We start from the raw sequence: 72089 nt of genomic DNA, 5'->3' as shown, positions 1-72089 counted from the left end.
TGTCCAGATGTCTATATACCCAATGTTGTCTTTGGAATTTTCATGTTTATGTTTGTTCCCCTTGCACATGTATTAAAATTTTAATTTTCTCCTGTTAACCTAGCTCTGTTTATTTGATGATTAGCCCAGACAGAAGAATTTAAATGGTGGGAAGAAAATTATTAAAACATTTTTAGCCTCCACACTAGAAAGCTTTGGCATTAACTAGAAATAATTGTAAAATCACAGCACTGAGGTTCAAATTCGACCTTAACAAGAGACCAGAAGTTGATAATGTGGTCGGAGTTGAAGAAGGTGATGCTGATATGAATAAAATGCCAGATTTGATCCCCTTCTTATGTGACGATTCCTCAAATGTAATATTTGCCAGTAGGAACTTAGAGCAGCATTTGGACAAACAAAAGAAATACGGGGTGGGGCAAGAGTAGTTTTACAGTTGTGAGTATTCAAAACAAAATGTATTCTTATATTATTATTTATTAATTATTGTATTATTTTCCACACAAACAACTATAAACTTATGTTTGCCCCACCCTGTGTAACAGATTCACTTGTGTGACCTGAAATGAATATATTTACCAGTTGCCAAGAGCATAATAATATCGAATGTTGTGAGGATTCACTGGAAATGAAGAATATTTTTGGTATAGAAAAAATCTATGTAGAAGTCTATGAAATTGGCTTCCAGGTGTTAAGTGATTCATTCATAATGTTTGTAATAAGTATTATAAAAAAAAAAATCCTTCAAAGATTTGATTAGCCACTTTTATATGAGAAAACTGAATGCGAATTGTTTGGAAAGTGATACAAGCCTTCCAAATTAAATGTATATCCTCCACAGATAGCTCTATCAGTTTCACTTATGGAAATATTTCTTAAGGTGCTGGGTAGTAGTGTCTAAATATACATGAAGCAGTGCAGTTGGTAAAAATTAGGACATTTTATATGCACAGAAAGGAGATGAATAATCTCAGTAGAAGAAGAAACATTTGACAAAAATCCAACACTTTTTCATAATAAAAATTCTCAACAATGTAGGTGTAGAAGGAATTTACTGCAATATAAGAAAAGCCATATGTTGAAAGCTACAGCAAACTTTATATTGAATGGTAAAAAAAATTAAAATGTTTCCTTCAAGATCAGGAACAATGCAAGAATGCCCAGTCTCACAACTTCTATCCCATACATTACTGGAATATCTATTCAGAACATTTAGGCAAGAAAATAAAATAAAAGGTATCAAAATCAGAAAAGAGGAAGTAAAATGTTCCCCTTTTGCAGATGACATAATCTTACATGTAGAAAACTGAAACTAAAAAAAAAAAAAAAAATAGTGTTAGAACCCATAAACAAATTCAGTGCATTTCTGGGATCCAAAATAAACATACAAAAATAGCTGTGTTATGGAAATTTACTGACTTTGTAAATTTAGATAACAGCACCAAGATGAATTAAATAGTTAGAAATTAACCAAGAAGGTAAAAGATATATAGTGAAATCTAAAAATATACTAATAAAAGAAATTAAAGAAGATACAAATAAATGAAAATATATCCAATGCTCATGGATCATAAGACTTAATATTGTTAAAATATCCCTAGTTCTCAAAGTAATCTACAGATTCAATGCATCTCATAAATTTCCCATTGACACTTTTTAGACAATTTTTTTTAAAGCAATCATAAAATTAACATTGAACCACAAAAGACCCCTCATAGCCAAAGTAATCTTGAAAAAGAACAGTGCTAGGGGCATCACACTTCCTGATTTCAAAATATATTACAAAGCTACAGTAATCAAAACAGTATATTCCTGGCATAAAAACAAACATATAGAAAAATAGAACAGAATAAAGACCCTGGAAATAAGCCTATACATATATGGTCAAATGATCTTTAACAACAATGTCAAGAATACACAATGGGAAAAATATAGTTTCTTCAATAAATAGAGTTGCAACAACTGGATATCCACATACAAAGAGTGATATTGGACCTTTATCTTACATGATACACAGACAAAAAAGTAAGGCTAGATTAAATATCTAAACTTAAGACCTGAAACTATAAAATTTGAGAAGCAAGCATATGAGAAAAATCCCATGACATTATTCTTAGCAATAATTTTTAGGATGTGACACTAAAATTACAAACAACAAAAGCAAAAATAGACAAGTGGGACTATATGAAACTAAAAAAGCTTGTACCAAACACAGGAATGATTCAACAGAGTTAAAAGTCTACCTATAGAATGGACAAAAATATTTATAAACAGTCTCTCTGATAAGGGGTAAGCATCCAAAATACATAAGAAACTCCACAATGGTCATGAGATTTAAAGTGCTACTTAGGAAATATAGTCAGTAATATTGTAATAACTCCATATGGTGTCAGGTGGGCACTGAAAATATCAGGGGAAACACAATGTAAATTATATTATTGTCTAACCACTATAACAAATGTTGGCAAGGATTGAAGAAATTAAAACCTTTGTACAGTGTTGATGTAGATGTAAATCGGTGCAGCCAATGGAAATCAGAATGGAGTTTCCTCAATAAACTAAAAATAAACCTACAATGTAATTCAACAATCCCACTTCTGGGTATGTATCCAAAAGAACTGAAATCAGGATCTTGAAGAGATAACTTCTGTCCCATGTTTACTGCAGCATTATTCAGAATAGCCAAGACATGGAAACAACTGAAATGTGCTTAGACGGGTGAATGGATAAGAAATGTGGTATGTACACGCAGTGGGCTATCACACAGCCTTAAAAGGGAAATACTACATATGCAACAACATGGATGAACCTAGAGGAATCTCACATTATGCTAAATGAGATTAATCAAGGTTTAGAAGGACAAATACTGCTGTACCATTCCACTTTTATGAGTTTTCTAGAAGAGTCAAAGTCATAGAAACAGAAAGTAGAACAGTTGTTGCCATTTGTTGGGGAGAGGAAAAATGAGGAATTGATGTTCAACAGGTATACATTTCAGTTATGGAAAATAAATTCTAGAATTCTGCTGTACAACATTGAGTTTATAATTAACAATACTATTTTGTGCATTTAAAATTTGTTAACAGGGTAGATCTCAAATAAGTGTTGCCTCAATAGAAGAAAAAAAAGTTATATGAAAGAAAAGAGATAAAATCAGAGGAAAAATTTCAGAAATGAAGATATAAATATGAGAGAATAAATGTTTATTACATTACAGAGGTAATATCTGATTAAGTGAAGTTCCCTCTGAGGGGAGAAAATCTGTTCTTAAATTCAGGGCATGGCTATTTAGAGCTATGTATCTAGAAAATAGTCCCTAGGCTGCTCCTGACTTGGCTTATGTCCTTGTGCAATGTGAGCTTTTAAGACTGAAAAGGAATCTGACTTCTAACTAATAATGACAATTTGGCCATATGGAGTCTTTCCCTCTTTAAATCCCACTAAAGGGAAAATAAAGTTGAAGACATCAGTACCCAAGGAAAAATAGGAATATAAAACAGAGTAAACAAGTAATTACAAAAAGTTTCGATGAGAGAAGATAGATGCAGTAATATAAATGACATGACAGCCATCAAAGTGATTAAAGTGAATCAAATAGTTTCCTATAGCCACAAATAAAGGCCAAAACTGGTCACAAAAGGTCTGCTGGTGGTTCTGATGACATGAATAAGATTAATTGGAACTATCCTTTATTTATACTGAATGACAGAAGTAAAGAGATTAGCCCCTAGAAAGACAGATGGAATCACAAAGGAAGGAATTCAGGTGTACCTGGTGTATTTGATTGATAGTCCTTGACAAAGGACCTCCCTCATGCTCATCATCATATCCTGAAAGTACCTGGGCTTTTCCTCCAACAATAAACTTCAGTCTAATTTTCTTTAAAAAAAAGCTTTTTTAAAATATATATATACATATATATGTTTTATTTATTTATTTATTTTTTTAAGAGCGAGAGAAACATCAATGTGAGAGAGAAACCTTGACCGCTAGCCTCCTGTAATGCACCTGGACCTGGGACACAACCCACAACCTGGGCATGTGCCCTGACCTGGAATCGAACCTGCTACCTTTCAGTGCATGGGATGACACTTAACTAATTGAGCCACAATGGCCAGGGCTTCAGTCAAACTTTTAATTTCACTTTTAAATATGATGTAAATTAAATGAAAACAAGTATGACCAGTATTTCAGAAATTTCTCTAATAAGAAAACCACCACAACAATCAAACATACATGAAGGAAACAGAGACACTGTTGGAGTAAGAAATATAGCATTTGCTCAGTGTTGTGTAGGATTTATATAGTAATAATAATGCAAACACATGCTAATGATTTAATTAAAGTTGAAATGCGATTACCCACTGAATCCAGGGACAAGTAAATGAGGAAATAAAAGTGATGATCTTTATTTTCCATAACATGATGGCAATAAATGGGGTCTAGAATTTTTAAATTAAAAAAAAAGGAATAGAAGCATATTATTTGGAAACATGGAGGCATGACCCATGAAAAATCATTAAAAAAAATAAAGTTTTTATTTACTAGGACACTTGTCAGCATTGTATTGTTAATTAATAACTTTTTAGTAATATATATTTATTAAGGTATGTTCATTCATCCTATAAAAATAATATAAAAATAATATTTTTTCTTATACAAAATTTAATAAATTGAATTACTTTTTATATATATGACTAGCACTATAGTTAAAAAATGTAAAATAGAAATTGTCATTGATATTTACCAATAAAAATGGCACTACCAAATTCTCAAAGGTTATTAACTTTTCTCATATAGTTCTTTTATTGTATCTTCATTGTTGAGAGTATTACAGATGCCCCCCTTTTCCCCTCATTGACCCCCACCTCCCCACTCCCACCCCCCTCATGCCTTCCCCACACTATTGTCTGTGTTCATTGGTTGTGCATATATGCATATAAATTCTTTGGTTTATTTCTTCCAATCCCCTAAGGTTTATCAATCTTTTCCTTACTTCCATGTCTCTGGATCTATTTTGGTTGTCAGCTTATTTTGTTTATTATATTCCACAAATAAGTGAGATCATGCGGCACTTGTCTTTCTCTGAATGGCTTATTTCACTCAGCATAACACTCTCCAGGTCCCTCTATGTCTTAAAGGATAAGAGACCTCTCTTTCTTACATCTGCATAGTGTTCCATATTTGCACAGTCCAGTCCACATCTGGCTAGGTTAGCTTGTGTACCCAGTTGCAGTCCATTGCGTCTAAGGTCTGCATGGCCATTGGCCATGTGACTTCTAGGGCCAGATAGTGGGCTAGTGCAGGTCACGAGTTAAGCAAGAAACAGGAGTGCAAGAGGCAGAGGGGAGAATTTTTTTGTCTGGGGTATTTTACCTTTCCAAAATGTTGCGTGGCTCCATCCATAGCCACTTGTCTTTGTTCCCAGTTTAGACTGACAGGCAAGCACCTTGCCTCTGTCACCTGACTTCACCACACACGTGTCCATCTCCCTTCAGCCAGTGATTTGCAGGGAATGGACCACAGGTTTCCTGTACAGCGTGAAGTTGCAGCTTCCTGGTGAAGCAGCCCAAATGATGATGCTTATAATGTCTGCCCTTCCTTTTGTTTTCTTCCTACTATTAATATTAATAACTAGCTATTTATGGACGGTGACAATACCACTCCCTTGTTTGTTTTGTTGAAATGAGTGTCTGTATAGAATAGGTATTGTAAATTTAGGCAAAGCAATATTTATCTGTAAGAATTAATCTTAGATAAAATAATAGACTTTCCAGCCATGAGGAGAATCTCAGTTTTCTTGAAGTTAATTTTAAGAGCAAATCACCATTTTTCTGTATAACGTCTTTGCCCTAAAACAACAACAACAACAAAAAACTGCACCCAGCCCCTTTATGGACCCTCTCAGGATGGAGCTGATTATTTTGGCAGCCTCCCATTCATTTATTATGTAGCTTTAATCGTTACATTAAAAAAAAAAAAAGGAAATAAGTCTTTTTATTGATTATGCCCTCTCTTCTTACTTCTGTCTCTGATGAAATACAGATTAAGTAGATTCCATTATTGAAATGATGGCTCCCAAAAAAGTTAGAGAGTTATTTGAACCCTCTTAAATATTCAATGTTATTTTTTTCAATCATTTATCTGTGAAATAATTTTTTAACATAGCTTAATATACTGTCTACATTCCAAATTAAGACTCCTCCTTTAGCCCTGACTAGTTTTACTCAGTGGTTAGAGCATTCACTCGTGAAGCCAAGGGTTTCAGGTTCAATCCCTGGCCTGGTTAGAGTCATGCAGGAGGCAACCAGTTTATATGTCTCTCTCACATCAGTGTTTCTCTCAATGTTTCTCTCTCTCTCTCCCTCCCTTCCACTCTAGCTCTGTCTAAAAATTAGTGGAAAAATATCCTTGGGTAAGGATTAACCAAAAAAAAAAAAAAAAAAAAGAATTCTAGTTTAATAATACTCGTATCAAGAGTAATGTCCAAAACTGAATAATCCTATTTCAACTAAGTTAAGAGTTACCACAGAGTGTGCTAGGGATGTTACAATTTTTAGGTCTTAGTGGCACACCTATATTTCAACTATTAGATGCTATGATTGTGTTGGGTATGTAGGGAAATTAATCTCTAGATTTTAATTTAATTTCAAATTTTTAACTTTCTTTTTCATATTGTAATATTGTGTTAGATTATTTTAGCTTCTGTTTTATGTGATTTTCCCAAGAGTCTTAAAACTTTTTGAAAACAATTGATATACTATTATCTATTGATAACTATTTTCAGTCTCTGATCCTGAATGAATGTGAGAATATAAACACTACACAATGATGGTAGGATTGGCTTTCTGTTGTGGTGTTGGTGCAGGTGGTGATAATAGATATTGTTTTTTTGATGTTCTCTCTTAGGATATATGTTGAGCTCTGAGTTAGTGGTGCTAAATTCCACTATGTGTCCCCAGATATTCATTCCCTAATTAAAAAACATTAATTGTTTACCAAATAAATGGAGAGATACATAAATGAATAAATGAAATTGTTATCTGGCAAACTTTGCACCAACTGTATTAATTATGTATACATTAGCTTTTATTTAATTCATTTTCTATTTGAGTTAAAAATTACTTTTCTTATTGTACACAAGGACTGAATATGATGTTTATTAAGTGACTTGCCTAACACTTTAGTTGTCTAATAGCACATTTATTTAATAAATACATGGTTATTAATATTGACTCAGGCAACATGTTAAAAACGACAGTTTGGTTAGGACTATCAGTAAATCCAACTTGGAGAAGAAGGGAAAATAAAGTCATGGTCTAATGATGTCGTATGCTTCATAATGTACATATTTTCTTTTACTTCTCATTGGGAAAAAAATCAATACTTAAACGTTTGAATTTAACCTTCAGAATCTCTTGTCCCTCATGAATCATCCTAAACTCCGAGACAATGGTAAATTCAGACAGCAAATGTTAACTTTTTTAGGAGATAATTTTATATCTTTTCCATGATAAATAGAAATGAATTTTTTTGTTAACACAGGTGTTATCTTGCAAGAGGTTTTTGTAAGTTGGAGAAATACATTTTTATATGATTTATGGTGTTAATATATTTTGGTCTTAATGTACTTTGAATGAAATAGATCATAAACCTTAATTGAAAATATATTTAATCTGCCTTATATATTTTAAATGATCTTCCAAATGCAATATACTTATGTTTTCTTATAGTTTAAATTGCTCTCAGTAATGTTGTTTTAACCAAATTAAGTCTTTTCTAGACCTCTCTAGCGATACAAGTAGAATTCTTTGATGAAAGTGACATTCCAGCCCAAGAAACATAGTACAAACAGACAAACTCCAGTTAAATATTTGTTCAAGAATTTATGTAGATTGTCTCAATAATTCTTTATTAAACATAGTAAGTCAGTGGCAATCATGAAATTAACATTATAGTTTTAATCATTAATACATAAACCCCAAATAATATTTCACATTGAATTTGTAATTTTACTGAGATAAATTTCATTTGTGTATGTGTGGAAAAATCATTTCACTGGAAATTGAGTCTTACATATTATATTATTTTCTACTGTTTCCATGACACAGTTTTGTATAACAAGATACATGTATTACCATTATAGTTCTGTAGGTCAGAATCCCGCAGCAAGTGTCACCGGGTGAAAATCAAGGTATTGGGGAAGCTGCATTCCTTTCATGAGGCTCTGTGGGACATTTTCTTGCCTTTTCCAGCTTCTAAAGACTCTCCTCATTCCTTGGCTTGTGACCCCTTTCCTTCAGCAAGGCAGTGTCTCCCTATACTTATTTTGGTCCTCACAGCCCTTTCTGACCACAGCCAGCCAGCTAGGATCACCCCTTCCAATGATTTAGTGAATAATTAGATTGCTTCCACCTGGATAATCCAGGCTATCTCCTCCACCCCCTCAAAGTCCTTAATCTCGAATCCATCTGCAAAGTCTTTTTTTGCCATCTAAGGAAACAAACATAGTCACAGGTTTCCAGGGCAAGGGTAAGGCTATCTTTGAAGAGTTCATCGTTCTTTCTAATATGCATAATATCCAGCACAGCTTTTCTCTTTTTTTTGCATTTATTTTTCCATTCTTTTTAGGGCAACACTAGTGACAAGAAATGCATATTTTCTATAACCGGAATTAAGTGAATGATACAATCTTAACATTTAGTTGGTGGTATGTAAGACAATGCTTAGGAAGCAGCTATAGAGAAAAGTGGGTTATTTTTCAAGAGAAACAGTTTTGCATATTTGGAGAATTTTAATGACTTTGTATTAAATCTCTTCAAACTCTAACAGAAGAGTAATAATTGGGGAAAAGGCAGTAAAAGAAATAAAAATGAACATTTTTGATTGCCTTCCTAAAGTAAATATTACATTGGAAACTGTATAATCCAGAGACATAAGTATTGATTTATTCCTTATTCCTTCATATAGGGAATACTTGATTCTTTGATTCTTTGATGTTGGTACTATGTCTCTACCAATGCAGTTTTCCAGGAATGCATGTATAAATCAAGCAGATGTGTTAATACACTTTAATATATATATATATCAAGTGCTATAACTTAAGCATGCATAGTTTGCTATCTGAAAATCTAGCACAATTGGTCATTATACTCGGATAGCAGAGAGGATAAAAATTAAAAATATTTCTTAGGTCAGTGTGCCTTTCTTATGGTTCAAGATGAGGTCTTGTTAAGATTTGTTTCCCCAAAGCCTATTACAGTACTGAACACACAACAGATGTTCAACATGTACTTGTTGTTAAAGGAGATTAGAGTTCAGGTTGTAGAGGAGAAACTAACATTAATAAATTATTTTCCAAGTGCCAAAATTTGCTCACACATTTCTGCATACAGTAATGGGAAAAAAATTTCTCATTGTTTTAATGAAAGTTTAGAGACTCAGAGATGAAGTGACTTGACCCACAAAAGGTGCGGAGCAACTGAGGGCAGATTCAGGATTTTTGTGATTCTTTGGCAAATCCAGATTTATCTAATTCCAAAAATAATTTTATTTCTATCATATTCAAATGTAATAATTATTTAAATAAAAATTTCTTTATGGTAAAATGTTTAACCTCCTTGGAAGAATCTCACATAATTCTTCTCTTTATGGGGAGAACACTATGGAAAATCAATTCCAGGATTAAAATTGGTACTTTATATTCAGCATATTAATATCAACTAAGAGAAATTTGTCAAGTATTACCTCCTTCAGTTTGCATGAAGCAAACATTTTTATTTTAAAAATATAACATTAATCTCTTTTCCAAGGGCACAGGTTACCTGCAGGTTTTGATTTACCTTTTCTCCATTATAATTGATAAACACTGTAGAATACCTATAATAAATATTTACCTCAATGAATCTACAAAATTAAATATCGTGGCTTTAGCCATAAAATAGATTATGAAAAAATATCTAGAATAAAAGATGATAAGGAAAAAAAGTGTGAAAATCTTAGAATTGTAGAAATAACATATTTTGAGAACTGGATATTAATAAACTTCAGGTTAAAAAAAGAGATTAGAGAATGATGCCAATTGATAACATATTTTTTGGCCTCTACTATATTCCAGGCAAATATCTGTGTACTACAGATCTGATCAGATAATAAAGAGACTACATTCAGCAAGTATATATATATGTATAAATGTGTATGTGTACATAGACAGTATCAACTGGGACTCAAGCAAATTGAATCCACTTGGGAGTGATTTAGAAATTTAGTATGCAAGAATAACCTTGGACTAAAACACTAAGGAGTTGATCAAAATAAATGAGGTGATTCAGAGAAGGATCCATAGAACATATGAGTTTAAATTTTGGCTTGATTTTTGTCACTGATGATAAAGTGGACAAGGAATTGGAAGATGATTGTCATCAAGACATACATTGTAAAAGTAAAGGGAAATATATATAATGGGAACAATGAGGTAACTGGCGTAGTTAGCTATGCTTCAAGGTATGAAATGAATTTGAAATATATGTATGTGAAACCAGGGTTATCCCTTTCCTTCACTCATTTGTGTATGCAATTTTTAAAAGCAAAAATAGTCTAGTATTTTTACTAAAAACAGCTAACAAGTTAATACTGGCAATGAAGCTTTTTCATGGTAAATATGAGAAAATATCCAGTAATTATGTTTTTGTTCATACAGATCTTAATGTTACATAGTATTACACAGTGTTTATAAAGCCAGAGTAACAACTTGGTGATATAAATTTTCTAAAATATAAGTTCAGAGCTTACAATATCCAAACATATATGTATGTATATATAAAGCATTTCAACATATTTTAAGAATAGAGTGTATTGTTATATTAAAAAGATCACAACAGAAATATACAGTATTATAAATAAGAACATTTTATTTTCTCTTATTATAATTCTGTATATCTGTTTCTCTGCTTCAATTATCACTCTAATTTTAATGAATAAAGAATACTTTAGGTGCTTTTTAGTTTTTATTTCTTTAGTCATACCTCAATCTATTTGATGTTTTCAATATTAACATTCAGAAATGTTTACTTTTTTAAAGCATCTTTTAATGTAATTTGTGATTCAAAATTATTGTCTTTGTTTTAAAAGTTCATAATCTAATTTTTTATACTTCTTTGATTAATGCTTTTTTGGTAGAAAATAATTGATTTCGATATAAAAGTTACTTTAACAGCTAAGTATATCTATCATTTGCATTATAATAGATTTAGGTCTATTAAATTTTTTAAAATGCCTTCTTAATTTTAGGTTATTTCAGAGAGTTTAAAGTATCTCTTTAGTTTTTTTTTATCCTCACCCGAGGAGATTTTTCTATTTTTTGTACAGATAGAGAGGGAGAGAGAGAGAAAAACATCACATCGAGTGGCTGCCACCCGCACGACCAACCAGGGCTGGGGACAAACTGCAACCGAAGTACGTGCCCTTAGCGGGAACCGAACCCGGGTCTCTCCGGACCGCAGGCCGACGCTCTAACCGCTGAGCCAAACCGGCCAGGGCTCTTTAGTTTTTTTTAAAAGGTTATCTTTATTGTTGAAAGTATTAGAGATGTCCCTCCTTTTTCTCTCCCATGGATCCCCTACTCCCCACCACCAACCTTCATTACACTATTGTCTGTGTCCATTAGTTATGCTTATATGCATATAAGTTCTTTGGTTTATGTCTTCCCACCACCCTCCCCTCTTCCCCCTGATGTTCCCTATTTACATGTCTGTGGATCTATTTTGTTTGTCACTTTATTTTGTTCATTAGATTATACATATAAGTGCAATCATTAGAGAAAAATAATGTTCAGTGCATTTCTCTTTTCAGATGCAGAATTAATTCTATGTTTCTTGCTGTTAAAATTATTTCTAGGTTTAGTTAATAATCTTAAAGTTAAAATGTTATTCCTCAGTAAATGCTAACATTAACAATTTTTGTTGTAAAATATGTACTTGTTCTCTTTGAGGGTTATAATAAAAATGTGATTTTTGAATCTTGGTGGGCGAATACAGGGTGTACTACTATAACTTTGAAAGAATTCTCCATATTTTTTTTATTCACCTCAGTTCTTTTGTTGAATGAATTATCATGCACCCAGCCAATTCCATAACAAACTTGAACCGATTCTCTCACCTTATGTAAGAAAGCTATGAAAAATTACTCAACAATTCTTTGTGTTCAAGTTAGGAGAGAAATAGCATTATAATACATTCTCTTATGGATGCTTAATGATGCTTCGGGCTCTGTAACATCGTGAAAAAAATTATACTTAGGTGGGTGTCAAGATCACAGTGCCACAGACAAGTGATGTGACTTTGTGTGCTTGGGTTTCATACATAAAATGATAAATGCAATACACATGGTACTTAATAATTAACACACAAATAGTATTTTCATTAAAAACATTAAGTTAGAATGCTTGTTTCCTTGCAAGTTAACATTGTAAGAGGAAATAAAATTCTATTAATTTTATGGAATACTCATTTTGTACCAGGCATTGTGCTGGTATTTTCACATTTGTTTAAAATTAAAATAATTCTAAGTCTTTCCAAATTCACTAAAAAATGCTGAATGTGATGTTTTTGTTTGAGAAACCTCTGTTCCCAAATAATATTGCACAGACTCATGGTGTTCTTAATAAAGTTTGTTATTTGTTTGCTTGTTTTTCTCTGCAATTGGAAAAGTAAAAAAACAAACAAATATTTTACACATAGAGATACTGAAATGTGTGCAATTTTAAGAAATGTGATCTATTCTAAGATCAGTTTTTCTTCCTATAATACTATAATATATATTGGTATAATATAAAAGTTATGGTGATATTAGATGATATGTTTTAGTGTTATGTTTAATATTCTCATATTAGGGAAAAAAGTTGATAAATAAGTATATTTAGTTCTTTCTTCCTTCATTTATTATGACATCTATCCTTCTAGAACCAACCACTGTTCTACACGCAATGGATAAAGCATTCAACAACAAAACCGTCTTCATGAAGCTAACATTCTCCCTGACAATCATGGGTTTATTTGCATTCTGCTGTCAGATGGGAAGAGAGAACAGCAGCCTCTTACCCAATTCAGCTACAAAGGGAAGAACCACTCTTGTTCCCATTCCATCGACAAGGACAGGGTTCAGGGCACCACCTAGGGCACCGGTGATAAATCAAATCAAAAGTTGATTTATTTTTCAGCAACACCAAGAAATGTGACTCTTGACTTCACAACTGATTCCAAGCGAAATCAGATCCTGTGGAGGGAGATCAAGAAGTGTCCAATCAGCTAAATGGTGCTACAACTGTCCCCCGGGTGATCAACAAATCTCTCTTCCACTTTTGTTCTCCAACACAGAACATCTTGTCCTGTCCTCAAAGACTACAACACGATTGCCTCTAATAACTGCATCCAATTTGAGGTTCAGGTCATGAGAGTCCTCTCCATAAGATCTGGAAGTGATTCCTCCCAGGGCAGCAAACTGTGAGCTAGAAGTAAGTCTCTGCCACTCCAAAACTCCAACTCTGCAGGAGTGGGCTGAGACAAGGTAAAACCACCATTAAAATAAAAACAAACAGCAACAACAAACGAGAAGAACAAGGAATTGAGGCCACACCGCACTTAATAATTTCACAGGGACGGCGAAGCCTGCGTTGCACGCATGGCGAGGATGACGGTGTTTCTTTCAGCTTACGGGTAGTTTCTACTTTCTGGTAGGAATTCGATTACCCATGATCTCTGTGAGTCCTTGCTCCGCTATGCAAGGTGAATAGTTCTACCTCCGTAGTTTCCCCTTTGACAACCTGTGAAGGTGAAGTAGAAAAGTATGCCTTCATGAGGTACTGTCAGTGGGTCCAGTCACTTCTAACTTAGCAATATGAATGTCTGAGGATCGTTTTAATGCTAAAAAGTCAAAAGTTGATTTATTTTTCAGCAGGATAAAAAAGACATAGCTAGCCCGGCAGGTGTGGCTCAGTGATTGAGCGTCACCCCATGCACCAAAAGGTCACCGTTCGATTCCCAGTCAGGGCACATGGCCAGGCTGTGGGCCCAATCCCCAGTGGGGGGCATGCAGGAGGCGGCCAATCGATGTTCTCTCTCATTAATGTTTCTATCTCTCTCCCTCTCCCTGCCTCTCTCTCTGAAATCAATAAAGAAAAAAAAAATTTAAAAAAAGGATACAGCTAGCATTCTAGTCTCTAACTTCTTTGTTTCGATTTATAGTTTCAATCAGTCCAGGTTCAGTCTTGATGGTTACATCAGGAGCTCTGCTTCATTTCATCTCCCATGCCAACTACTAAGCCAAGAATGTAGTGCATCTTTATTTTTTTTTAAAATCACATTTCATTATTTTTCACTAAAGTTAAGGTAATTCTAGGTATCATAAAATGTAAATTCTGAATTCTCAGCTATTTAACATAATTTACCTTTTTTTTTTGTTTTTCTGTCATGGTCTGCAAAGAACTCTCCTGGTGAAGCGAACTTCCACTTGGCTATCTTCTTTTTTAAATCATTTTTTAACATTGTATTTTAGTCCTCTTTCTCCTCAGAGTCCTCCCCATTAAGTGACAAATAGGGGGAAAAAGCCTCTTGGAGAACACACATGTTTGTTAACTCAGAAAAAAAACAAGACACACTAAATTTTCATTCACTACAGATAATTATGTGGCACCACCTAGACACAGTGGGCACTGGCAATGTCATCACAGGCTGGCATCCTTTTCTAAACAATAGTTTTATTTAACGAAAGTGGATCCTTCACCCTGGGTTAATTTAATTGCTTTTGACACATGGGTGAAGACACTAAAATGTGAAATAATTATAATAACAATGACAAAATGTTGAGACATTGATTATTTATACAAGAGATTGTCAACAGGTGTGCCACAAGAATTTTTAAAACATGCAGTACCTGACTATTTAGTCAGGGTCACTGACCTCTTTTGTATTAGATTGTGAAGTAAAAAAGACAGTAGCCAACACAACAGCCTTCCGGTGTGAATGAATCAAAATTATACCTTTTTTTTTTTTTTTTCCGGGTTGGCAAAACTATAACATATTTTTGGAGCACCTTAGACTTTTAATAATTAGTTTATGTGTGCCATGAAATATAAAAGGTTGAAAATCACTGATTTGCATCAATATATAGCTGTGGACATTCTACTCTGTGCATTATAATCCAGTAGCAACATAGTTTAGTTGTGGTTTAAAATAACTGTTATTTGGCCTTTGAAAGATACATCCTAGTGACACCTGTAATCTTTTGATATACCCTATCTTTTTAAAAGCACTTTCTTACTTTCTGGTACCATAAGATGTTCTAGGCTTATCTTGTACATTTGGCAACAGTCCTCAAATGAGGAAATGTATCCCAAGAAGGTTATTTGTTTTATTGGGAAGTGGCATTTAGAAACCAATGTCTAGGTGCTAGGTGTCCTCATTAATGGTAGGATACCACTTTTTGTAAGGACCCTTAATGAACAGAGGTGGAAAATGTATACACACACAGACATGCACAAAACTCCTATTTTTATACTTATTTCAGGAAAGAGGAGCTCATGTAATTCATGTGCTGTTTATGCACACAAAATTGAAATAAAATGGGGTTAAATACATCCAGGGTTTAGGTTATCCATGGTCTTGTCCATCACGGCAAGTCCAGGTTTTATTGTAAAAGTAACAAGAAGCCATTGAATCAGGTTAAGCAAGTGTGGCATATGATATAATTCATAGTAACAAAACATTATTCTACCCATGAAAAGAGGATTAGAGTAAGGATATGCAGGGATGTGATATTTAAAATAAGGGCAAAAAAAGAAAACAAATGAAGACAAATGTAAGGAAAGAGGTAGGGGGTTGCTGAGACACACAGGCGCTCTCTCTCCACAAATTACATTGATACAATGGCAAAAATTCATAAGTCTTTCTTCCCATGGTAACAGGAAAAATAAAAACAACTGTAGGAGAAAGATGAGTTAACCTTCAGAAATAAATGCCTTAGGGAGGTTTTTATGTCATTTTGAGTAAAAGGTTCGTGATTGACCTTGTATTGCAAAGATAGTTCAAATGTCTCCTTGTATAAATCAGAAATTACCATGTGGAGTAAAGCCTACCTTGGCCATGTAGAGGTCTTTTAATCAAATTATACACAAATAAACAGCTGAGACAAATCCTATGAATCATGAGTTTCATTGTCTCAGCTGAGCCTTCTACTTGAACTGTCGGAGATGAAAAAGATAGGTCAGACAGCAATGTACACATCTCAAAATACTGCTGGAGGACTGTTGAATAGTCCCATATAAATACATATGGAAAAAGTAAAGTATATCTATATTAACCTTGGACAAATGAAATGAGTTTGCTAAATATATGCAATATAAAATAACACACTTGGTTGCTTTGCAAAAATGTAAAAACAAGAAAAAGAAAAGACTTCAAAAGAAAAGTTCAGATAGAAATAATTTTTTAACATACAAATAAATTCCTCAAGGAATATAGTTTTTCATAACAAATGCATAGTTTCTTAGATGAAAGGGGGTGGGAGGGGGATGGGATTGTTAAAAGAAAAACAAAAAACTCAGATGCACAATTGTAAATGACATCATGAAATAGCACATGACATTGATAAGCTTGGTAAATACAAGAAAAATATATATTTAAAGAAATAATATAACAACAACTATATATATATATATATATATATATATATATATATACACACACACACACACTTTATACCTAACTTTGTATGTATGGTCTTATAATTTGTATCTCTAAATCCAATTATGGAAATAAAATCATGTAAAGTATTGGTAAAGTTGTGGATTCATAGGTTCAATCATGTGCTATTTTCCTAGAAAAATATCCAAGAGAACTTCTTACATAGGCCATGTACAGGTGTTTCTATCTTTGTATTGGTTATAGCAGCAAGAATTTAGAGACAGACTGAAGTCTATTAGCATAGAATTCAATGAGTATAATTTGGTAATGTTAACAAATTGTGGAATACCATGCCACCAAAAAAATCACTGAAATTGTTCTACATACAGCAACTTGAATAGGACTTTAAAAATTGTTTGATGAAAGCTAAAAATACATATATCGTATAAAAGCATTAAAATAATAAGTATTCATAAAACAATAAATTTATACATCTATTGTTTTCAGAGTACATACTGATCTATGTCCACATTTTAAATATTTCAGGGTGAGTGCAGTTGTGCAGAAGCAGATAATGGGAAGTAGTAGACAGAGATACAATAGAACAGTATGGAAATCATGAAGTTATGCCTCAGATGGATCTACAAGGCGATGGTGCGATGACCTGAAGAGCTGATTAACTTAATATTGTGTGCCTGCCACTCAAAGGAAAGAAAAAAAAGAAAGAAAGAAAAAGAGGCAAATATCTGTAAGATGGATGTTATCCTCTTATATTCAGTGATATAACTTCTGCAGCTATTGCAGTTTAAATGAACATTTACCCTTTGGAAATTCAACCAACACTGAAGACCAGACTAGCCTTGTCTCTGTTTCCCATCACACAAACTCAAACAGCTGCACACTGATAAGTACATATAAAGTGTTTAGGGCATTGTTTCCCTCAATACACAAATATACATGCATAATCAGTGGTTGGTTACTGACGCTACCATAAAATCTGCATCTTAATTTGGTTTTGAAATGCCCTAAGTGCTACAAACCAGGCACGTTTCCATCACAGGAACTTTGCACTTCCTGTTTTGTCTGCTTAGTCCTATTTTCTTAGCTTCCCACGTGGCTCACACTTACTAGTCCTTTAAATGTCTGCTTCAATGGCACTGTTTCAGCAAGGCATTCCATTTCCCTTTTTAAAAGTGGATTTCCCTCAGAACTCTATTCTGCTTACCAATTATTTATTTGTTGCTTGATTGTTTGTATCTGTTAATGAGTTTTTCTGCTTTGTTACAGGGAAAGTAAACTCCATGAAGACTATTTTTTTTTTATCAATCTCCAAAACCTACTAGTGTACCTAATATATATGAGCTATTAAAATACCTTTGCTGAATGAATGTTAAAGCTGCACTTCAAAGTAAAAGAAACAAAATAATGTATCGTGTTTAGAAACACATATATATGTGATAAAAGTTCATTTTTTGCTTATTTAGTTGACTATAAGAATGTACTCATTTACTATACTGACCTTAAGGTCTTTGTTTTTATGGTATAAAACAACAAGAATATAATTTTACAACCACTTTTGATGAAATACATCAATAACAGATAAACTGACTATACTCTATGGAACTCTCTTTTGAGAAATCATCTTGAAAGATTTGATAGACTTGACCTTTGACAATCAGCAGCACACTTTCAAATAAATGATTATGTTTGACAATATGTTTTAGAATCTATTATACTATTTCCCTATAAATATTCTTTTTTTTTAAAAGAAAAACAAAGAGGTACAAGCTCCAGAAATTACAATTAACATGATACCCTTCAAATTTTGAGTCATTCATGCAGGCTTCTTCAAAGTTTGGCTCCACTAATTACCTCCAACTTATTTTACATACCGATCAACACCCTTTCGCATGGAGGAAATGAAAAAAAATGAATCTGTTAAAGGCCAAGAAATGACATTATAGAAATGTTTTGGGAGTAATAAAAATAACTTGCAACATAATTCTGAGGAAGTTATAGCCTTTAAAAGTGTGTCATCTAAAGTACTTACTCACATGGTTTAATAAGCTTAAAATATTGAAAATTTATATGCGACACATCAGCCTTCATGTACCTAAAGAGACTCTCAATTACTGGAGTAACTGTGGAGTGTAAGTACTCGGAGTGACTGCTTAAAATATTTATTACTGATTCTGGATTCTTACAGCCTAATGTATAGGACATTTTAAAACTAATTTGTATAAACTTCAGAATATATGCCACCTAGATTTTTTGTGTGTGACTAATTGATGAAATAGTCTATTAAAATTGCACAGGCAACAAACATAAAAAAAATTATTCTAATTTACTACAATTACATACTCATAAAATCATGAAATTGACATTTTAAATGGGAACAGTGACATTTCTGCAAATATTTAGACCTAAAAACAATTTTGATAAAAAAGGTTAAGAGCAGAGAATGTTATCGTCAGTTCTATTCGAAAAACTAGTAGTTGCATACTTTCAAGTAAATAGTAGACTGGAATCCATGATATAATGTGATTTCTTTTCTAATTTGTGTGGCATATGTATTTTATTTTATTAATCAAAAATTATTATGGTTGTATTTCAATAGTTGAAAATAAAGTAAAGGATCTTTCTCATATATATGCCTGGTCTCTCAAAATATTTCTAATGTAGTAACTTCTCACAGTTTAAAAAATAATCATAAATTTTCTGAAAATTTTCTTTATTGTTAAATAAATATTAAGGTAATATTTTTTTTAAATTGTCTACTGAAAAAAAATAAGCATCTTTCAAAGTACTTATTTTCTACTTATGATTGAACAGTTTCTACTAAAAATGTTCTTGCCTTGGCTGGTTTGGTTCAGTGGTTAGGGCGGCAGCCCTTGAACCAAAAGGTCTCGGGTACAATCCTGATCAAGGGAACATATCTGGGCTGCAGGTTTGATCCTTGGCTCCAGTGTAGAAGGCAATCAATTGATGTGTCTCTCTCACATCAATGTTTCTCTCTCTCTCTCTCTCTCTCTCTCTTCTTTCCACTCTTATCTAAATATAAATGGAAAAAATATCCTCCAGTGAGGATTAATAACAACAACAAAATGTTCTTGCTTTTGCAAGTATTACACTAAAATATTTATTGCCTTTATTATTTTATGTTGAAATGTATTCATATATAAGTGGATTTATAGAGTATCTATTCTCAAATTGACACAAAAAATAATAACCAAAGTTGACAGAAGTCATTTTTGTATTTTCCTTTTCTTAGTAAGTCCATTTCAACCTCTTCACCCCAAGGAGAGGCTTTGAGAATGGTGAAATTCAGATTTGTATTTATGACTTTAAATAGCCATTTAGTCTGGTGGTAACTATGATTTTTGCGTGTCAACGCTGTCAAGTAGACTCCCTGAGATTACAGAAGTCATGCTCAGACAGCAGCTGGGAGACAAGCAGTAATTGAGCATATTTAAAACTCCACCCCATGTACCGAACAGATTTCTATGTCTGCTGTGTTTAAGGTCCACTGGATTGTGAAATGGCTGTTTCATTCACACAGATGTTAATATCTCCAGGCTCTTCTGTAGCTTTGTAGCTTCTCATTTACATATCTGTAGTAATTTTGGTGTTCATGAAATGAGACACAGCTTCTTGTCACTACCCTTTGTTATAATAAAGCATGTTTGAGACAAAATACGAACAACTGTAATTACAGCTCATTAAGGCTTAAGAAGAAAAATAATAAGGAACATAGCAATAGGTGTTCAGTTGCCAGTGTTTCATTAGTTCTTTCACTGTTTAAAGCTGATGAATATGAATTACTCATGCAAATGAAGTTTAAACAGTTTTATACTTTATCTTTTCTTACTCTGTGTGAACAGTATCAGATGATGATACTTTTAGAGTGCACTTTCATTTTTTATATGCTTAACATATTTTTCACATAGATAGGTATGTTAAGCTACTCCCAAGTTATTTAAAAATTGTTTGATCAAGTAAAATTTAAAAATATATGTATTATAAATCAGGGGTTAAAAAGCCATAAAAGACAGCCTTGTATTCCATTTGATATTCATTTTCCTTGAGAGTATTTTGCCAACTTGTTTTTATATTCCTTTTTATAGAACAATTCTTGTGAATTTGATTTAGATGTTATTGATTTTGATATTAAGTATCATTTTAAATTATCATTTCACATTGATATATAGTTCTCAATGGGAGTGATCTTTTATGAAGGTTTGAAGAGAACATGCAGAAAACACTTCTTACATTGAGAAGTTCATAGAAGAATAGACATGATAAATATTGTAAACATTACATTGAATTTGTCATCTGTGACACTAACTCTATATGTGTGTATGTACTGAAACCACATATATAAATATATATTGAAAAATAGAGGAATTATATATTTTTTCATTAAATAACCAACTTGGAAAATATATATGTTAATCTTTTACTTATATCAATACCTAATATTTTTATTTAAGTGCAGATTTTAAATACATATAATTAAAATATACATATATGCTTAAAATGCATATACTTAATGATTTTAAATGCATATAATTAAAATATACTTAATGAATATAAATTAATAGTATGTTATTAATACAAATATATACTTAAATGTATATACTTAAATATATGCATACAATTTATATTTTAACATATGCATATACTTTAAAATGCATATAATTAAGAGATAAAGCTTTTTATGCATATACTTAAAAAGATCTAATTTAATACAAAATTTTCTATGTATCATGGTAAGACTAACTTCATTTATTTATTTATTTATTTATTATTTATCAATATATTTAGTATTGATAAAGTGTCTTTGATACTAATTTTTCAGCGTTGTCTTACATAAAGGACAGCATAGAAATACATTTTTTGTTTTCTCACTTTTCAGTAGACAGTTCTATAAACTAACTTTCTAGTTTTCAAGAAAATTAAATTTTCATTGAATCTTCATTACTTGAAACCCAGTTTTGGTTACCAGGTCCCTAATTTCTCACAGCTTAAGTCCTGTTTCATGCAATGCTCAGGATTTCTCTGAGAATTACAAAGCAATTCAACAAAATTGCAGTCAGAGAAAACGATTCCCCAAAATTCCTCTCATTTCAGATGCCACTTGTAATTCTGGGGCGTCCCTAGAGCTACTCTCATTTTAGACTAGCTAGGTACAAATTCAGGAGTTTCATGACTACTTTTCTGTACAATAATTTACTAAAAAGACTCATAAAACTCAGGAAGACTATACCAAATGATTACAGTTTATTATAGTCGAAAAAAGATACAAATTAGAACCAAAGAAAGAGACCCATAAGGTGAAGCCTGAGACCTTCCATTGTCCCCAGAGAGGCTGTACTCGTCCACCATATGTGTGGGAATATATACTTAACCTAAAAATAAAATGTCAGAGTTCAGAGGCAACAAATGTTTATTCAAGATCCCAAAGAGTAGCTGTTCTGAAAGAACTGATTCAGGCAGAAAGCAAATTAGTGATCAATTAGGAGGTGAAGGCAAGGGTATTTATGAAAAAGGGAAGGGGAATAATTATATGAATAGAAGGAAGACATTTCTACGGGTGTTAACAAGCTAAGTAAAGAATTTCTGAAGGTGCAGACACGCTAACATAGTGATGGCAGTTCTAAAGAATGCCTTCATTTTCAGTGTAATTATAATGTCTGTTTTCCTAGTAACTTTGCCTTGGGCCCAGCCCAACAGTTAGTTTGCCCAGTTTTAATATTTTAAAAGTTTGAGGAGTAAGATGTACAAGGAAGTTCCTCTGGGATGGTAGCTGCAACTCCATTTTGAAGTGGCTCTATTTATATTATTTATTACAGTAATTGTCATTGTAAGAAGTTCACTGGACTCTCAGCTTGAGAGTTTTTATTGAAGCCTAATAAAGTAGGTATCATTGATTGTTTGCCCATGAGCTTGAACTTAATCTCTAGTCCTCCTCCCATCTCCAGAGTTCTCATGTGGCACAGGACCCAACCCTCAGCTCACAAGGTTGGTCTGTCTGGTATGGCCAGCCCCATTCTGCATCACCTCACTAGCCATAACTAGCCATGTCATATTGACATGATGAGTTACTTTATTAGCATGAACTATTAAGTGTGCTCACAGGAGCCCACCATGAATAACAGATAACTCCCATTACTCCAGAAATTTGAAGGGTTTGGAGCTTATTGCCCAGGAGCTGTGTCAATACATAGATGTTTTCTGGAAGGTCAAATTCCTCAGTACAAAATGATGCAGCAGAAATCCAAATAGAAACCTGATCTCCATCTTAACCTGACACTGCTATCCACTGCTTTTGTCAGCCCCTATTCAAGCCTCATGATAGTCTGTCTACCTAAATCTCAAGCTGTTGCCCATGCCCTGTCTTGGTGGAAGTGTGCTCATTTACATTCATCACTCTATGGAAAGTGAAGCTCTTTTGTTGTCAGTTTAAATGATAAAGATAGATAACAAATAGTGATAGATTAGATAAATGATAGGTAGATAGATTAGATAGATAGATAGATAGATAGATAGATAGATCATCACTCTTATATCAGCTAAAAAATAACAGCAAACACAAAAATTTACTTAAAAGTCTATGTAAATGTTCTTTGTAATTTTTAATATTTTATATTTAGTTGAAGTGCTATAGCTTCCATCTTTGTTATTATCCCATCGTTAGAATAATCTACAAAAAATTTAGAATTTTAAAATTTGTTTGTAATTGAATGATGACAGTTTGCTAAACTAATTTATAACTTATTTAATAGTCCTCTTTTTGTTATGGCAAGAACTTGATACATCCCTTTCCCTTTCGATCATCTGAGTGCTCATTGTTTTTACATCTAAAGTCTTTTCTGATGAATAATGTCTGGATTCATTCATTGTGACCATATCCATTGCTTACATTGATAATACAGTAGAGTTTAAAATAGAATAAATGGCTCATTAAATGAACCATGCCAAAAATAGAACTCTGCTCTAAACCAGAGTAGACATTTACTCTGAGATTTTTGCAGTTAATGCTAATGTTTGTTGTCATTGTGCACATACATTGTAGTTACATGGAGTCTTAGACTGTGATTATATTCACAATGGTATCTTACTTGTAATTAAAATAAGAGTTTGAAAATTGCTTAGGTGCTGAGTCATGATGGGTAATTTATTGGGGGGATGCTCTTTATGTCATTAGTGATAATGGATAACATCTGAATAAATTTACGAATTATGACACCCTGACTCAAGGACCTAGAACAATGCCTCTTACTGAAATATTCTATCTTTAGGGACTCTTTACTATAAAATATATGTATTCATATAAATATATGCAAATAAACATTTTTAAGTAGTAAAGAAAAAATAATCTTTAGAACTTTTTAAATTTAAGTCTGAGAAAGTTGAAATGTGAAACATCTACTTCCTACCTAGAGCTTGAAAGTGATAACTAAGAGATATAGCCTTCTGAACTAAGTTGGTGGAAGGGAAACAGGGATATTAATAAAATTTGGCTGTAAGCAATAGCATAGGCCTGGTGGAGGCAGAAAGACCACGTCTGTGAACATAGCTACCAGTGTTAATAGTTTATTTAAAGAAATTAGATATTGCTTGGAGATTATATATATATATCTATCTTTTTTGTTGTAGTTTGCGGAGTAATAGATACTCAATTCTGTGTACTCCCTACTTACTATCTGACATTATATATATATATATATATATATATGCGTTACTTTAAATGCATTTCTGTTTGAGATTGTTCACTGCCTCCTGATAGGCTACCAGGCAAAGTCTAAGTACCTTACTGTGTGGTAGACTGTATCACTATTAGCCTTTTCCAACTCACTTCCCTGCAGTGCCTTGATAGTATTTCCCCATTTCATTAATGTCAGAGTTAAATTTGTGACCTGCTTAATAAAACATGAGAGAAAATGGCATGTGTCACTTTGGAACAGAAGCTTTAAGAGCCAACATGCCCTCTGCCAATTTCCTCCTTCTGGGACTATCAGCAGAGCTCCAGATAAAGGCTGATCTATCAGCTGGGAGCCAAAGTTAAGAGGAAAGGACAGCTGCAGTTGACTTGCAACAGATATGGAACATGAATGGAAATTTAACCTCTGTTGTGATAAGCTACAAAAGTTCTGGCTTTCTTTGTTCCTGCAGCATGATCTAGCTGATTCTGAGGCACATTTTGACTTCTGATTTGGGTCACGATCCAGTTCTTTGCCTCTCCGACAACTACGGGAGGTCATCACTGTCTTTCTACATTATCAATCAATATTCTGTTACTCCATTTCGAAAACACTGGAATCAGTGAAATCATTTTGAAAGAAAGTTTGGTCAATTTGTAACTCTAAAAAAAGCAATTCAGAAACTCCCCGTTGTTCTTAGGTTAGAGTATCTCTCACTGTCTGTCTCTCACTTCGCTGCATCTGCCACCCGATCCCTCACGAACATCCCCTGGGTTCCTCTGCTTCAACGATGCCCTCTGGCTTCCTTGGATACGCCCAACATGTTCCTTTCTGCCACAGGAACATTGTCCAGCATCTGCCTCGCATCCAGTGCCCACTTGTATTTGGCATTCTACACTCAGCTTTCAGATCTTAGCTGAGTAATCACTATCAGGGAAGCACTTCAGCTTTCTGATCAGAATGAGAAATCTTAATCACTTCTGAAGTCCCCAAACTGGATAATAGAATTGATAGAATGATATGAGCTGTGCCAAGGTACTCAAATAAAAAATTATCATTTTTATTTCTTATTAGTGTTACTCTTGTGTGTGTATGTTTATTTATTCCATCACGGCTGTTAATGGCATATCATGTACAATGGCCTGCACATCCTGACCCCGATCTTTAATAAAAGTATGTTAGGTATTTTCTCATCATAGATGAAGATGGTGAGTTTCAGGGATATTGTTATTTGCCAGATGTCAATTAGCGTTCACAACTAGAATTCACATTTCTCTTTTGCTAAAATTTTCTTTCCAGTATAATTTACATTTGAAACAGAGCTTATTTTATAGATAAAGTTGTTGCTTTATTTTTCTCAATGAAAGCCAGAGGAAATTTTTGAAAGTTTATAATTGTTCGGTAACTTGCTGAATTACTTAGATGTTAAATTGAATACTGCTTTTTCTTTTTCTTTTTTGTCCTGAATTTTTGTTTATTTATTATTATTATTAATAATTATTTAATCCTCACCTGTGGGTATTTTATCCATTGATTTTCAGACAGAGTGGGAGGGAAAGAGAGATAGAGAGAAGTATGGATGTGAGAGAGACACATCAATTTGTTGCCTTCCACATGACCCCAACCAGGGTCAGGGATCCAACTTGCAACTGAGGGACATGGGGTCAGAGATCCAACTTGCAACTGAGGGACATGTCCTTTACCAGGAATCAAACCTGAGACTCTTTGGTCCGCAGGCTGATGCTCTAACAGCTAAGACAAACTGGTCTGGGCTGTCCTGAATGTTTAATTTCTGCTTTGAATCTGTGTGCAATTTTATGTCAGTTCTGGCAGTAATTCAAACGGGCTGCATTACTTAGTTTAGAAGATGTCATTAGACTGGCTGGCCTCAATTTCTGAAGTGAGCTTGTTTCTTCCGAGATCCCTACACTGCCTTGATATGTGTTCTACTGAGAATTCATCTCATCCCAAACTTCCACAGTCTGTAGATATGTCATGTTTCAAATTGGATAGCCGTGCTATTAAAATGAACTAGGAGCCTAAGAGACAGATCTGTGATATTTTTGCTTAGAATTCAATTCTGACATTTCAACACTGATTTTACATTAATTAAAAATAAAAATAGGTCATTTAGTAAAATAATTCAACTGATAATTCAGTTAGCCTTTAATTACCAGATCAACTCATATAAAACAGTGCTTCACACTGACTTGACTAGCTAGCTATATCTTTATAGATCTTATTGATAATTCAAATAATTTTTCTGTGTTAGTACTGAGGATGCGCATTTCCTTTTGCAGTTACACACGAATACAAGTTTAGCATAGATATGTGGAAGAACAAATACAGGCTCCAAATAATTACTGTGCATTAAAGAGAAAAAAGCTGAGAAAATATTTATTCTCATATTCAAGGCTGTAGGTCCCATGAAAGCAGGAATTTTTCCTGTTTTAAAGACTCACTATTTTTAAACAAGGTAACTATATGAGGTAAAGACTGTGTTTATTAGCTAGATTGTTGTAATTATTTTACAGTATAGACATATATTATCACATTGTACATAATATATAAATACAATTTCTATTTATCAATTATATTTCAATAAAGCTGGAAAAAATGTTATTATTGCATATGCAGGGCCTAGTATCATGCCTAGCATGTAGTAGTGAATCAATAAGTGTTAGTTTAATAAATAAGATAAGAAATAGTTTTTAAAACTTAATATATGACTTGCCCAAGAAACTAAAATATTACCTAGAGAAGCCATTATATTTTATATTTTATCCAGTTGATATATAAATAAAAATACATAAAATATGAAAATGCAATATATATGAAATATATTTTATATACAGAAGCTTTGATAGTTTCAATAACTTATTTGAAAACAATTTTGCTGCCCTGGCCGGTTTTGCTCAGCTTTTGGAACGTCAGCCTGTGGTCCCGAGGGACCGGGGTTCGGTTCCGGCTAGGGGCACATACCTCGGTTGCAGTTTGACCCTGGCCCTGGTTGGGTCGTGTAGGTAGCAACTACTCGATGTGTCCCTTTCACGTTGATGTTTCTCTCTCTCTCCTTCTCTCTCCCTCCTGCTCTATCTGAACAAAAAATGCAAAAATGTCCTTGGGTGAGGGTAAAAAAATAAAAAATAAGAGAATAAAAGTTCCCTCTTTCTCAGAATGATTTGGTCCCATATAGTATATTATAGGTGCTTTTGTTTTTATCCTCACCCAAGGACCTTTTTGCATTTATTTTCAGATAGAACAGGAAGGAAAGAGGGAGGAAGAGAAAGAGAGAAACATTGACGTGAGAGAGACATATTGACTAGTTGCCACCCACTCGACCCTAACTGGAGCCGGGGATGAACTGCAACTGAGGTAAGTGCCCTTAGCAGGAACCGAACCTGGGTTTCTCTGGTCCACAGGCCGACACTCTCACTGCTGGGCCAAACTGGCCAGGGCTATTACAAGTGCTTTTAATCACTTAGTAAAATATTTAAATTAAATATGCTTTTTGGTTACTATTTTCACCTGTAATCTCAGTATGCCTTTCTATTCTTAATGCACTGGCATGATTAATTATCAAAATTAAGACAAAGAAATTACTAAAATAGTTTTATTATGATATTTAAGGTATAGGACATTTTATGCATTTTGAAAAATAATGACATTTCAAAATTTCTTAACCTCAAATATGTGGAGTAATCCCTACACAGAAATCTTAGGAGCAAAACACCCTATGCGAGCTCCATAATTATTGCTTGCAGTTTATTTATTTCATATATCTTCAATAAGCACATATATGAATGTTATTCATATATTCTTTTTTCTCTTTTTTTGTCTCCAAGCACATGCTCAATTAAAATATGAAACAATTATCAAACACAGATTCAAAATGATGAGAAGCATGTTAAATTATTTCATTTTACATAATAAGAGCAAATCTTTTTTCTTTTTTTTTCCTTAATTGATTTTAGAAAGAAAGAAAGGGAAAGGGAGAGAGAGACAGAAACATAGATGAGAGAGAACATTGATTGGCCACCTCCTGCATGGCCCACACTGGGGACTGGGCCCCCAACCTGGGCATGTGCCCTGACTGGGAATCCAACTGGTAACCGGCCGATGCTCAACCACTGAGCCACACTGGCCAGTCAAAAGCAAATCTAAATTTTGAATTACTTTAAGACAAAATTATTATTTTATCATGGAGCTTTAAAGCAAAGTGAGAACATTTACTGCTGCCTTGTAAAGAAATACTTTCTTAGTAATTTCAGTAATAATCTCTCTACTGTTAGTTGCAATCTTTCTTACTTGAGTTATTCCGAATTTTTTTTTATTACACAAGTTCGGATTATAGCCATTATATAGAAACAATCTGGATTTCCTTTGTGGGGTAAAGTTTCAAGGAAGTCAAATATATCTGAGGTATGGTCATACAAATTTTATGTGGTAACAATGTACAAATGGTATGTGTGCAATGATTAAGACTATTGAACCTTGTAGAGATGTGAATTATCTAGTATTTCTTGTTTATTTTCTAAATAAAGCATTTTCTCTAGTAATATAAAAGCACTCTGAAGTAGACAGGTTCTTTTACTTCTAAATAGTGACATGAATATCAGATCACATATTGAGGTGGTAGTTCAAAACTTATTTTTAAGAACGTAAAATGGAAAAATATCTAGCATAGCTAATATTTAAGTGATACAGTACTTATTTATGAAAATGAGAGGTCCATATTTTAATTTATCATTTTATTTGTCTGTACTCATTATAGGAGCTCCCCTTTCCATTAGTAAATAACTAAGACATTTCCTTGACTACTTTGTTACAAGTATAGTGAATATGTATGAAAACTTTATTTGTTTATCATTATATACTCTATGCATCACTTTAATCTTTTTATTTTACCTGTACTTGTTTCTCTACCTGTGTATAAACACATGGAAACCACTATGGAAAATCTGTCTTTACTTTCAAATAATGTCTTTATTTATATTGAAAATTTGCAATATATTATTTTTGCATTTGGATGTCCATAGTATTGTAGAAAAATGTTAACATAGAAAAATATTTCAAAATCATTTCAAACATTTTTAGTGACATAGCCAAGAAAGCATCACCAAACAACCAAAATTTCCTCTGCATTATCTTGTTTATCTTTTAGTGAGATATTTAGTTAGACAAAAATCTGGCAAGCCCACTGGAAAGAAATGAGCCCCAAATTTTATGTTATCATTATAATTTATTTTTCCCTTCAACAAACCTGTTTATTTAACTCTGTAGTACATTCTAGTTCATAAAACTATAGTTCAAGAAAATAGCCAGAGAAATGTGAATGGTTTAGACACAAGAATATAAGTGCATATAGTTTATTTTTGAGTTGCAGAAAAAATAATTGAGGAGGTGAGAAGGTAGGAAGTGAAACTAGAAGAGAAAGAAAGTAAAAAACAAAACAAAACTCGGGTGGTGTTGCTCAGTGGTTGAGCATCGACCCCATGCGCCAAGAGGTCATTAGTTCAATTCCCAGTCACGGCACATGTCCAGGTTGCGGGCTAAATCCCCAGTGAGGGGCATGCAGAAGGCAGCCAATTACTCATTGGTGTTTTTATCTCTCTCTCTCTCTCTTTCTCCTTTCCTCTCTCTCTAAAAGAAAAAAGAAAAAGTAAAGAATATGTTGCCCTGGCTGGTGTGGCTCAGTTGGTTGAGCATCATCCTGTGCACTAAAAGGTTGCTGGTTCGAATCCTGGTCAAGGCACATGCCCAGGTTGTGGGCTCAATCCTGATTGGGGTTTGTGCAGCAGGCAGCCAATTGCTGTTTCTCTCTCACATCGATATTTCTCTCTCTCTTCTTTCCTGTTTCTCTGAAATCCATAAAATATATATATATTATTTATTTATTTATTTTTATTAATTTATTTTTGTTACAGATGTTTCTCCTTTTTTCCCCATTGACACCCTCCTCCCCCTTCTTCGCAACCTTGTCCCCAGCTTTGTTGTCCATGTCCATTGGTCATGCACACATGCATATAAGTTCTGTGGTTTATTTCTAACCCCCCACCCCTTCTGGGGATTGTCAGTCTGTACCCTACTTCCATGTCTCTGGGACTACTCTGTTCTTCAGACTGTTATGTTCATTATATTCCACAAATAAGTGAGATCATATGATACTTGCCTTTCTCTGTTTGGCTTGTTTCACTTAGGATAATGCTTTCCAGGTCCCTCCATGTTGTCTCAAAGGATAAGAGATATTTCTTTCTTACAGCTGCGTAGTACTCCATTGTGTATATGTACCACCGCTTTTCTATCCATTCGTCTACTGATGGACATTTGGGCTGTTTCCAGATCTTAGATATTATAAATAGTGCTGCTATAAACATGGGGGTACATATATTCTTTCTGATTGGTGTTTCAGGCTTCTTAAGGTATATTCCTAGAAGTGGGATCACTGGGTCAAATGGAATTTCCATTTTTAATTTTTTGAGGTAACACCATAGTGTTTTCCATAGTGGCTGCACCAGTCTGCATTCCCACCAGCAGGGTACTAGAGTCCCCTTTTCTCCACACCCTTGCCAACACTTGTTTGATGATTTGTTGATGGCGACCATTCTGACAGGTGTGAGGTGATACCTCATTGTTGTTTTAATTTGCATATCTCTGATGATTAATGATGTTGAACATTTCTTTATATGTTTCTTGGCCATTTGTATGTCCTGTTTGGAGAAGTGTCTATTTAGCTCCTCTGCCCATTTTTCCATTAAGTTCTTTGTCTTCCTTTTGTTGAGTTGTATGAGTACTTTATATATTTTGAAAATTAACCCCTTATCTGATGTATCATTGACAATGATGCTCTCCCATATAGTGGGTTGCCTTTCCATTTTGATGGTTGTTGTTTTTTACCGTGCAGAAGCTTTTGAGTTTGATGTAGTCCCATGTGTTCATTTTTTCCTTTGTTTCTGTTGCCTTAGGTGATGTATCAGTGGAAATTCTGCTGGGTATGATGTCTGAGATTTTGTTGCCTACATTTTCTTCTAAGATTTTTTTATGAATTCAAGGGTCACATTTAGGTCTTTTATCCATTTTGAGTTTATTCTTGTGTATGGTATAAGTTGATGGTCTAGTTTTATTTTATTTTATTTTTTTTGTATGTTGCTGTCCAATTTTCCCAACACCATTTATTAAAGAGGCTGTCTTTACTCCATTGCATGTTGTTGCCAACTTTGTCAAATATTAATTGAGCATAATGTTTTGGGTCCATTTCTGGGTTCTCTGTTCTGTTCCACTGGTCTATATGCCTATTTTGTTCCAGTATCATGCCGTTTTGATTACAGTAGCTTTGTAGTATAACCTGATATCCAGTATTGTGATCCCACCTACTAAAATATATATATTTTAAAAGAATATGTTATTAATCCCATAGAAAAATTCTGAGAAATGCTGTAAAACACTTGAGTGGTGAGGGGTCTTAAGAATTTAGGTTGACGTCACTTGTGTAAAGTGGGAGGTAAAAGATTGAGAGGGTAGAGGTGGGCGAGAATTTGGGTGGAGAGTTGGGGATTGTATTTTACAGGTACACTTTGCCTTATTGGCCTCTGGGCAGAACAGACATCTATTGTTCTAGAAAGAATACACAGAGATAGCTAAAATACTGGTGTCTTGAAGCTGGACAGAGGGCTGTAGGCATGGCATTAACGTCATCTCCTGCAGGCTGACTTGTGTGTTTAATATGTGTGTTGATATCAGAAGTGCTCCTCTGGGTACTGAAAAAGAACCTAAAAGATGGAAACATTAATCAGTCAAGTAAGATATCCATATCCTGGTTCCACACTGCTGACCATTATGGGCTTTGATGTCCTTATATGCATGTAATCTGTTTCTCAGATACTATGAATCTTGATTCTCAGAGATACTCGCGAGTGGTATACAAAGAGGACTCATCTGATGTCAGCAGCATTGTGAGAACTCAAGTCCTTCCACACCTCTGCCAAATCATTTTTTGACTATCTAAGTGGTATTTTGTGACTTTGCTTACTATTGTCTTCTCCTTTCAGCTCCATTTCATGAGGGTGATATCTTATACTATAATCCAAACTAACAGTGGCAAATTTAACACCAATGGCCACTGAAAAGTTGGTGATGCTGCCGACATCCTTGTGCCTGAGAATGACCTTTGTAAAACTGGTCGTTGAAAGCCAACATTAACGTTGCAACCACGCGTCTTATAGTGCTATTTTGTTGTTGGCTTAATAATAAGAATCTGTGATTCTCAATGTCTCAACTTACATTATTTAAAACTCTTTTTGCAGGCATCTTGCCTTATATACATGCTTGGGGGCTGGGTCAGAGGGTAGTCTAAGTAAGGTATGATGTTTTGTTGAATATCTGTTAACCATTCTTCTTTTCTTACAAGTGGGTGTGTGTGACTCTCTTGGAGGATGAACACTGACTTATCATAGAGGCTCCTGCTCAGGTTCCATGACCTTCCCAAATAGTTATTTGGTAATTTTGGTAAAACTCAAACATACTACAATCCCAGGGTTAGCAAAGTTCAACCAGCTTGCCCTGACCAAGCTGCAAAACCAAAATTCTATGAAACTCTGTTTCTGTCCCTACTTGCACGTTGCCATGAAGGTGTGCTGGCTTGTGAGACTGGTTTTATTGTCGCACAGGTGAGGAAGAAAGAAAGAAATATATATATCAGGCTGAACACACGTGCACAGCAATATCAAGAATTAAATTTCTTCATTAACCTCTGATATAAAGGTATTATATATTTTTCAAATGTCAAAACCAAAATGATGCTTTTGTCAGTTTAATGATTGTTCTGAAAGAACAAACTGGAAAATACCCTCTGTGAGTTTGTTGCTGACAGTTTATTATGATGGAAACAGAATGTGTTCTGTTCATGAATTTTGAACACGGATACATCAGGTGTCCTTATGTCCCCCTTCAGCTAAGATGGTGTCACTGACCTCCCCTTTTTTAGATCTATCCTAAGATGGAAACCCCATTAGTAAAGTTCACTTCAAAATTTGTACTTGTCAATGAAAATTTGTCACAAATGACTCCCCGTTCTCCCTTGTGAGATTGTGAAGGAGTCGTCATGGGCGATGTGTTGGATATACATAAAGCAACAGAGCAATGTTGTGATAAACTCATTAGCACTACCTCTACTTCAGGAACTTTTTATATCATCTATAATACAGGACATTCAGCTCCACAGTCTCATTAAAATCTCAACAGTATTCCAATACTCAGCAATTTCTTCCCCTTTGTGCACAGGAGGGCACCGCATATGAATTTTTGTTTCTGACAAAGAGTATGAATTATTCTGTGTATTTATTTTCCTCACACTTTCCCTGATGTCTTGACCATGCTTATCCGAACAGGAGATCACAGGTACATTTGTACTGAATCAGTAAGAGAGGCTTCCAAAAGGAGGCCGGAGCCTTGGAGGGTGAGCGCTAGTTCCATTTAATTGTATCTTGTACAAAACCAAGAACAATGCCAAGTATGATGCTTTCTGATGGATTTTGATTAGCTGTGCTCAGCTACCTCCCCTTTACCTTACTTCAGGCACACTCATGTTAAAGACTAGCTGGAATTTCTTCATAGCAATGGCTTGTCTTTTGGGGACCCGGGATAATCAGGCCTAGCCACTTTCCCTTGCTAACTCACATACACAATAACCTGTTTTCCCTGATGCTTCACAAGAATTATTGAAATAGTTCTCCCTGCTACCAGCCAGATCAGTCTCTGGGAATTCCTTCTATTTTTATTCTAAATATTATTTCAAAAGTCAATGCTTTATTCTTTAAAATACAAAAATAAAACTGGAAGTCACCTTGAGTTTACTTGGTGTTTCTCCTCTTCAGTGTAAAATACAGTTGAGTCCTCCCCGAGAATGAGAATCGTATTCCTAATGACCTCAAGGAAAGAAGATTCCATAACCTTTCAAATTCTATCTGCTATTTATCAAGCTGCAATATTGACTTTTTTAACCTGTTTCTGAAGATTAGGCTTATCTCGTCCTATTTTTTCTCCCACTCAGTGAAGATGGGAAAATATGTCTGTGTCTGGGATTTTCTTTATCAAGCTGGTGTGATTTATTAAGGTTTAGGTGACTTTTAGATAGATAATATTTAGCCTTTTTTTTTTTTTTTTCCTTTTCTTATTCAATTATGGTCTTATTCTTATGGCAACTAAAATAGCCACGACTGAATATTAAGAAAATAAAGTCATTATATTTAACTTAACAAACCAAAGTACAAATTATATTTCTGAGGTTAAGATCACAAGAACATTTAAATAATCTAAACTGCTAGTACAGTGATTGATTCTTAATTTTTTTCTATATTTGATGTACATATTTTCTTATAATTTCCTTCAAGTAAGAGATATGGGGAAAAGTCATTTATCTTAGAAAAGTAATTCATTATTATTTTAATACATAAATCAATTCTTTTATTTCAATTTCTAGTTGAAATTTGACACACAGAAAACATTCACAAGGATAAGTGGCATTAACAGCGCTTTGGAAATAGAAATTTAGAGCTGAAAAGGAAGGTCTTGTCTGGAAATGCAGAATGACAGCCTTCACATAGAGATGAAACAGCAGCTCTGTGGACTGAGATGAGATTGAGATTCCTCTACACGGGTCAGGGTCTAATGATGGATTGACATCAGCTGATGATGAAACATTCCAGGGTTTTCTTTTAACTAATCCCTTTCTCTGTCTCTCTGTCTCTCAGTCTCTCTGTCTCTCTGTCTCTCTCTCCCTCTGTGTGTGTGTGTGTTGTGAGATTAACCTTCCAGCCATCAAGGACACGAGGCAAGCTGGACCAATTTTTCATTCTGTTGATTTAATTTGCATGCAGCAGACTTTTTATTTTGTGTATAGAATAGATTCCTTGTTCTTTTCTTGCTCTTTGCTTCAGAAGCTTTCCATTGATAAAGACCAAATCCTCTGGGTTTCATTACTAGGAATTATGCAATAAAACATTTGCTATTTACTCACTTAAATTTTGGTTTAACATTCTGCTTTTCAAGTTGCTTTTACCTACATAACTAAAACTGTTCATGCTTTTGTTGAACTCTAATAAGAAGGATAGTATTAGCTTGCTAATGCAGCATGTTTGCATGCCTCCAAATGGATTTTCAGAGTGTAAAACATGTTATGTTTTTCAGATTGTGAGGTTATCAGAGATAATATACAATTAACAAAATAATTTGATACAAACTATTTTAGAAGGTACAAGAATGCAATCCAGAAGCTGTATAATTTATATTAATTGCACAGGTTCAGGAGTTATAATAGTCTGAGTTCAAATACCAGTCTAATGGCATTGTGAGTTTATATCCATCTCCTAACCTCTAAATCTCATTTTATTCACCTATTTAATAGATGAAAATGTCATGCCTCATTGATTAGCTGGGACATTTAAAAGAAATATGCCCTCCCTAATATAGTCTGTGTTCAATAAGTTTGCTTTGCCTTCTATGTTGCTGTTGCTGTATTCAAATTCTAGGTCTTTCTATCTTCTTTCACTTTTCTCATAAAAGGAACCCTCATCAAAAATAACAATATGAATATAATTTTCATATGTGTATGTGTTGTGTATTTGGAGAAGTTCTAAAATAGAATTTTATACATGAGATTATATTATCTATACATAAAAAGAATTTAATGAGCTCAAGAAAATATAATTTGATGATATTAAAAATATATTTATAACATAGCCACAATTGATTTATTCCTAAATTGTTAAATTATGTTAATCAGAGTCATTATAATCTAATCTTTACATATAAATATCTCTCTGATATTAATCAAATCTGTTAAAAATTTATTTTTCTAATATATGTTTAATGACTAAATTTAACTATAATAAAAAGTTATACATAAACAAACTTGACAATGATTTTACCAAAAATCTTTCAAATGATAACATGAAATGGCAGTATGGGTCTGATGTATTAATGTTGCAAGAAAGTTACCATCACATTCATCTCCATAACAAATACCATTTGAATTTTGGTGGGACAAATAAGACATAGGAAGATCTGATTAAAATATCTGTTAAGTTAAATTGTTTTCCTAGAGTCAGAGACCACAAGTGCCCACTGACGTACCAAGAAGCAACACTGAACTGTTAACTTTCTCTGTGGTTATTCTGACGTTGACACACATATATTAGCCTCTTCTTTATTTATACTCTTGAAGCAGTGATTAAAATTAGTACTGTATTCTTCTTTTCTTTTTTTTTTTTTTTATCCTCACCCGAGGACATTTTCCCATTCTTTTGTTCAGGAAGAGTGGGAGAGAGAGAGAGGAACAGAGAGAGAGAGAGAAACATCGATGTGAAAGGGACACATCGAGTGGCTGCCACCCGCACGACCGACCAGGGCCGGGGACAAACTGCAACCGAGGTACATGCCCTTAGCGGGAACCGAACCCGGTTCTCTCAGGACCGCAGGCCGACGCTCTGACCGCTGAGCCAAACTGGCCAGGGCAGTATTCCTGTTTTCTTATAGGACAAAATCCTACGCTGATATTTGTCTCTCATGCATTGCATAGTCCTTTCTGTTATCATTGCTCTTGCTATTTTTCAACACTTTGTATTTTCTGATGTCCCTCAACCTCACCTTTATTAATTTTACTTCATCCTTAATGTTTTTGTCTCTTTCCTTAACTTTTCACTGTGTTCATTGTTCCCTCATTACTGTAAAGCATGTGTTACTTCTCCTAATTGGCTTCTCTACCTGACAAATTAATTAGGAGTCTCACTTGCTCACTCCTTATTCAGCTTGCATGATCCCAGTATAGTCAAATGAGGTAATGCCATGATTGACTAAAATGGCAGCAAAACTTGCCCCTTCTTTGTCAGGCATACTTTGGATCCATCTGAATTGTAAGTCGTGATCATGAATATGGACACCACTGCTGAGTGCCGTACAAGTACCTTAAGTAGCACCACGATAAATTCTCCTGACTTGAAATTTTGAACTTAGGTATGTGTTTGTCCACAGTGATAGTAGTTTAAGGAAAAAGTAAAAATAATTTTGTGTCTGTGTTTGTAAATAAACTTCTTAAAACATTCCTGAAATATATCCTTCAAATAAAATGGTAACCATTTGTGGTTATAGAGAAACCATGCAAATGACCGTCATCAGTGAGCATAGTTAACATTAGTTGCATTATGTTGGTTGTTACTGAAAGCGATACATTCCATCTATCTCAACAGTGCAGATTTTAAAAAGAGGTCTGGTCATAATGACCATGAACTCTCATGTAAAGAACAGCAATAGCAATAAAGCTTAGCCTGTAGAGACAGTGATGGACCTGTGGGAATGAAAGTGTTTAATACTATTTTATGTTATATCATTTATTTGGCATTAGTAATTTAAAACCTCTATCATCGTTGGCATTCCTCTTTTATTTAGTGTTCTTTTACTATATCTGTCACTGACACTCTTTATAGATTTTTGACCTATGGCTTTTGCTTATTTGTAGTTCCTGGTTACTCACAACTCAGACCTACTTACTGTCAATCTTTGACTCTCCTGTTCCATACCTTATATCTATACCTTCTTGGTCTGTTCTGACAAGAAATTGCTTGGTTATTTCATATGTTCTAGTTATAATTGCCAAAAGAGAGGGTGTTCTTGTGTCCAACATTGTCTCCATTTGAGGACATAATTATTTTTATGACAGATCACATCAAATTTTGCTAGCCAGCTTACAAATTATGGCTTCTGGATCAACTGATCTCCCCTGGTCCACTCAGTTGTGACCAAAAAATATATGATGAAATGCAACCCCTTACAATTTTTCTTAAGGAGGAAACTTTACCAAGTTAGGGATCATTTCTGCTAAGGAAATAGCTGTATAGTCATTTTCATGATTGACTTATATATGATATTTAATGGTCTAAGGGGGACTTGTAACAGTGAGGTCATATATCATAATTTATTTATCACTGACCACATTTTAGCCCAGTCTCCTCCCTATCTGCAGCAGAATAATTTTCAACCTTGTCTGCATATTACTTGCTTTTGTTGACATAACCATAAATGTCCTTTTAGAATTCCTTTAAAGAACTCAGATAAAATAATATAACTTAGATGTTAGGCACTGGATAGCAAGACAATTTAATTAAATAAGTTATTCAATTACATTAGGCTATATTAATTTAAAGAAGTAAGTGATCCAATTTTTTAAGCCTGCATGCTTTCTCTCTATACACTACTTGTTTTGATGAAAGTCAATATTTGTGTATAGAAGTTTATAACCATGTATCATAGTTGGGGTGAGGGAGAAGTGAACTATTTAGAAAAGATCAATTGTATTACATATGGTAAAATCTGCTTTGAATCAAGAGATTTTTTAAATAAAATTTTTCAGGTTTTATTTGCATATAATATGGCAGTACAAATGGGAAGTCACAAGCACGCTGGTACAGAAATGGATCATTTAAACTTACATTTTATGCTTCATATGGACATGAGAAAAAAAAAAGAGATATTAATAATGACAATATTTTATTCAGAATAAAATGTGAGGTAGAACAATAGAAACTGTGATTGTATAGACTGTATTATGTATCTCTTCCAGCCCCAAGCACAGCCCTCAAAACAATAAACTTGCTGTATCTTAGTTTGTTTTGGTCAGGATTTTATAAGTAGCCTTGATTAGTTGACTCCTTGTTGGTCTCTTCCACTGTTTCGGGAATGCTCATGCAGTGGTGGTCGGATGGGGCTGTGCCATCTGTAAGCTCGCATGGGTTGAAAACTCCCCTTTCAAGAAGGTCAACCTATACGGGTCCTTGCTACATGGGATGCTTGTTATACATGAGTAACCTCACAAGTAGCATCTGACTCCCTCCAAAGCATGTTATCCAAGAGAAAGGACAAATAGAAAGCTTCATGCCTTTCATGACCCAGTCTCCAATGTTGTACTCAGTCACTTTTACTTTATTATTATTTTTCATATATGTATTTGTTGGAAGTAAGCCACCGAGTCTAACTCATACTCAAAGGAATGAGGGTCCTTCCTTTTGAAGACGGTTTCAAAAGTGCGTGGACATATTTCAAACTACCATAGGAATGAAAATAAATTTACTCAGCAGTCGTCTACTAAGCACAATATGAAATCCTTAGTGATTGTAAAGGCAGTGCCTTTTTTCTGGAAAAAAAAAATAGCTCAGGTTATTTTTCATAATCTGGAAGCTTGCTTCCAAGGCCACAACTTAATGGAGCAAGTGTCAGTCCCTACATCGAGGCAGCTAGCTGTAGGCCAGATAACAGCATTTTGCATGGCCTCGCTGGAGCATTTTACCAATTAAAGACACCATATATATGCATGTATGCATAACCAATGGACAGAGACAACAAAGCTGGGGAAGGGGTGGAGAGGATGGGGAGTCTGGGGAAAAAAGGAGAAACATATGTAACAAAAACAAATTAATAAAAATAATTTTTTAAAAAAAGACACCATATATGGAATATATGCAACCATACCGATTCCCTGTCCTCCTTTGGGGAGTGCAATTAAGAGGCTATATTAGTTTTCTATTGTTGTTGTAAAAGATTGCTACACATTTGTCAGATTACAACAATACAAATTTATTAGCTCATAGTTCTGTATTTTAGAAGTTTGAATGAAGTCGGCTGATTCCTTTGCTTAGAGTCATAAGATCAAAGTCAAGGTGTCAGCTGGCAGAAGTTCTTACCTAGAGGCCTTGGGAAAGACTCTGCTTCCAATGTCACTCAGATGGTTGGCCGAGTCTAATTCTGTGCAGTTGTAGAACTGAAATCCCCATTTCCTTGATGGCTGCCACTTGAGGTTCGCCTTTAACTTCCAGACGACTTTCTCCGACTCTTGTACATGGACCCCTACATCTCAGATCATCAAATTATTCTCATGCGTAAAACATCTCTGAATTTCCTTTTTGCCACATCGCTCTGTCTCCAGCTGGACTGAGATCTTTGCTCTAAATTTGTGCTTAGATTAGGCCCAGGTGAAAATCCCAAATAATCTCCCCATTTTAAGGACTATATCCTTAATTATGTCCACAAAGTCTCTTTTGAGGTGTAACATAACATAGTCACAAGTTTCAGAGATGAAGATTTGCACCTTCTTTGGGAGAAAATGATGCCTACCATCAAAGAAAAATTGCACTGGGCAGATTGAACAGACGAGGAAAACGTTATTCAGGACTATTGCAACAGAGAAAGGAGACTGAACTCAACTCCAGTGAAAGAAAAGCAGGAGGATTTTAAATGTCGAGGTGATCTAATGGAAAATTACTGGAGGACATTAAATGCACATTAGTCGATGTGATGAGTCCATTTGTATTTGCTAATTGACACTCAGTAAAGTTAGGCTCCCACCTTCCCACGGAGACTGAGAGATAGGGCTCTATTGTTCTTGATAATTATACACGGAGGAGGTGGCTCCCGGGTCCTGGAGAAAGCCATTCCTGGGTTGTAAAACTGGCAAGAGGCTGGGAGAAAAGGCAGAGAAAGAATGTGTAATTCTACAAGTTTTCTAAAGAAAATGTTCTAAAATAAAGTAGGTCAGGGGTCTATGGTCAGGAAGAAGCCAGTCTCAAGTTCAGCCAAGCTGAGGGGAACACTGAGAGACATCCCACATGGTCACTACCAAAGAGTCACAGAGGGATGTTGTATTAGTAGACACACAAAGCAGATGGAAAAGAAAAGGGAGGTGCGGTGAGTCAGAAAGAAGATGCAGAGCAGAGTAGCTGGGGCTTTGACCCTGGAAGATGAAAGTGCTCGTGTATCTTGCAAAACCTTTAAAGTTACCAGAAGGTATGATGTTTGAGCATAAGAAAATGTTCTCATGCATCTAATTTTTATGTGTCGTTGTACAATAATTTTTGACTCTGGAGGTAATCTGGGTTTATTTTTTTTTCCAAGAATTAAAAAGAGCTTCATAAAAATTTCAGTAAATAAGTGTGTGAGTGTGAGCGTGTGTGTGTGTTTGTGGTGTATCCAAGGGGTGCAGAACATATTTTTGTTTTATATATGCACATATGAGAGAAAAAGGTGGCACTTGTCCACCTTAAATATTTTCTTCCTAATTTGTGCCCTTCCCTTGTCTTTAAGTAAAAAGTACCATCAGTTTTACACGGCTTTTATTTTTACTTTTTTGAAACTAATGATCTGAAAACCATGGTAAATATAACACAGAAAGGAACAAAAGTGCAAGCATTCTTAAAGGCCCATTAATAATTGTCACCCTGATCTTCATTGGAATTCAAATGGAATGAGATGTGCCCTTTCTCAGCTGCCCTCCTAGTCCTGCGCTGATTTGCCTCCTCCCACTCTTGTCTTGAAATTTCATGCTGCCCAACCTTTTCCTCTCAACATACTGTGCATGTATCAATGACAGCATTTATCATTCTCTCTAATGATCTTGACTTCTTATCTCTCCCTCCCACTGTTTTTTACTTCACAGCTTTCAAGGACAAGAACTGTTTCTAATTAATTCTTAAGTTTCCAGAGCCTAGCATTGTGACAGAAATAAACGAGGAATGTGTATGGGTGAGTGAATAAATGAAGGAGTGAATGAATGTACCTTGGATTTTCCCTTCTCTGTTTGGTAAGTCAGTCTCAGTTTCAATACACTGCCAATAGCCTGAGTTGGTACAGTAGATAATAGTGTCAAATGTTCAGACAAAACACTCAGAGAGATCAAGAAAAGTAATTTACATCTCACAACAAACTTCCTATGCTCTCAAATTTGTACTATATAGTACAGCAAAGTTATCTTCTGCATTTTCTCATATGCTGTCTACAATTTTATTTTTAACATAGAGATAATTTTTTTGCTGAAAATTCATTGCTACATAAAAGCACTAAAATGACTCTTGGCTTAAGCATAAATCAAAAATTTTATTTCACTTTTCTTTTTATTATCAAAATGGTCCCTTTTTCATTTAAACTCTTGGTAGGGTCATTCTGTTCTGACCTATCAAGCTTTCATTTCCTGCTGTCTGAAATGAAACATCTCTCCCACCTATAACTGACAAGAGTCACATTTCTTGTAGAATTGATTTCTTTCATCTCCTTCTTTCTTGTGCCCTTATCTTTCTTCTACTTTCTTCCTTTCCTTCCAGTGATAAGGTCTCACATTTTCTTGTGTTCATCTTCTGCTTTTTGTCCTTCACTTATCAGTTTCCAGCCTCTTTATTTAGATAATCTGCTTCCATTTTTCTCCATCTACGGTTTTATCTAGCCCCTTTCTCCTAACACTTTGGATTTTTTCTCATTTTGCCTGCTGACTTTTTGCTCCTTTAATATTGCTATCATTGAAACTTTGGTTATTGTTTCTATGCATTATTATCTTTCCTTATATTTATCCTCGTCAACTTCCCTACCTTATAACCTATTTTCATCTTATTCTACTTCCTATCTTCATTGTTTGCCCTCACTCCTCATTTAAGTTTAACCTGAGCTTATCAGAGTATTTATACCCAACCATGTATTTTTTTTCTTCTTATTATGGAAACTGCACATACTCCTCTTCTCTCCTGCATTGTAGCCATGAGCATTATCCCACTGTTTTATGGTGGAGCTTTGTATAACTTGAATCTGATAGATTTGCGTAAAAAAGTATAATTACTTGCTTTCTAGAGAAAGCTTCTGTGGTACAGAATCATCAATTCCAGAAATTAACTCTTCTCATAATAAATAGCAGGAGATGTAGAAACCTAATAAAATAATTATGAAACACATAAAATTACTGTATATGTATCTGTAGCCGAATATGCCTGAATTGAATAAGGAAAGATATAAGTTGCACTCATTTACTCTAACCTAATTATTTTCTAATCATTATCTTTAAAAAACCTCCCTACCTTTAAAATATAATGCAATTAAAAATGTTTCAGTGTCATAATATATTACCAAATATATTTGTTTTATTCCCAATGCGCAAGTGTATTACATGACAAATAAGTGGCTTTGAATAATACAAGGAAATTGAATATCACTACTTTAAAATATTTTTATCTTCAAGGAAACTTTTGAGTAATTCTATACAGTGCCATTTCACAGGGTCCTCCTACTTACTACCCACTTCTTCTTGACCAATGAAAGCATGAGAATACCCTACTTTCCTTCCAGCTGTTTGTCCATGAATTACACCCTATGCAACTTAGATGATTTTGGAAACAACCATAGTCCTCTGACTCTGGAAATCAATGAAATGTTTTCTGTGAAAAAATGATAATCTTAACTTGTGGCAACTTATACAATGTGGCAGTCAACAATTCACTATACGTTAATGAGCCTTACACACATTTTGTGGAAGCAGTTGGCTCTCTGAAGTGTGCTTTTTAATGACTGATATCAAACTTTGGAATACAGTACAAGCTAAAGAAACCTTAAATGGGAGGAGGTGGATCAAGATGATGGTGTAAGTAAACGCAGTATTGCCTCCTCCCACAGACACATCAAGATTACAACAAAACTGCAACACGACCATCATTCAGAACCGCCCGAAATCGAGCTGAATGGGAGTCCTACAACTACGGAATTAAAGAAGCAGCCACACAGAGACTGGTAAGAGGGGCGGAGGCGCGGATGGGCTGGTTCCACACTCACAAGTGGCAAATAAAAATCAGGAGAGACACCTCGGCTGGGAAGGTCTTTCCTGAGGGGTGAGGGATCCTTGTTTCGCACCAGGTGCTCAGCTCAGGGTCCCAGTGCCAGGAAGAAAAGTCCCCATAACTTCTGTCTGTAAAACCAGCAGGAACTGAGACTGAGGGAGGCTGCAGCTGCAGAAACCCCAGCAGTACCTCTTAAAGGGCCCACGCACAGACTTACTCAGACACACTCCCTCTGAGCTCCAAGGAAGCCAGTTTGAGGGGCACCAGAGAACAGGGAAGAACTGAGCTGTTTGGCCTCCGGACGAGGGTTGGAGGGGCAGCTTTCTCCTGGACAGACATGCTGGCAGAGTCCGTTGTTCCTTTGGTGAACCCTTTCCCCACAGGGCAGACAGACAGCCTCCAAATCTGGGACTCCAGCAACCTGGCTCACATTGTTGGCTCTGCCCTGGTGATTCCCTGAGGCCCCGCCACACCTAACTTTTGGGACCACCCAAGCTGTTTCAAAAGGCTTTACCATAGGATTTGCCTAACTTGGATCCTGCTTCAGAGTTTCCTAAAATCTCTCAAACAAGCAACATCTGGTATCTGAGCCCACCAATGCACCTGGCACCATCAGACTAGTGGACACCCTGTGTCAACACAGACCAGTGCACAGTAGTGGAGCTGTCAAGGTTCCAGTTATGGAAACCACAAACGGCTGGGAGCCCAGCACCATCCCCCACAGTAGGAGCCAGTTCAAAGTCGAGATATACCTCCAGCAACAGAGGCTGGGGAGCAGACATCCACCCCCAGGCAACAAAAGCACAGACAAGACCAGCAACAGAGAACCATCTCCCCCCCAAAAAAACAAACAAACAAACAAACAAAAAAAAACTACAGCAAAGGTTGAGCAGGAGCTGAGCCCCACTGGGCAGCAGCACTCCCCAGCCACCAGAAGCAGGACCTGGGACTCCATAGGGCCCTGTGCAACACAGCTGCCCACAAGAGCAGTGGGAAGCCGGGGATCCATAGGGGCCTGTGTGACCCAGAGGCCCACAAGAGCAGTGCAGAGCCAGGGCTCGAGAGGGGCCAGTCTTAGCAAGCCCCATACCTCTTGTTAAGTGGCCCCAGGCCTGGCACTAGAAGCAGCTAGCTTTGCTTCACAACTTAGCTTTTCCCAGACAACTCCAAGCCCAGCACAAGAAGTAGCCAACTGCAGTTCACTTTGTAGCTTATGCTGGGTGGCCCTGGATAGAGCACAGGCAGTGGCTGACCTTGCCCCGGAGCCAGCACACCTGGTGGTCAGCTTCAGACTACATCGAAACACCATCACCCAATCACCTTCACAAGTGACACACTCAATGAGTGGACTTAGTGAGCCAGAGCCCTGATGAAGTAAGTCTTGCTCTGTGTGGTGGGCCCCTACACAGCTGATCCTCCAAGGTAGTGGCTTTTGGGCACAGCCAGTAGTTGCAGCTGATCAGCCTGAGTAAACCCCTCCCATTGATGTGCCAACGGTAATCAAGACTCAATTACAAGAGAAGAGTGTACAGTCCACACTAGGGGTGCACCACGAGGGCCCAGCTGGGGTGATCAGGGAGACTGTGCCCCTAGATCCTACAGGACACCTACAAAAGTAGTCCACCATATGAAGCCTAGGAGGCATAGCAACTCTGCCTAATATATAGAAACAATCACAGGGAAGCAGCCAAAATAAGTAGATAAAGAAATGTGTCCCAAATGAAAGAAAAGAAAAAAACTTCAGGAAAAGAACTAAACAAAATGGAGATAAGCAATCTAACAGATGCAGAGTTCAGAACACAGGTTACAAGGTTGCTCAGGGAACTTGGTGGGACATGCAAGGGACTTAGTGAGACCTTCAAGAAACTTAAGAAGACCTCCAAAGAACTTAGTGAGAACATCAACAATAGAAAAGAGCCAGTCAGAAATTAAGGATGCACTAACTGAAATAAAGAATAATTTACAGGGAATCAATAGTAGAGTAGGTAAAGCCAAGAAGTAAACCATCAATTTGGATTATAAGGAAGCAGAAAATGCCCAACCAGAAAAGCAAAAAGAAAAAAGAATCCAAAAAAATGAGGATAGTGTAAGGAGCCTCTAGGACAACATCAAGCGTGCCAACATTCGCATCATTAGGGTGCCTGAAGGAGAAGAAAGTGAGCAAGACATTGAAAAACTATTTGAAACAATAATAACAGAAAACTTCCCTAACTTGGTGAAGGAAACAAACATACTAGTCCAGGAAGCACAGAGAGTCCCAAACAAGTTGAACCCAAAGAGGTCCACACAAAGACACATCATCATCAAAATGCAAAGGTTAAATACAAAGAGAGAATCTTAAAAGCAGCACAAAAAAGCAGTCCATTACCCACAAAGGAGTTCTCATAAGACTGCCAGCTGATTTCTCAAAAGAAACTTTGCAGGCCAGAAAGGAGTGGCAAGAGATATTCAAGGTGATGAAAAGCAATGACCTACATCCAAGATTACTCTATCCTGCAAACCTATCATTTACAATCTATGGCCATATAAAGAGTTTTCCAGACAAGAAAGAGCTAAAGGAATTCATCACCACCAAACCAGTATATGAAATGTTGAAGGATCTTCTTGAAGGTGAAGAAGAACAAAAATATGAACAATAAAATGGCAATGAATACATATCTATCAACAATTGAATCTATAAACAAAATGAGCAAGCCGAACAGAAACAGACTCATAGATACAGAGAACTTTCTGTTGCTTGCCAGATGGGAGGGGTTGGGGAGATGGGTGAACAAGATGAAGGAATTAAAAAGTACAAATTGGCTGTTAGATTGCTGAACCTTAAAGGGAAAGGGGGAGAGAGGGTGGGATGAGATAAACCAAAGAATGTCTGTTCATATATGCATAACCAATGGACACTGACAATAGTGTGGGGAAGGCAAGAGGGGGTGGGAATGGGGAGGAGGGGGTCAATGGGGAAGAAAGGGAGAAACATTTGTAATACATTCAACAATAAAGATGAGTTAAAAAAAAAAGAACATATTTAATTTATATTATACCTTATCTAACCTTTCTCAATTGTAAGACAAACTCGTATTGTATGCACTTCTAAGAAAGAAAAAGGAAAACTGCAAATTAAAGTATGGTCATCCATCAATTATTAGACATATTATAACTCTACAGATATTTAAATATGAAAAAGTATGAATCTTAGACCGACAGATTATATAAAACAAGATATTTCCTATTCAAAATTTTAGCCATTATTTTTGTTCTTTTTATTCTCAGATGAAATAGAAACTATTTTTCTTTGATGATTCTATATGGACTATGCTGATTTATAAGAATGCTTGGTACACATCAATAAGAACAATTTTGTAAGACGATTTGAAATTAAGTAAGAGTTAAGCACAGTGATTCTTAATCCATAAACTTAGATTTAATTTCTTTAAATTAATATAATCCTAATAAGGAGACCCACAGATAACAATATGAGAAAAATCTATATTATTTATTGAAGTCACTCCCACTTCGGGATAACTAAGTGCTGTTTAATTAGTACAAGCAGTTTTCATCCATCAAAGAAGCTCCCTACGAAAACTCAGTTTGTTCAGACTCTTAGTGCTCCTTTGATGTCAACCAGTTCTATGCTTACTTACTGACAATGAGAAATTGCTGAGTGTGAACTCCTGTGCCCAGCTATGCCTGGCACACCTTTTCTGAGGCCAATGCACACCCTTGTTTAGGGCCAGGGAGTGGCACTCAGCTCCTTTCTTCACAGGACCATTGAAATATCAAGGTTCTGAATCTCACTTCCATTCTTGTTACAAAGACGTTTTTGCTTTCTTCACTCCTCCAAATTATCAAATATAATCTCTTCAGTGAGTTCAGCCTGTTTACAAAATACGAAAGAATCATAAATTTAAGTCAGCTATTCTTATTAACCTTTCAGAATCCTCCAACCAATAATGAAATACTACTTGAAATGAGAAATCAGAAAATAATGCATGCTAGCTATTATTACACCGTTATTCTTTGGGTTCCCTAGAAAGTATGGCTGAAGACAAAGCATGGATTTTCTTTGTGAGGTTAAACCACACGAAAAGTAAGGAAATGGCACAGGTAGGGTGAGACAGGTGGATGGAGAAAATGTTAATAAGTGCTGTGTTATAGAGGTCACTGTCATAGGGCCCCTGAGATATGTGCAAAGTTCCTTCCTGATTAAAAAAAAAATTTATTGATTGATTTTAGAGAGAGAGGAAGGAAGAGGGGGAGAGATAAAAACATTGATGAACAAGAACATCTATTGGCCGCCTTCTGCAAGCCCCCCACTGGGGATTTGGCCCACAACCTGGGCATGTGTCCTGACTGAGAATTGAACCAGCGACCTCTTGGTGCATGGGTCAATACTCTACCACTGAGCCATATCAGCTGGGCCATTCCTGTCCCCCTCCCCCACAAAGGACGAAAGGCTGGAGTATATATGTCTGTGCTCTCCTCCTTTATTTTTTGAAGATTGTCACTGGAGTTAACTTGCCCAAGTTTCTGAGTTGGGCCTGCTCAACATGAATAGCATTTGGGGCTTCACAGTAGAGCTCTGAGGCAGGAAACCTGAGATCTGTCCTGTGGCCGCTTGAGGTGTCTCTCGTCAGAGCACACTGAGCTCTCCTCCACATCTGTGGACGCAATCAGAGATAGTCCATCAGGATGGAAAGGACATACCAAAGTATCTGCTAGAGGTCGTCCCTTGCTTTGTACAGATGGTTTCATAACCCATATTAAATCTAATCTATCACTAATTTTTCCAGGTTTTGGTTAGCTGTAATACCAAAGTACTAGAGGAATAAACTAATCCTCACTTACGTAACTGCTCCTGAAACTGTAATTAAGGCTCACCTTTTTTTTCCCCCTTTACCCTCCCAACCTGCATTTCCCTCATCATCAGCCATCCAAATCTAGAATGGGTGGTAGAAGAGGAAATAATAACTCATTGAGGAAATAATGCTTCAAGATCAGCTGTAGGGATAGATACTGTCTCTTTGTCCGGCCTAGTTTTCTTGGCTAATCTACTTACTGTAGCCTTGAGACCTAAAGACAGAGCTGAAGGATTCATGTTCAGTGTGACAAAGGTAATTTATAAAGGCTTCTGAAATAACTTAAATGTTTTGCCCTCCAATGTGGGCTTCCATCCCGAATGCATTATTTGGATGGTACACTGGGATGTTGCAAAGATTTCCTGACAAGTATTTGGCAGGTAATAAAATACTTATGCAGCTCATTTTTGGCAGATCCCATCTCATAATCACCTGATAGCCTATGGGAAGGCATTGTCTACTGTGGACTTGGATCTTTCACAAGTTTTATGCTTTTCTCTGTCGTAAAAGGCATAGCTTTGCTCTAGATCCTTAGTGGATGGTGTTACAATTTTTCTATTGCGATTTTCCAGAGCACATTCCACTGTACCTAACTATATGAAGCAGAGATATTTATCTGTGGAGGGCGACTGAGCCAAGGTCTCTTGTTCCTGTGGTGTTTGCATGGACTCGTCCAGGAACCTTTAGTCCCTGGCCCCCTGTTGACCCTGCGTGCTGAAAACTCTCACACAGAAGAATCTGCCCAAGATCTCTCCTAAATCCTGTGCGCTGGCAAAGCCCAGGCAGGAGCCTAATGAGCCGAGGGCAAGACTGTATCAACATCTGTGGTTTGAAGGCAATAAAACTTTTAAATTTTTCCCCCTTCAATTGACTATGTAATAAACTTGCTGAGCTAGCTGGGGGTCACTGTTTCTCCATCAGAGAGCAGTGTCCCACCTGGCTCCAGCTTTTCTCTCTACAATGTCTCTGTGTCTTTCTTAGTCTCCCATCACCCCTACTCAGGTCTGGTTCGACTAGCTGCGTAGGTCACGGCATTTATCCACCATCACTCATTTCTCATTTGTTAAAGCTACCTTCAGAAATATGTAACCCAGGCTCGCGGCTATGTATGCTGAACAAGCTTCTGTATAGCCCAGGAGAAAAACCTTACCGAGGAACAGGTTACTGGACTAAGTCAGTGTGCACTGAGAGGTCCTCTCCAACCTGGAGCCAAACCAGAGGCAAGTCATGGGGATGTGATGCAGCAACAAACATCCCCAAACTTACAACAGAAACCTGTGTATTGTTCTCATGTTTGATGTTTTCAAGGAACTGGATAGAATTTTCCTCAATGTTTCACAATTACCTCAAAGTGGACTTATTGGATAATTTGGACATATTTTGTTGATCTCATCTTTTTTATTTCTTGGAATACATAGCAGATATATTTTACTCTTGGAATCTTAATATCAATATTGAAGTGTGATCACTTAGAATGAAATTTTTTATTTCTTGTGGGACATTGTATAAAAGGTTTGGCAGTGGAATAAAATAACCTCTCAATAAATTATATGCAAACAGATCCTAATGAGGGATAAAACTGATCGCACCTTTAGTCTATGTCAAACCACGAGCCAGGGGTATTTTAATCAACCATTTAATGTTCTTTAACTTACCTGGCTTAGAAAAATCTGTCACGTAAAATTTACTAAACTTAACTTAATTCTTAATGTAGAATTTGTAACTAGAACATTTGACATATGTGATTCAAATGGTAAGAAGGAAGAATTCCAAGTTCAAAGCTTACATTCATTAGACTAAATATAGTCCATGTGGGCACTTGATAAAGAAGGGTGAAAGGTGGATTTTTATCTAACATTATGTGGATGATTTATTTATTTATTTATTTATTTATTTATTTATTTATTTATTTTGATGGATGAGCTTAGATTGTTAATAGCATATTGGACTCTGTGGGAAACTTCTGATATTTTTCATCCTGTGTCCATTTTCTAGTAGGCACCTTACGTTTCCTTCATTTTCAGCCTGTGTAGTTTGGTGGGTATCTTCCCTCTCTTCCTCGAGGGCTGCTTCTGTTAAGCACGAAGCTACCCTTGCTGACACGATCCAGGAAAAAATGGTTGATACCTATCATTTATTTTGCTAAGTAAAAGGATGTACTAAAGAAGGGAGCAATTATCTTTGTAACTATGCGTAGGTCCCAGGGATGAAAAGCCTGTGTAAGGTTAAACACATTCAACAGAGAACAACAAAAACAAAAAATGAGATACATAATAATGAAATGGTTAGAATCATGAATTTATCCTAATTTACATCAGTATTTTGTGTTAGGTGAGTCAATAAATCTGCTCCCATACCCTAGTATTTTGGGGTTTTTTTGCTTTACAGCCAATTTGAAGTGGAATTCTAACCTTTAACTCAGTAAATCCTCCCTGTCCACTACTATAAAGTGAAGCTTTGTTATAAATTATCATTATGTCTATTCCCTGGAACCTGATTTAGTCCAATTTATGGTAAATCACAGGACGAGAGACACTTTTCCTTTCAAATTAAAACAAACCAAAACAAAAACAGATTTCAGTGGCATAGACTTTATGAAGAACATAATATGTAACAAGGGTAGGAAGCAAATAGATGTTTGTTTTGTCAAATTCACTTTGATATAAGTATATCAAATTTAGTGCACTTAAGTATTAATTTACTAAATGGTCCCGAGTCACCTGAATTAATGGAGTATGAAAATGTACATTACTTATTCTATTTTATGAAGTGGAAATACTCTGGGTCATTAAGTGCCTAAACATTCATGATGGGATGAAATTCATCATATGTACATATAAATTTTTCTAAGAATATAGTTTTTTTTAGTTCTTTAAATATCCATTTTTGTCAGCCATTAAAATCTCTGCAGATGTTCTTTTTGTATGTTTTAATGTTCTCCTAGGCAAAGGCTAAGGATGATAATCACATATTAACAAGTCTTCCCTAAAAGCTCTTGAAAATCTAGCAAAAGCGGTGAATTGTGTGTACTCTTTAGTGGAGAGCATTTTTAATATTTCAAAAGTGGAGCATTAAACCACTTACCTGGTAGAACAAGAGTCATCTTTATGAAAAAGGGACTTCAGACTCACAGAGCTATTAATGTAGATAATGAAATTGAATCAAAAAGCCAAGTCAACATTTTTTTTTTCTTTACATATTTACTATATGGAAATCCATGTCCCCACTTGAGCATTAGGTAGTTGCTATATGATAGAACCCCAAATCATAGAGGTTCACTTTTAAAAATTTATCTTTGTCTAGCTGGTGTGGCTCAGTGGTTGAGCATCGACCCATGTGCCAAGAGGTCATTGGTTTGATTCCCGGTCAGGACACATGCCCAGGTTGTGGGCCCAATCCCCACTGTGGGGCATGCAGGAGGCGGCCAGTCAATGTTCTCTCTTATCGATATTTCTATTTCTCTTTCCCACTTCCTTCCTCTCTCTCTAAAATCAATAAAGGGAAAAAATGTTTTTTAAATAAAAATAAAAAATTCATCTTGATCTGACAAGTCTAACTCAAGCATTGAATTCTTTTCCACAGCTAATCATACAAAGTATGTATAGTGATATATATATTTTTTTTTCTTTTAAAGTACTAGATCCTGTGACCTCACCTGAAGAGAATCATAGTCTGAATTAATGACGGTGACCAGTAGTTGTGGAAATGATGATGTGGTGGCGGTGGGTGGTCGTATTTCACTTTCTGGAGAAAATTCTATCTAAGGATTATCTAAGATTATAAGAATAGAAATTCCGTGAAGACAATATATTTCTTTTTTTAAAAAAGATGTCCACTGCTATATCATTACAGTCTAAATTAGTGTCTGGATACAAGACTGATACTAAAAAAAATGTTGACTAAATGAATAAATTAATTATAAAATATAAAAGTTACATTTGCATTGGAAGAAGGGATGTTGGAGGCAAGGAGGATGTATATTTTAGAAGGAGGTGAAAAGAAACCTGCATATACTCTGTCATTTCTTCATGACACACTTGATAATGATTATGTCAGAAAGTGCACATGTTTCTGGGAAGATTCTGGCAAGATAGACGTCCCAGAGCTGATAGAGCTGGGGAGGGAGTTAATTTATTTTCAGAAGTAATGATAAACCATCTGCGTGTCAATTAAGCCCAATAAATAAAAGAAGAGCTTTGGGCATATGTAATGTAATGATGTTAAAGGTATATTTATCTTCCCAATTTTATAATAAAATCACTATTATATATTTGTTTTAGAAAACTGCCATTTTTTTCAATGATAACGTCACAGCATTTATTAAATCTTATATAATTACCTTAAAAGTCTTAGTAAAATTAGCTGTTTCTACTTTTTGGCTGTTATAAATAATACTCCCAGGAACACGCACAGACATGTTTTTGCGTGGCCACATGTTTCAGGTCTCTAGGGTATTTAACCAGGAGTGGAATTTCTGGGTCATGGTAACTCTATGTTTAACATTTAGAGGGAATGCTGAAACATTGTCCAAATTGGCTGCACCATATTACATTTTCATCAGCAATATAAGATTTATAATTTCTCCACAGCGTGATTAACACTTATTTATAGATTCACACAATATTGTATAATTATACCATGAATAAAATTAGGCAATAAAATACTAATATGTTCTACAACATAGATTACTCTTGCAAACAATATGCTAAAACAAAAGAAGCCAGACACAAAATACCATATATTTTATTTATCTGAAGCGATTAGACTAAGAAAATTTATAGAGATAGAAAGTATATTAGTGGTTGCTAATTAGCAGAGGAGGGTATAAATAGATAATGACTGATAAGGAGTTAGAGGTTTCTTTTTGGAATAATAAAAATATTCTAAAATTGCCATGGTTGCACAACTTTAAATAGGGCTATAAGCATTTAAAAATACACTTCAAATAGGTGGTCTAAAATTTGTTTTCATTAGTATAACTTCAACCATAAAATTTTATAATTTATAAAAATTAAATTATTATGAAATGTATGTAAGTGTTCAGTTAATCAGAAGTTTCAAAATCCAAACAGATTTTATAATTTGATATCTTTTATCACCTTAGTTTATAAACATAATGACAAAGATATTATACTTAGTTATAATTGTTCTTAATTCAGAAAATATTCGGAGGCATAAGGACTCATATGGCTGAAAGAAATATTAAATTGAGCATCATAAAATATCTTTTTCGACATATTTGTAGCGATGCTGGTGTAAACAAACCTACTGTGCCGCCGTTTGTGTCAAATTATAACACACAATTATGTACTGTACCTACTGATACTGATCATAAACATCTATGTTTGTGATTTAAAAAATGGTAATTATAAAATGTCTATTTTCCCCAACAAAGAATGTTGTAATTGACCCCTTCATTTACAACATCAGCCTTGGTAGAGGAAGTTAATTAAGAGTGAGTGAATAATCTTCTACACTGGATAAGAGTGATGGAAAACTACCTTTCTTTGCACAGATAAAATTTTCACAAAATCTTGAAAAATATGCTTGGGAATAGAAAGATTTGCTGGGAGCAGTTGGCAAACAAGAAGCCCTTCAGGGTGTGATGTAGGAGAAAATTAAGAAGTAAAAAGAAAGAAATGGAGCTATTCAGAAGTATGGCTGTGGTTATGAATGAGATGTTTTTTAATGATCTTTGACAGATGTGAGTTAAGAATGGATTCCCTTTTAATTATCCTTGCGTGATGAAATGTGTGTGATGCTCAGATTCGGAGCTCTGATGTTTGTCAATGAATTTTCTTTAAACAGTTAGGTTCCTAGCAGATTACCAAGGAGGTGAAGAATAAACATTAATATCTTGTATTTTATAAAGCTCAAACAATTCAAGCATCATCTCATATATTCGTGAATGCTGGTTTCAGTTTTTGAATTTGCCTGTAAAAGCAAGGGAGTTTCATTTGCCAACATTTAAATTCATCCCTACTAATTTTTCACTAAGTTTTTTGGAGAATTTATCTGTTGCAGTGGCTCCTGAATAAAATGCTCACCGTATCATATTTTAAGCCACAGCTAGCCATTAACGCTATAAAAGATGAACTGCACACTAGTTTCATGAAGATTTATATGGAGGGCTGATCTAAAATATAAGACCTGCTGATAGAGAACTCACCTAGCTTCTAAATGAGGCAATATTTTTCCAGAATTTATTTATTACTAATGGATTGCAATTGTGAGAGATGGTATAGAAACTTGGAACCCACAAGCATCTGCATAGAAATATGAAGATGGCTTGACCTTGCAGATGATGAGTTACTTGCCACTGAGTGCTCTTAGGTGTTATTCCATCCTCTATGGGTAAACAGTATGATATTGCCAACAGGGGGAGCTACAGACGGAGGACAAATGAAGCCGATTTTGTTTAGGACTGTAATTTAGCTGAACTGACGATATATCTTAATGGCCTCTCAGAGTGAATTTAATTGATGACCCAACTTAGCTATTCTCTTGGAGCATCTTTTCACTGGACTGGATGCAAGATGGGTGCTCAAGTTTGCTTCCCTGCTGTTGTAGAGTCATTGCCATCTGGAGAAAGTATCTGCTAATATGTTACTAGAATTTTTTCTATTGCTGCTGCATTTGTGAAGAACTTAAGAAGTTTATGAGAAGCCAAAGAGGAAAAACAAAACAAACAAAAAAAACAAGCAAAATGAATGCCTTTCTTAGTAAAACTTGGTAGATAGACAAAGATCACTAACACTTTAAATGTGTTTTTAGTTTGATTTGCAGTCAAGTGAAGTTAAAAAAAAAGTTGATAATGGATGGCAAAATGAATGTTTATAGGGCTGGGACTGTCTATGACACACTTACATACATGAACATCAAATAATTCAGGAAAAAAAATGTATAGTAAGGAAATGACAACTGAATAATGTTGCTTGGCTTTATAACTTTAAAGGCTAATTTCAGAAAAAAAAAATAACTGGATTCCTATAATTAAGAAGGGTCATAACATCAATGGCCATTCCTAATAGTAATACTCTTGTTTTTGATACAACAGAGTGAGAATAAAAGTTAGGACTAATTTTTTATTATTTTTATTTTTTTATCAACTAGGCCTATACTAGAGTGTTTGGGCATTTCATATGGTGACAATATGCAACAATACTAGTGCGTGATCAATTAGTCAGAAGAATAAAATAACTCTGAGTCTTCATGCTTTGGAAAGTAGAAAAATGATGGGGACGCAGTGAAGGAAAATATTCAGGAAAATGACAAGTTTAGTGTGGCACATACTGACTTCAAGACATTAGGACATCAGCCAAAAAGACACAATCCAAAACCATACCATCAGGGAAGACTTGGAGATGGGCTTAGGTGATGTAATCCCACTAATGTTTGAATTTCCAGAGTGCATGTCCTCTGAATTCTGAACAACAGTCTCTGAGTCTCAAAGTGATATGTGCCTAACATGTCTTTTACAGAATAAATTCCAAATGAATCACAACTGACAAATAAGCACTACAACTGCTTCCTTTATGTCCTATATGTATTATGCATATTTCTAATTTAGCATCTGTAATCTTATTGCAGCCTTATATTTAAATAACTGTCTCTTCCTATTAAGCTACACACAATTTGAGGTAGAGGACATTTCTGAGTCATTCTTTTTCTTGCACATAATAATTGACCCTTAGATTATGTTTAATAAGCAACTCTTTCTAAATGAATGAATGAATGTCATGTTAGAAAAAATCCTGAGGTCTTATTTTAAATTTGACCTGAGGGATTATACCACATTTTTACTCAACCAAGCCAAAGTTTTTGTTTGTTTATTTGTTTATCCTCACCCGAGGACATTTTTTCGTGTATCTTCAGATAGAGTGTGAGGGACAGAGGGAGGAAGAGAGAGAGAGAGAGAGAAACATTGATGTGAGAGAGACATATCGAGTGGCCGCCACCCACACGACCCCAACCGGGGCCGGGTACAAACTGCAAGCAAGATACGTGCCCTACGCGGGAACAACCCCAGACTCTCTGGTCTGCAGGCTGACACTCTAACTGCTGAGCCAAACTGGCCAGGGCCCAAAGTTTTTTTCTAATTTAAAATTCATCAATGATGATTTTGAACATGCTAATTACCAAGTTATATATTTTTCTTGAAGGAATTTAAAACATACAGAGCGAGTGATTTTTATATAAAACCTAATGCTACCTAGGAGAGATGAAGTATTTCTTACTAAAAGGCAGTTATTTAATTAATCATTTGTTTATTTAATGAACGAATATCTCTCAGATGCTTATTAAATATATAGTTCAGTTCTTCACGTTTACCTTTAGTTTTGCTTTAAATCTAAAGTGATTCCAAAGGTAGTAGAAAATAGACCCTAAAAGAATCTTCATTTTATGTAGAAAATGAGAACCAACGTTTAAAACCTTAGTCTACCTAACTTCTATATATGTTTAACCTTCTCCAAAATGTGTAATTATTTATTTTATTATCAATTTCAATGCCATTATTACTCCTGCAGTGACTGAGACTGAAGTGTAAGATTTGCCCACCATCACAGAAGCAATAGTAGCAGTGACTGGTTCATAGCAGTTGAACTTCAAGGTCTAACTTTAAATCTAATGTTCTCTGTATTACACCACAGAAGCCTCAAATGATCACTTATATGCCACAGTTGCACACAAAATCTTGTGAACCTTCAAGGAAGCTTATCAACAGGGCTTTATACAGGAAACTTTTATAGTTGCAGTCGTGTTTTTGATCTAACAAGGAGAAATGGGATTTCTTCATGGAGCAATACATCACAGAAGGAATTCAAGAGGGGAAAAAAAAAAAAAAGCAGGAAATTGCCAAATAGGTAGAAAAAAATACTATGTAATTCCCTTTAAATGAAATATTGAAAAATAGCAGGAAATGAGAGACATTGGAAAAATAGGCTAGGCATGGAGTGAACATGGAGTACCTTCAATAGGTTAAAGACTTTTTTTCCTAAACGTATAGGAAAATCATGGACAGTGTTTGAAAATGCAAGAGAATAGTAAGTTCAGAGCAGTGCTTCTCATAACTCATTAGGAGTGGTTTGATATAAATTGGAGTTGGAAAGGAAAAAGACTAGAGATGCTGGTAAGTTTGGTAGCATGAACTGTGCAGAGACAAAACAGCATTGAATAGGTACAACAATATGTTGATTAGCAAAGGGAAAGGGGACTGGGTAGGGGTAGAACAGGTAAAGGAGGAATAAATGGTGATGGAAGGAGACTTGGGGTGGTAAACACATGATATGACATACAGATGATGTATTGTAGAACTCTATATCTGAAACCTGTATAATTTTATTAACCAATCTCACCCTAATAATTCAATAAAAAATAAATTAAATATATAAATAAACAAAAACAGTTACTTACGAACTTTATAAAATAAATGGCCCCATATTTTTCTAATTTTATTTGTATTTCCAGCATGTTTTTCTCTGTTAACATATTTGATCTTCATTATGAGAGGTGTGGAGATAAAACTAACTTTGCTCTTCACAAGTTATTCTTTCTCTTCTTTGCTTAGTCTCTTTATCCTTCTCACCCAGCCCCAAACTCTTCCCCTCTGACAGCTGTCAGTCTGTTCTCTATTTATGAATCTGTTTCTATTTTGTTTGTTAGTTTATATTGTTCATTGGATTCCACATATAAGTAAAATCATATGGCACTTGTCTTTCTCTGACTGGTTTATTTCATTTAGCATAATACTCCTGCTCCATCCATGCTGTCACGAAAGATAGGATTTCCTTCTTCATATGGCCAAGTAGTATTCCATTCTGTAAATATAAAAAAGATTAAGAAAAAAATCCTTCATTTTTGAGAGTATTACAGATGTCTCCCCCCATTTCTTCCTCCACTGACCCTCTCCCACCGGTTCCCACGCGCCTCAGGCCCAAACCACTTTATTGTCTGTGTCCCTGGGCAATGCACATATGCATATTTCTTTGGTTATTCTCTTTCTACACTCCTCCTCCCTTCCCTCTGAGATTCATTAGTCTGTTTCATGTTTCCATGCCTCTGATTCTATTTTATTAATTGGTTTATTTTGTTCATTAGATTTTACATATAAATGAAATCATATGATATTTCTCTTTCTCTGACTGGTTTATTTTGCTTATCATAATAATCTCCAGGTTCCTCCATGCTGTCGAAAAGGGTAAGAGATTCTTCTTTTTTTAAAGCTGCACAGTATTCCATTATGTAAATATACCACAGCTTTCTAATCCACTCATTTACTGATGGGCACTTGGGGTGTTTCCAGATCTTAGCTATTGAAAATAATGTTGCTATGAACATAGAGATGCACATGTCCTCTCTGGTTGGTGTTTCGGGATTCTTAGGATATATTTCTAAAAGTGGAATCACTGGGTCAAATGGCAGTTCTATTTTTAATTTTTTGAGGAAACTCCATATTGGTGCCTCAGTCTGCATTCCCACCAGCAGTGTACTAGGGTTCCGTTTTCTACACGTCCTCACCAGCACTTTACATTTGTTGATTTATTGATGGCAGCCATTCTGGCAGGTGTGAGGTGATACCTCATTGTCATTTTAATTTGCATCTCTCTGATGGTTAGTGACATTGAGCATTTTCCCATATGTCTCTTAGTCATTTGTATGTCCTCTTTGGAGAAGTGTCTATTCAAGTCATCTGCCCACTTAAAAAGAATTTTTTTTTTATTGATTTTAGAGAGAGAGGAAGGGTGAGAGAGAGAGAGAAACATTGATGAGAAAGAACTTTGATTGGCCGCCTCCTGCATGCCCCTCACTGAGGATTGAGTCCACAACTTGGGCATGTGTCCTGACTGGGAATCAAACCAATGACCTCTTGGTGCATGGGTTGACACTCAACCACTGAGCCACACCAGCCAGGCCTCATCTGCCCATTTTTAATAGGATTATTTGTCTCCTTTTTGTTGAGTTGTATGAGTACTTGATATATTTTGGACTATAACCCCTTATCAGATATATCATTGACAAATATGTTCTCCCATGCAGTGAGTTCCCTTTTTATTTTATTGATGGTTTCTTTTGCTGTGCAGAAACTTTTGTGTTTGATATAGTCCCATTTATTCATTTTTTTCTTCAATTCTCTTATCCAGGCATTATATTTGTGAAAACTCTGCTATGTGAGATGTAACTGTTTTAAAAATATTTATCAAGGTCTCACTGTGACCTAAACAATGTGTTAAAAGTTAGTTTTTCTTCCTACGCTGAGGTTGCTTAATTATTTTACTTCTATGGTGATCTATTAGCACAAAATAAAGTTCAAAAACAAACATACAAAGAACAAATGAATCCTATCTCAGCTAGCAGCTAAATCTTTACTGTCGTGTCTTCAACCCCCATCTCCCACTGCTAAAAAAAGATGACACAAAATTAATATTGTGGCATGTCAAAATATGATAACATATTAGAAGGGAATCAAGAAAATACATTTTCACAGAGAAGAATTTTTAAGTGATAAAAAAAGATAGAAGACATAGTTCTTTTCTTTAAACATAAAATAACGCACAGAACAATGTTCCAGTTTCTCAAATAATTTGCATATCTGCCTATAAATTATTTTTGTTTATTCAAGTACAATCATGTTCTCTAGAAAGTTTTCCACAGCTGAAGATGAAGAACCTAGTGTGAATTTTTACCTTCAGCCTGTTGGGCATGAGAACTCCTCAGAGCCCAAGGGTCTTCCACATGAATGCTAACCATGCCTTGATTGAATGTACTTCCTGGCACCATGTGAGAAATACACTTATTGAACTAACTTCAGGGCAGTAGGGATTTCATTGAGTCTTTTTTCACTCTATTTATCTTCAATACCTCTTTCATTGAATTTAGAACCTAAAAAGAACTTCCTCTGGTTCAACCCTGTCAATTTATAGATATGTAAACTGAGGTCCACACAGATTGAGGGACTTGCCCAAGGTTAATGGCTTCCTATTAACAGCAGAATGAAAACTAGGACAATCTCTCTCCTGCTCTCCCTTTAATTTTAGGATAAATATATAGCCATTCCTTAGTTCTGGGTGCTGGCACTATTTTTTACTATTCTAAATGTAAGTATCATCTATAACATTATGAAATCAGATATCTTAAGGAAACTAAGAGACTTAAAAATCACCAGTACTCATTAGAAGTAATCTGAGCAACAGCAAAATTTAACTTCTTATTTTGAAAGTTTATTTTTCTTCTGATAATCAAGATACATACAGTTTAAAAATTTTTACAAAAAACACTAAGAAACAAACAAACAAATAAATAAAAGTATAACTACAATATATATAAAGGCCAATTGTAAGACATCAAAAATGTATACTCATAAAATATAACAATGCATTATATATCCATGTACTTTCAAATAAGCATGTTTCAAATTTCTCTCTTTTGATATTTACAAGAATAGTAAAGGAAAAATATGGAGCAGTATTATTACCTCAAATATACTGAAAAAGGAACAACAGCAAATGATTACTATTTTTAATTCATGGGCTATAACCTCACCACTCCTGGGAGTACACTGCAGGCCTTGTGGGCTATACACAAGTCACAGCAGCCCCTTGTTCATCACCTAATGGAACTGTTCTAGGCTGCTCATCTATATTTTTATACAAGTTATTCTCAGTCTTTTGGAGCCTTTTAGTTTTATGATTGAATTGCTTTATTTAACTTGCTGTATTTTTTAATTAAGAAATTTGGCTTTGGACAAATCTTAAAATCTCTCAGAAAATAGCTACTATTATGGGACCCTCTTCTTCCACTGCAAGAGACAGCAAGCAGTGTGGAAGCATCAGAGGCAGGGTACTGCAGATTATCAGTCCATAGCCTCTTTTTTCTCAATGAGTAAAACTGATTTTAAGAATAGTTTGCTTGTTTTAACACAGTCATAGCTTTATTCAAAACACAGTTGCACAAAAGTATTAATTTCAAAGATGTTTAAGGAGAGTTCGGAGGAATTTTGCACACTATATACGTGCTGCCATACAAAAAGCACTAACAGGGGGCAAAACACTCTACAAAATATAAAACCTTCCCTTGCTTATTTGCATGCAAATATCTCCCACAAAACTAAATAAGTCTTTAAAAGTTATTTGGAGCCTCTTAGGTATTATTTTCAAAACAAAGAACTCTAATTTTGATTGTATAATAAGATGATTGCTAAGACATTCAATATATAGATTTAGTTATAAAAACAACATGTTATAATCTGGCATAGTATATGATGAGAATTCTTAGAGACTAAACTATTTTTTTCTGGCATAGTATATGATGAGAATTCTTAGAGACTAAACTATTTTTTTAAGTACATGAGGCACTTGGACTACATGGCTTGAAACCATTGATTCAATTTAATCCAGGGGAATACTCCTTCTCAAACTACCTGGGGTAAAGGACAGTTTTTGTTGTAGCTTTATTTTGTTTACTTTTCCAGAGTAATGTTTTTGTACAATAAAGTAAAAATAAATAACTAGACAAATTCAATAAAACATGTAAAATTTAAGTCCCCATTTAAAACAATATTAGCTATAATAAACCTTATATAATATTTAAATAAGTAAATTAGATAAATATTACAAAGTAAAAATACAAATTTAAAAATTGTATGCAAAGATTATTGAAAGTATGCCAATAGATGAATAATTTAGAAAATCATTACATACATAACATTTTGGTGACTGGAGTGAAATAAGGATTCTGCATGTTGAATGTCTACATGCTTACGCTGATCAAACACTTGTGTACTGATATTACATTTTTGACACAGTAAATAAGCTTGTTTTCTCCTTGTTGATTATTTTAAGGTGGAGTAATGACAATGCTGCTTACAAGGAATAATGTGTGATGAAGCTGTTTCTGTGCTTTCTTCTAATAACTCTCATAGTAGAGGACACCTGGTGACTTCACCTGCTATTGGGACTAAAAGAAACAATTTTAAAGCAATCCAAGCAAAGTAAGGATATTTGTTTTTAATTTTATCCAAAATGAAGCAAATGATAGAATTTTAAATATATATTTAATTCTTAATCTAGAGAGAGTGGAAGGGAGGGAGGAGAGAAAGAGAAACATCAATGTGAGAGAGACACATCGATTGGTTGTCACCTGCACGTGCCCCAACCAAGGCTGGGATCATACCTGCAACCCAGGTATGTGCCCTTGACCGGGAATTGAACCTGGGACCCTTTGTTCTACGGGACGACTCTCTAACTGCTGAGCCACATGGGCCAAGGCAAATATCACATGTTTTAATATGATACATTACTAGTATACACTTACCACCTAATGTTCATCAAGCAAGTTGAACATGAGCTCATCAGTACTTTTTCCAATTAAGTCCATCCCCTCATCACAGGTTTGCAAGCTCCAGAAATATCAGATTGCTCCACAAGTTTTAAAATGCACATTCCCAATTTCTTTACATATTTTATCACAATTTAGTAACAAATAATAAGCTGCCACTGGATTTCAGAGCATAGTTGGAGTAGCACCTGGGCAAGACATTTATTTGTTGCTATCCAGCTTCCATTCTCCCTTCCCATTTCCCCATTCAAACTTCCTGTGGAGAACAATTATTCCCTCTCATTAAAATAAACTTACAGTTTGAGTAGAAGTAACTCATTTCCCAAACACTTATTTAGCCTAAGCTAAAGGGTGTAATCCCACCCCTATCCAGCAGTGCTGGCTCCGTTAAGATGCTTGATGTTAAGTTTGCCCAATCAGAATAAAACTCATAATCTTTCATTTGGTAATGGTTAAAAAATAAGTACTGCATAAATAAAAAAATGTGCCCCTAGAAATATAGAACAAAAACAGAAGTGGCCTTAGAATAAAGCTGTGATTGCAAAAGGCAGAGAAGTGAGATGAAGAGTAACTGAGTCCACCCACCTCTCCTTGGCCTTCACAGATCTTGCCCATGACAAACCTACTGGGGAGCCTGCGGGCGAGCAACGAGCCAGTTCAATGAGGAAAGTGTTGATGGTCAACCTGGTGACTTCACCTGCTATTTGTGTGTAGGGCTTGCCAGAACTACTACTGGAAATAAAGTTTTGGGGGCCCTGAACGGAGAGGTGGATGGAGGCTTGTTTATCCATCACGGTACCAAACAGTTTCCTGGTTATGATTCAGAAAGCAAGGAATTCGATGCAGAAGTACATCGGAATCACATCATGGATCAGAACATTGAAGATGATATGCGTTGCCTAATGGACGAAGATGAAGATGCTCATAAGAAACAATTCCGTCAGTACATAAAGAAACATGCAACTCTAGGCGTAATGGAGGAGACGTATAAGAAAGCTCATGCTGCTGGACAAGAGATCCAGTCGATGAGAAGATGCTTAAGAAAGAAGTTAAAAAGAAGAGGTAGAACCGTCCCAATATGTCTCTTCCCCGGGAGAATGATAGGGTAGCTCAGAAGAAGGAAAGCTTCCTCAGAGTTCAGGGACAGGCAGCTGAGAGCTAATAAACCAAACCCCAACATTCTATGAAGATTCTTTCATATCAAGACAACAGTAAACTTATTGACCAAGCAAAAAAATTTTTTTAAGTAATTGAGTCAACAGTATAGTTGACCTTCATTAAAAATGCATGCACACAAAATAGCACTTGTTTTTCAAAAGTGCATAAAAATAAAGAGTACCCAATATTTACATTAGAATGGCTGTCTATAACATGAAGTAATATGAACAATGGGAGTACAAAACTGGGTTAAAATGAAAACAAATTTTAGTAAGACATATAGGAAACAATGTATGTGATTAACTGAAATAGTCAGCACTTACTGTTATGCATAACTATGTCTGTGCCTATATCCATACCCTCTGTACATCCATATTAGGGCTATGACAAAGTTATGTTCTGATTGACATTGTTTAGTCATTGGATTAAACAAACTCTGAAACCTTCCTGACTATGGAAAATACAAGAAGGCTGCAAAGAGCATAACTTAACTTATAGGATACAGTTTTTGTGTACTTGAGTTCATTTTATAGCACCAAGGTAAAATTTTAATCTTTTTCTACAGTCAATATTCACTTATATTCACCACACATTTATTATTTATTCATTCTTTGTTTTCTCTCAAATTTTCCACCTTTGATTACTTTCCTTCTAAAAAGCAACTTCTAAAATGTTCTTTGAAGAGGGCTGGCAGGTGTGGCTCAGTTGGTTGGGTGTCCTCCCGTGCACTGAAAGGTTGTAGTTTGATTCCTGGGCAGGGCACATGCCAGGGTTACAGCCTCAATTCCCTGGTAGGGGTTACGAAGGAGGCAGCCAATTGATGTTCTGCTCTCACCTTGATGTTTCTGTCTCTGTCTCCACCTTCCTGTCTCTGAAAATCAATTTAAAAAAAAATCAGTAAAAAGAAAAAAAAGAAAGAGGGCTGCTGATCCTTGCCCCTTGCCGTAAGCCTCAGTTCCTACAGGGCCTTTCCAGTGGGACCTCACTTCCTGCGCACAGCCTCCACTTCCCTTTGCTTCCCTGGCATGGACTGGGTGGGCATGACCTAGGGTTGGGCCCTGTTCTCCCCCATCTCAGCCCCACAGACGCTGCCACCAAAGACCCCACTGGGGCTAGGTGGAATACGAGCTGAGAAGGTATCCGCCAGCTGAGGGGGGTGTGGAATCTGAGATCCATTCTGTGTCTTTGCCCTGGCTTCAGAGAGCACAGCAAACGCCTGGGCCTGCTCTCCAGGCTTCTGAGAAAGCACAGGACGAGCACGGCTGTCTCAGGGCATCTCACTCTCTCCTGGGACTTCAGAGAGGCTCTGGGCTTGACAAGGGGTAGGAAGGGGAAGGGTGCCTTCCCCACTTGGGAAGTCAGTATAAGGCCTAGCAAGATTGTCTTGATTATTGTGCGCGCGTGTGCACACGCACACGCACACGCACAGTCTCTTAATAAAGTTTAAAATTTCAGTTTTTGGTAAAATTTATAATGCTACTGCTAAAAAAGAACAAGTTAAGAAAAGCAGTGGTTACTCAGCATAAAATGAAATTGGCAATAAATAAACTATTGAAATATTAAAAGTCACTATCGTTTTAAATATATACTAAAAATTTTTGAGAAAATAGAGTAAGTACAGATTTTAAGGAGAGTAAGGGTGCACAAAATAAGTGTTGGGAAGGGAACTCCGACTGGAAGCATGTTTTTTCTGTGATGCTGGCTCCCTACTCTACTTTTTACATCCTACAACCTTGGAAAAATAGGGTAGAAGTTGAAAATGAGAAACAGACATGCAGGCATTAAAAATCTTATTTATGACATTTTCTTTTATGTAGAAGTTTAAAATTACTGAAGTATTTACAGGCAGATCTCAGAGATATTGCTGGTTTGGGTCCAGATCACCACAATGAAGTGAACATCGCGATAAAGTGAGACACATGAGGATTTTTTTGGTCTCCCAGTGCCTATAAAACTTATGTCTAATAAGTGTGCAATAGCATTATATCTAAAAAGACAATGTGTATATCTTAATTTAAAAATCCTTTACTGCTAAAAAAAAATGCTAACCATCAACTCAGCCTTCAGCAATTTGTAACCGTTTTGCTGGTGGGAGTCTTGCCTCAGTGTTGATGGCTGCTGATTTAGTCTTAGGGTGGTGGTTGCTGAGGGTTGGTGCAGCGGAGCCAATTCCTTAGAATCAGATAATAATGAAGTGTGCGGCATTGATGGACCCTTCTGTTGTTAGTGTCGCCACCTTCACTAATTATCTTAGATCTTCTGGATAACTTGTGCAGCTTCTACATTAGCACGTGCTGCTTCTCTAGCACTTTTATATTATGAGGACAGTTTCTTTCCTTAAACCTCATGAACCAACCCTTCTTCTGCAACCCTTCTTCTCACCCCGTTCAGCCGTCATGGAAATAAAGAGCGTAGAGGCCTGCTCTGGATTAGGCTTTGGCTTAAGTGAATGTTGTGGCTGGTTTGATCTTCTAGGCAGACCACCAAAATTTTCTCCATATCAGCAATACGGCTGTTTCACTTTTTTATCATTTGGGTGTTCACTCGAGTGGCACTTGTAATTTCCTTCAAGAACTCACTGAGCATAATCATTTCTATCTTTTGGTTTATTTTATTTTCTTTATTAATGTTAGAGAGAGAGAGAAAGGGAGAAGGAGAGAGAGAGATAGAAACATCAATGACAGAGAACATTGATTGGCCGCCTCCTGCACGCCCGCCACTGGGAATTTAGCCCACAACCTGGGCATGTGCCCTGACCGGGAATCGAACTAGTGACCTCTTGGTGCATGGGTCAACCACTGAGCCACACTGGCTGGGCTCTAGCTTGTGGTTTAAAGTGTGACTCCTCCTCTCACTTGAACATGTAGAGGCCACTGTAAAAATATTAGTTGGCCTAATTTCAATATTGTTGTGTCTCAGGAAATAGGGAGGCCCAAGAAGAAGAAGAGAAACAAGAGAACCACTAGTCAGTGGACTAGTCAGAACAAACAATATTTATCAATTAAATTCATCTTCTCATACGGATGTGGTTCATGACACCCTAAAATAATTATGATAATATCAAAGATCACTGATTGAAGATTACCTTAATATATATAATAATAATTAAAAAGTCACAAACACTGTGAGAATTACCAAAATGTGACACAACTGAGCAAATGCTCTTGGCAAAAATGGAGCCAATATAATTGCTCAGCGCAGGGTTGCCACAATCTTTCAGTAAATAAAAATGAAATATCTGCAAAGTACAATTTAAAAATATGAAACTAATTTATGCTTTGAAACAAAGATTGTACAATTTCACAAATAATATTATTTTCCTTTATGAATAGTAAACATCTTGTTACTGGAGAATCAGATTCTTCCCTCATTAATGGGAGTGGGGTTCTCAGGGTGCAGTTGGAATAAGCATATTCAGAAGACCAGTGGGAGGATGAGAGGTGGTAAAAAACTTTATTTATATGAAATTACATTCTTTGGTTTCAACTGTCCCATTTCCCCCAAGTCAGTCCTGGAAGAGGGATAGTTGGAGCTTTAGCAAAGCAAAAAGCAAAGCCAGAGTTTCTGTGTCATGGTGCAGCTGTGTATAGATTAGGATTAGTCCAGATTTAGACCATTAATCTATTGCATGGGTCCCACATGCTTGTGGGCTACATGGTGGGTGCAGAGCATTGGAGCCCCGCAGGAGTCTGGCTAGAGAGACAAGAGTGAGAGTGCAAGCTCCTTGTCTAGGAGATTAAAAATTCAGGTTGCTCATGCTTGCAGTGGCCATGCCTATTGTGGCCACTGATTGGCTTCCAGGTGTGAGGTGTAGATAGGCACCCCACTGGGCATGCATCTAAATTACCATTGTCCAGACCCTTTCCCCATGTGGGGAATAGATCTGGAGTATTAAATTAGCCATTCTTCCCTTTACTTCTTTTCTATTAAATGATAGCCAGATTATTGTGCTGGTAAAAATATGACCTCTCTCTATGTCTAATAAAATGGATAAAATCCTATATTATTTAGCAGAGATGTGAGTGAGCATGTGTGGTTATCTATTACTATATTTGTTTGTTTCTCTTTGTTATAGCAAAACACATATAAATGGACTGACATTTGTTATAATATTATAAATAGATGAGATTTAACCTAAATCTAAACGTCATCTACATATCACAGTCATTACCAAATTTGTTGATGCGATATTACAATTCTTCTTGCCCATAGTATTTTTTATATTGTTTAGGGATTAAAGTTAAGTTCTCCGAGTTTGTTTAATAAAATATTCTGATTCTGCAAATTAAATCTGCGAACCTCTGTTATCAATTCAATGGAGAGCTGCTGTTGCCTCACAATTTGATATTTGTTCATTTAAAGTAGAATGTGATGTAAGGAATGATACGTTTTCTATTGACATAAATGGAACATGCTGAAAATAAATCTGGTCTACTTATAGCATGCAACTGATATGTAATCAAATTTAGGCCATTAGGAAAAGACCCTAAAGTCATTAGTGAATGAATTGAACTCAACAGTTCCATATATACGCTACCTTAAACATATCCAGATGGATGTGGCATTAAGAAATCATTGTTATTCTTTTAAACTTGACTATACCCCACTTTCTCAAGTATGTAAAGCTAGAATATAAATTGTCATGCTCTAACTAATATGCAAAATGAATTACAAATATATGTGATAAAATTGTTCACAGAGATAATATACTCTATGGTAACATGCAACACTTGGTCATTCAGTACGTTGTCTCACATATATGTAATTGAAAAACATGAATAAAACAAGGTGGTCATGGTGTTTTGTTCATTTCTTCACTGATTTAAATAGAACAATTAGTTGCAACTCATAAATGGAAATAATCAATCTGGCTTTATCATCTATCTGTTAATGATTCAATACTCAGGTTCATAATTTTTAATTGGATTTTGCAGGAAAAGTTTTTTTTGTCATCATTCACTACAACTTCTTTATATATTAGAAGTTATAATTCAGATATTTCCTTTTGGTTGCTTTATATTATGAATATTAAAACCTTTGTTTTGTTCATTTTGTTGAAGACATTGATTTATAGGAAGTAAAAAATTCTTCAACAACTTAAAATGGCAGAGATATTCTTACAGAATACCATTAGTTAATTTATGCTCTATTAAGTATTTCATTTTAGATATTGCACTAAGTTTAAGTCATTATTCATTAAAATTCAGAATCCTGGCAAAATATACACTCTACCTTAATTTTTTTTGTTAAGAATGAGTGTTGTAAAAACCTAAGGAGATGATTATTTTCTTTTTCTTTACTTAAGTATGATTAAAACAGTCTGTAATTGCACACCACTTTAGAATAAAAATGCATTCTAAAACTTAAAATGCGATTTGGCAGGTAAAATATACTCTATCAAAGAAACAGGTGTAGATTAGTAATGGGTTTTGAGTCCATTTTTTAGGCCTTAAGCATCTTTCACAAAACTTAGGACATCTGGTCTTAGACATACTACTATCTTCCATGGAAAGATACAGCTGTGGAGAGAAAATTAAGTAAAAAGAAGGAAAACTGATTAATTAGCTCTGATTGAGAGAGTAGAATAGAATTTAGGCCAGTGAGCCAGGCTCAGCAAGAAAAAACGTCAGTCAATCACCCATAGACTTTGCACCTTGGCAAGGTTTTTGAGCATGGTGAAAAAAACACAGAAAGTCTATCCAAAAGACTGGGCAATATTGTGGAAGTTAGAAGAAGAAAGAGAATAGACTCATTGCTGTGCAGGAAAGTCGTATTTAAGATAATAACTCAATTTTAGACATCAATCACTGTAGGAACTGATAATTTATAGATCCTCCAGGCTTGGGAAAATCTAGATAGGCACAATGTGGGAGTAGTCAGAGACCACAAACCTTATCTTCAGCCTATTTGAGTAACAAAAACTACACACAGTATTATAAAGCAACAATAGCAAGCCATACCTCAGTGGATCCATATAAAATAATATGGCTATAATGAGTTGTTTTTATTTTGGAAACTTGGGGAGGTGTGTTTACTATGACATTAACAGAAACAGTTAAATATACAAATACACACTATCCTACTTAGTTTTCGTTTTAATAGCTAAGGCTTATATTTACAAAGGATGGCCAGGCTAGGACTGATCAAATGTGCTACTTCCCCTGGTAGAGGTGACATGCAATATTATGCAAAGTGATTTCACTATGTCTTCTTTGTGATTTTTTTTCTTCCCCCCACTACTTTTTTTTACCACTATCTTCTTTGACATGTGGCCCTTCATGCAGAAATATTTTTCTTTCTAAATATTTGGAATATCTAGACATTGACATTGTTTCAATTCATGAGCTCATTGTTATTCATTCTAGTTAGGTCTTGCTGAACAGAAATGTCCTTTTCTTGCTTTCAGCAATGACTCCTCACACTTAAGGTTACTGCTGAGGCACTCACATGTGGTCTGGTGCCAGTTCTCAGACACCGGCATGAAACAGGGCGTCAGAACCCTGGACTCCGAATCAGCAGCTGTGTTATTTTGGTTCAAAAAGAACGTTTGTTATATAGCCCAAATTCATAAATAAAGTGACTGAATATTCAACTTATAAGTCGATCTACACAATAAAGTTAGTATTCTAGATTTAACATGATAGTGATCGTTACAAAGAAGAAACTATTACCTCACAGTTTCCCCAGTTCATTGTCTCATATGTATTTCTTTCTTGCGCTCACTAGTCCTCTGTGCCTTTCTACCTTTAATCACCATATTTAAGAAGAGAATAGTAGTGCAGTTTCTTACAGTGTCACATAGTGCCTTGAATATATTAAACATTTTATATGCTTTATAGTTATGCATATTTGATGTTCTTGTTTTGGTAAATTGGTGTAAGTTAGTTTAATATTTCCATGACAGGAATTTACCTAGTTTATTCAAAGAGTACAGAACATAGGTATGGAAACATATTGAGATGTGCATATTACTTCCTTGTAACCTGATGATAACATTTACATTGAAATTTCACTTTATGTTTGTAAGTTGAACAAAAGACCTTTTTTTGTATTATTTATTTTTCAGGTTTTGTATATATTCACATTATTAATTATCAATTATTTACTGATGAAATACAACTTTCTTATTAATTGTCAAGGTTTTATTCTGAAGTTACACTGAACAGGGACATGTCAATTCATTTATAGTGTCTGTTACATCAGCTATATATATTGCTGCAGTCAAATTGATCCAGAAACCATGGCAGAAATTGTTCAGAGAGCCAAACGAACTGCAGTATTGTCTTATGGCCATAGCCCAATGCATTTCTCACTGAATGTTATAATATTGTGACTTTGATCTAAAGGCAATTTAAATATAAACAAAATACTTGCTACTAATTCAATTACAATATGTCAATTATCTTCATGTTTGCCTATGTGAATATATTTTCTGATATAATACAGCTTCTATGGAACAAACTGTTATTTATTTTCGTACTTCATTTTAAATGTAAAGCATTAACTTTCTTGTAAGCAATCATTGCTACAGAGAGAACATTGGGAAACATATTGGAAATTAACATAATTATATCAAGAGTTCCCTAGTGGTCAAAAACATTAGTACTCAAATTGCATTATGAATATGTAAATCCAGTATTTTTGATTTAGGTCATTTGTCACTGGTATCAGAAATTGCAAGTCACTGCTGTTGTCTAAACTTTTTCAAAGAGCTTTCAATGACTGGGATTTTAT

General features: G+C 35.3%; 1 pseudogene; it reads left to right on the top strand.

Annotated features, from left to right (window-relative positions):
- The first annotated feature begins 41160 nt into the window (after positions 1-41160).
- Positions 41161-64359, top strand: LOC118622412 (annotated as a pseudogene).
- Positions 64360-72089: the final 7730 nt, after the last annotated feature.

This window comes from Molossus molossus, unplaced genomic scaffold (genome assembly GCF_014108415.1).
Source record: "Molossus molossus isolate mMolMol1 unplaced genomic scaffold, mMolMol1.p scaffold_m16_p_9, whole genome shotgun sequence".
In the NCBI taxonomy this organism is placed as follows: Eukaryota; Metazoa; Chordata; class Mammalia; order Chiroptera; family Molossidae; genus Molossus; species Molossus molossus.
This window is presented reverse-complemented; position numbering and strand designations above follow the sequence as displayed.